Here is a 71,936-nt window from a genome sequence, read left to right on the forward strand (position 1 = left end):
AGTGTTAAAACTACAGAATGCTCCATGGTCTCTCAAATACTGCATGTGAGCCAAGGCAGGAGAGTAATCAAAAAGGGAATGGCACCGCACAGCTTGCTACACCTGCACTTTGAAGGTACACTTGGATGTTACTATCTAGTTTCAAATACATACAACCCTGTCCTGAATTTCCTTGCCTAGGGGTAGACTGAGCCTTGCGCTTGTCATCCCAGGAGCTCCTATTTGGAGACAGCTGGAAATGGGTCCCCCCCAGTTCTTTTTCAGAGAGGGAGGTGGGCAGCGGAGAGTGAAAACCAAAGCGCGTAGTTCATTATGTGCTGGTTAAAAGCGTTTTCCTTCCGCATGGGCGGCAGGGGTCCTGCCAAGCCCGAATGTGCTTTATCCCCATCTGTATGTTAAACAGGTACAGATGGGGAAAGGCTGGAAGGTCAACGTTTGAGATGCTTTCTCAGTTACAATAAGCACACACTCTTAAAGCTTGTCACATGGCCTGCAGCTGCAATGCTACTTTCACAGCCTGCTATCTCAATCTCAGCCTTACAGAAATGTCACAGCACACACACCTGCTCTTCAACCACCAGTGACGAACTAAAAGCAAAACAGGAATTCTGCAAGAGCAAACTCCTCTAACACCAATGCACCACAGTAAAAACTTCTTAAGGGGTAGTTCTGGTTAAGCACAGACCCAGTTGCATGGTTGGTCTGCAGTGAGGGGAACCAGGGGCAACCACACCATCACCAGTTCTCCTGTTTGTCTTCTCCAAGCCACCCCTCAGGATGGTGCTTCTCCATCACTTGGTTTGACACCTTCTCCAAAACTCCACAATGCATCTGGCAATGCACCGCCTCCTCAGAAAAGGAAAGCAGAACAAAGCCATGAAGAGCAAAGCAACAGCCCAGGCTCAACACAGAGATGCACAGAAGACTGACAGAGATCAATAGAGGGAAAAAAAGAAGGTTGTTTTCTAATTATACTTTCTTTTTAAATGGAGAAGTGTTGGGGTGAGAAGCTGCAGGAGAACTGCCTCAGTCAGCAGAATGAAAGACAGCCTCTGTGAGTAGCGTTCAGATAAGACATCAAGAAGCTGATAGCTCTCCAAGACCCCGAGAAACCACACTTACAAAAATATACACAGGAGATTTGTTTCGGAAAGTCTGCATGGGAAAGGCATTTGGCAGACAAGAAAGAATCAGAAGCTCTTCCAAGAAAAGTGTCTCCATGTACTTTAAAGTCACAAATCAAACCAGTTGGGCCTTGAAGCTTCAAATTTACTTTCCTCTTTTGTCCTCCTCATTGCAGGCTGGTGCCTTGGATTGCTACTGAGTGGTTTGGTGGGTCACAGCATGGAATTTATGGACTGCAAACTTCTGCTGGACACAGCTAAAAAATCACTGTGAAGCCTCAGTGACTGGCCTTCTTAAAATACTTAGTTGAATTGCCAGGGCCTGTAGGACTTAAGATGCCCAAAGCTTCCAGAGTCCCAAGGGGAGTTTATACAATGGCACTTATAATGGCAATTGAACATCTCAGGATCTTGGGAACACCACACACCACTTGCAAAGGAGACGGTGGTGGGGAGAGCAAGAGGCTAAAAAGCCAGAGTAGCATAGAAAACTCTCCTGAGAATATTGGAAAATTTTGGCATGTTCAAGCATGGTCAGCATCATATTTGTTCTAGGTATTATATAGTCTCGTTTAACAAGAAATCCATAATTATAGCAAAACACATCCTCTGTATGGGAAAAGTAATAGCTACAGGAAACTTTGCAAAGTCACTAGCTCAGGATGCTGGCTGCAAAAGGACCAACAGTTAATATATTATACTACAACAGCGCTGGGGGATGAGAAAGAGGGCTTCCAATCAGAGTCCACAATTTCTCTGTATTGTGTTAAAATATCGTTTAAGATAGTGACACAAGTATGGCACTCAAATGCCAGGATATTTTAAAATGCAGCTACATTTCTCCTGCATTGTATGCCAACCCATGGCAAAAAGTACCACTCTGCACGTAAAGAGCTGCCATTTTACTCTCTTCTAAATCCCTCCTTAAACCCGTCTCTTTCACAACACCTACAAAACAGCCCTGGTTGGGAAACCATAAACTATAAAATTCACATTTTCTGCTTCTCCCTGTACATTTCCACTGGTGTTCCATCTCAGCAATCCACTCCCAGCCCCATGCCCTCTGAGGGGTGCCCATTTTCTGTGATTTGCTCAGATTGTACCTACCGAGATAGAGCTCTGATTTTTGGTGCATCCCTAGATGTCATCATAAAAAGAAAAAAAAAAAAACACCCAAACCCAGCCAAACACTTATGAACAAAGCATTTGAAAGTCTGGAAACTCAGAGCTAAGATTCCACAAGCAGCTCTACACCTTCATGTGCCCTGTCCCCAGGATAGCCCTATCCCTGTAGCCCAGCCATAGTTCCTCCAATGCTATATTAGTACTTTTCTAATATAAACCATGTGTCTTCACAACAGCAGCTTGTTAGTCACTTTAATAAGAATTACTGACTACATCAAAAGCCATTTACCTAGAAACCCTCCCAGGAGGAGTCAGCTTCACTACTCTGTTTTGTCTACAATCTGCAAGTCAAGCCCTTCTCCCAGATTTGCAAGATGTCAGGTGAGGGATAATATCTTCATGTGGCACACTCCACATAGGATCCTCAGAGTATCTATCACTAACACTCCACTACACTCTCCAGGCAGACCACAAGCAATTCTTGCCTTTCTTATTCATCCCCTGTTTTGATCTGGGCTTGGTACTCATCCAGATACCATGACCACTAGAACCATGTTTTCAGTGCCAGTTCCGTCTGAAGGCCAAGAGTGTTTCAGCTTGGTGGGGTTTTTTTTATAGCTTCCAAACCCCTCCTGTTCCACAAAGTTCACAATGAGCTGAATGAAAGGCACTTCAAATATTCAGGTAACTGTCTGTGATACAGAAGACACAGGCTGAAGTACAGCAGGGGTTGTTTGCAGAATCTACATTCACATTTCCAGAATTTCGAATACTTTGCTACAAGTTGTATTTTACAGTTCCTCTATTTTTAAATGTGCTATTTCAAATTATTTTTATATCTACAATGAACTAAAGATTACTTTACAAGAAGAAGCAACCATGCTTTCATTTGTCCAGGTTTATTGTCTTGAAGAGCAGTTATACTTGCACAGTTTTTCATAAATACCTACTACTGCTTCAGTACCTCCTCAGTGGAGGATCTAGACCTGCATTTCTGAGCAGCTGGGGCACCTCTGGAAACCTGCTGCCAGCTGACAAGCCAGCAGGAGACCCTCAGATCTGGGACAAATTTAGATGAGCCATAGCCTAATGTTCTTGGGTGGGGAGAGCAATTACCTGCTTCTCAGTCAAAGGACAACCTTCAGGATCATCTATTCCAGTTTACACCAATCCACCAGTGACAATTGCTCTCTGACAGATGAACACAAACACAGAAAAAAACCCATGACAAAAAAATCTCCCTTTCATAACGTAATGGCATCTATAGATAGAGATTGTAAGTAATTGACATTATATTGAAGTCTTCCTTTGTGGAGGAGCCAGCTGTCCCAGGCAATTCACTGGACTAAGCAGACAACAGCTATAGTTCAGAGGCTAGCTGCAGCAGTGGGTACAAACAACTGCATTTATAAACACGCTTGTGGGAATAGCATTAAGAAATTTAAATCCTGTTAGGTTTGGAAAATGCCTTGGCCCTACACAGCTCATCACAGGCAAAAGTACAGTAGCAACAGAGCAGTGGGACTCATTGGTAATTGGGCACTAATGTGGCAGTGCTTCCTTTCTCATCTTTTAGGCTTTTTGTTCTTTCAAAAGCTTAGGACAGAAGGAGTAATGGCTCAGTCAGATGCTACCTGCCATTTGCTCAAACAGCTTCGCCAGCACACGGTAGATCTACACATCAGGACAAAGGTGATGCAGTCATGCATGCTAGTGCAATCCAGCTAAAGATATGGGTGATGGCACCATCCAAGACAACAAAGCAGCCAGAAGAATTTTCCAGATAACCCGGAGACAAAGACCCTCCCCTAGCTGGTACCACAGCCTAAAGGACATGCTGCTCTGTCCTCATGTCTGCTGCCACTTGTGCTTTTGCTAGCACAATCTGTCCAACACATTGGCACATCCTCCTTTTAACCATACCGCTGTCCCCCAGGGCAACCAGCAGTTTGCACTACAGCTGTGGACCCAGCAGATCTTGCTGCCCAATCTTCTCACACAGCAACTCCACCTTGTTTTACCCCAGCTCCCCCAAGAATAATCAGCTGTATTTCCTTGTTACATTTAAGATGTGAATAAACGTCTGCAGATGAGATTCATATGAAACTCATTTGTCAAACCTACATTTAAACATTGGTGCCTGGCAAAGCACTGGCGCACAGGGGTTCCCCAGTGCAGTACTGCAACTGGTGAGGAAAGCCCCTGCAGACTGCTCACAGGCTCTGAGGGAAGCTGCCACTAGCCCTGTAGGACTTGCTGCTACAGCATCAATGATGGCAAAGGTAAACCAAGTCAACTCCAGCACAAAGCCCTCTCGTCCCTCATCCCCTGAGCCATGCCACCTCTACATTTGATTTCAAATCAGTGCTTACTGATTCACCCGCAACTTGCAAACACAAACCCAACGCCATTAGCCAACAAACGTCTCACACTGCAGCAAACCAACCATTCCCCCCAAAGCAGCCTCATGCTGTTCTTTCACAGGCAACCAAGAGTGGTCAGGAACCACAGGGTACCTTCTGCTTCGCTGCTGCTAAGAAGTGAATATAGCCAAGGGACAGAGAAAGAAAGGTGGGGGTTTGTCTCCACTCCTCAGGCAGCAGGGCAGTACAGATTTGCACATTATTTGTTCTACTGGATAGGTGCTGCTCCACTGGTTTCACTGAAAGAAGCCTAAGATGACCAGTTATGTCATTTTCTGCTTTCTAGAGCATACATTTCTCCTATGAGAAAGGCAGGGAGAAGGGTATTACACTAGCAGAAGGGACAATGCCATGAGTGTCCTGTCCTGGTTTCAATTCCTGGTCCTGGTTTCCTTGTTCCCCCATGATGACAGGAGCTGGAAGTGCACTCAGGCCCTAGATCCAGAGGGGTGGAGGTGGGGGTGAGAGGGGAAGGAGGAAGAAGACAAGAGAAAGAGGAGGACACGTTATGCTCCTGAGCAATTCCTGCTATTAAGTCAACCAACCATCAGGTCGTGTCTCGGTTGCAGAGGACAGGAAGGAGGACAGCAAGTCATCCATCACACGTTCCCTCACCTCTCCCCGCTCCCCCCAAACCCTCACCCTATCCTGAAAGATTTCAGTGTGATATGATTGTAAACAGTTAAGGATTCCTCCAGTGCTAAGCCCACTACAAGCTGGGCCCACCCCCTCCCCCGTTATGTACAATACATTCACCAACAACAGAAATTTATTTAAAAAGGCAACAGGTTAAATTCTGTAAACTGGATCCAGCTCCAAAACACACACATTAATACTACAAGTAAAATTCCATCATCGTCCTCTTCCACCCTGAAAAATATACCTGAGTTTAGCAGTCAATGAAAGTTTCCGCCCCCACCCCCGCCCTCCCCACCCAAAAAATCCCTCAAACCCTGAACGAGACGCAGTCTCCGGTCATGGAAAGCCACTAGTTTGCGATGCTCGCCCTGCGGTGGCGAGCCAGCTGCTTGGCTGGCTGGGGCCCAGCACCGCTCCAGGTTTCCAACACAAAAGCCGTTGCGGCACCATGTTCCACGGACCCAGGAAGCTACATGCTGCTTGGGTGAGGGGAGGGTGGGAGGAAGGCCTGCCCCTCCTCCCCCTTGTCCAAATCACGTGTGGCTTTCGTCTTCGTGAGGTCCTTCCTTCCTCGGACTAGCTCTGGAAGAGGAAGAACAAGAGTTGGAGACTTTAACTGGCAGCTTTAGAAAGGAGTAACCTCATGATTGCATGCAACCAGTTCAAAGCTAGCACTGCCCGTCCACCTAGGTTACGTTTTACAGTCAGCTAAGACATAGAGACATCCCCAACTCCTCTGCACAGCAGTAGTTCATTTCCCAGCTTCCTCCAGCGCTTCCCCTCTCATCAAATACTTTACTCCTTTAACCAGTGGGAAGGGAAAGACTCGCATTTCAACTCTGCTCTCTTTAGCAGCCCTTACTTGATCCAGAGGCAACGCTGATGGTTTTTGTGACGTCAGATCTTCCCGGGACATGGTTGCTGTAGGCATCTTCGGGAAGGGAACTTGAGCCTGATGCATTTGCATTCTGGAGCCAGGTTGAATGGAGAGAGTTTTAGCACATGAACACCAAGAGCAAATCCCATCTACTTTGTCGAATGCATACATACAACATTCGCATACAAGTATGCATCTCGTGTATTCTTCTTTCTGGCTTCTCCCCAAAACACAACCTTTAATCCATGCCACTCCCCCAATGGCTTAGTTGTAAGCCAAGCTCCCTGAATGCTAGAAGGAGCACTGTCATGCTGGGACTATGACAAAACAGTAACAGTTGAAGCACATTTATAAAATCTGAACAGGGAATTTTTGGAGTAGCAGAATTTTCCATTCAGGAATAAAATGTGATATGCACAGTCTCAGTAAGAAGTACTTTTCTGTGAGGGAAATCTGAGACAGAGACGAAGGGATGAAGGGCAAAGTCAGAAGAGAAGATAATGGGGCAACATTGAAGTAAAGGAATTCATAACAAGAGGCTAATTTCCACTTTAGTTAGCTACTCTGCCTCACTATGAGAAAGTTGCCATAAAATTCTTGCAAAGAAAATGGCAAAAGTCCATTTGATTAAGAGATGCACCGCCCTGGATGACACATTAACAAAACACTATCAGATAAACCAAAGCACTGGTGTGGGGATGGATGGGACAGGCTAACAGGTCTCCATCATAACGATTGCTACTTGTTTTAAGGAGCTGCAATGAGACTTTCACTCCAGCTTAAGAGACCTCTTACTCCAAGGGCCTAAGAGTCACCCGATAGCCTTCCAACTTCGATTGCCATCTCCTCTGACTTCAAGCCATATCCTTTCAAGGATATCCAACACTTATCGTCACCCAGGCATCATCCCCCTCCCGCCTTGCCTTCTCGTAGAAAACACGGTCTTACCCCGAGGGTCTATACAAGTCCTGGGGTGGCACCCCCATGCCACCTCCACTGCCTCTCTGCTCCATCAGCAAGGCCTGAAAGTGACCTACGTTCTCCTCTCGGCAGCGGTACAGGGGTCCCTCCTGAGAGAGGCCGTTGGCCTGGCCGGAGGCCGGATGATGAGACAGGTGAGCATTCATGGGCGATCCATATGTCCTGGGCTGGAAATGACTGGCGGGATGTCGGGATGCGTAAGGAGAGCCAGTCTGCAGCATCACCCCGTGGGGAGGGAAAGCCGACGGGCCAAATCCCATCCCCGAACCCAGGTGCGGTGGGGGGGCTCCGTAGAGGAACTCCCCCGCTGCCACCGAGCTTTGCCTCTTCGTGGCCGCGTTGTGGTTGTCCAAATCAAGAAACTCTTTGGGACTCTCCGGCCTTTCCTGGGACTCCTCGGACTTCTCGTCTTCGGGCCCCAGATCCTGCCCGTCGCTCGGAGAAACCTCTTTGGCACTCGCTACGTCCATGCGGTTGGGAGAGGCCAGGGCGGCGCCCAGTGCCTCGCAGCCCTGCAAGCCGCTGGCGGACCCCCGGTCCGGGAAAGGGGGTCTGGCCAGGGGCGGGTGGGCGGCGGGGTGCCCGCTGGGGCTGGCCTGGGGGTGGAGAGGCCTCTGCCAGTCCGAGTAGCCCTGCGGACAGGCGTAGTAGGGCGGTCGCTGGTAGTGGTGGTAGGAAGGCTGAGGCTGCGGCTGGTAGGGGTAGGGCATGCCCTGGGGGGGCCGATACCGGGGGAAGACGCCGGGGTGGGTGCCGCTCGGCTGGAAGCCCCGTGGGGGAAAATGCTGGGGGTGGGAGGCGGGAGGAGGCGGCTTCCCCCCCATCACAGGACCGAACCCCTGCAGGCCGGGGTTGATGTGGTACCGCCCGGCCGAATTCGGGTATTCCAGACCAGGCATGTAGAGAGGGTGGAACTGGTTGGGGGCAGCCCCCATGGAGCCGGCGTCCACGCCGGGCAGGCCGGTGCCCTGCCCCATGCAAGGCACGGCCGCTTCGGGGAGAGCCTTCCCGCCGCCACAGAGGGGCTTCTCCAGCAGGCTGGCGGCGAGCCCCTTCCCCTCGGCGCCGGCTGCCGGCCCCTCGCCCGCCGCCCCATTCTCAGGCAGGGGACCCCCTCTCTCGGGGGCGGGCATCAGGTCCCTCACGCAGCCTGGGCCGCCGGCGTAGCTGCTCTCTGCCGGCCACGCGCCTTTGCCCTGCCCTGCCTTCAGGTCGCCCTTCACACCGGAGCCGTCCCCCTCCCCGTCCGGGGGCAAGGCGCGCCTGGTGCACTCCATGGGCAGCGGGGGCTTGGGATGAGGTAGGAGTTTGGCGTAGGCCCCGTCAGGAATGCCGATGCACTGAGCCTTCTCGTCGACGCCTGCCGGTGGCTCCACTGGAACGAGAGGGGAAAAAAGTCACACGTTGGACTAAATTTGGAAATCGGCCCTCCCCGCCCGACACATATGCGCGCCTACTCACGCTCACTCAAAGCACACGTGCCAAAGAGTAATTCCTGCCAGCTTAACCAGGTCTACCAAAGTAGCCTTTCAGCTTCTTCTTGCTGCGGCTGACCCAGAGTTGCTGGGCAGTTCTGCCTGACAGGTCCCTAACATCTGGATGGAAAAAGTATCCCACTTTTGTGCGAATAGAAGAGAAAAAGAAGTGACTTTCTAAAGCCAGGAAGGTCCTTCCATTGTAAGTACTCACTCTTCTGTGGGGCTGCAGCCACCCACACCCATCACACAGTCTTCCCTTCAGAGACCTTTAGCAATTCTGGAGTGCATTTTTACAAAGTTGGGTGACTTTCAGTAGCTGCTTCTTTTAAAAGAGCTCTTTTAAAAATTACTCATGAGATTGCACCTCTCTTGGAAAGATGCCACACGTGGACTGAACCCTCAAGATACAGCACACTGTAATTTGCAAGCCACTGATAAGTCATACCTCCACTGGAGTAACACTGCACGCGTGGGTTTGGTCTGACACGTGGGTGTGCAGAGGCTGCCTAATGGAAAGGCAGAGTTGGGAAATACCACAGTGGGGTCCACATGATAGCAAGATAAGAAGTCAGGGTAATGGCAGCCTGATTTCAGGCTGTGTTGCCCTTTCTGGTCCACAAACCCCACTTGCCCACATCTTGGGCAGAAGCACTACCACACACCAAGATGCTGTGAAGCTGATCACAGCCATATTTTAACCAACTGTGATTTGGAGATGCGGCTACTCTGCCCTGCAATCACTCAGCGTCCTCCCCTAGTCTCTGTTCTATATCCAGCACAGTTAAACGATGATGACTTTTAAGCAATGCCACACAAGGAAAGAGTTTCCTCTTAGTGCAAGGCACACGAGGGATTGATAAAAGATGCAAGGGTTTTGATCTCTAGTTTACCAGCTAGAATTAATGAAAAAAAAATTTTTTTTTTTTGATCTCTGGGGTTTTTTGATCTCTACTTTAGGTTTGTTTTATTTTTAAGGGGTTTTTTTGATCTCTAGTTTACCAGCTAGAATGAATGAAATTCAACTAGAAAGAAACTTGTGACGGTACACATGACACGCTGCCACCCCACCTGAATTGACACGGCTGCTCAGGGGCTTTCAGGCAGTCCTGTTGTGTGAAGATTTTGAGAGCTCACAAGGCACGTGTGCATTTCAGAGGAGAAGCCGTACTGACATATACTCAAAGGAGTATATTTAAACCAGTTATTCACATAACGTCTTCTTTCCTTACCTAACTCTCTGCAGATCCAATTTTTATATTAACTCCAAGTGAGCTCTAGAAGCATCACAGCCTATGCTTTGCATTTGCACCCCATGGCAAACTGATAACTTGCAGGTATAGCTGGGACAGAGGGGACCTCTGGCAGTCTACAGTGGAACAAAACAATCTTAAAAAATTCTAAGCGATGGCTGGAGTAGCAAATATATTCCAATTTAGATTAAAAAAAAATAAAAAGGTATGTGTAAAAACTGTGTGCCCCACAACTGTTTTATCAAGATTTTAATTATTTTCTAGAAAAAAACCCCTGCCTTTGTTGCTGAGCCTAAGCCACTGGTTAAAAATGGCTCTGGTGAGCCTGAAGGTCAGGGCGTATTTTCCACTTCTCTAGTGGCAAAAATCCAGATAAAGCCACATTTGCAGACATAGATTTTGTGCATCTGCATGACAATTAAGGTTTGGGCCCCTACAAGTTTGGAGCCCAAGAGCAACAAAGCTGCCCTAGGGGTGCTCCTGCTCCCTCCTCACAAGCGCACACCAGCAGGCAGAGGGTCTGCCCTGGCACGGGAAATGGCGGTGCTGTGCAGCGGGCGGGAGGGATGCCTTGCAGGAAGCAAAGGGGAGGCAGGCAGGGGGATGCAGGTAACAGATACAGGCAGGGAAGGTCAAATGCTACAGGCAGGGGCTGCTGCCTTGGTGGGCGGGTTCTTGAGGTGTTACCTTGGTTGCTCTCCGGCTCCATGGTCTGACTGGTCGGATCCTGCGAGCTCCCGTTCCCCACGATGGGTTTCGGAGGCTGCATGCCGGCGGCAGAGGCGGCATGAGCCAGCTGGGGAAAGGGTCCGGGGAGGTGCGGCGGGGGCGGCTGGCGAGGGTGGTAAGGCACACCCGGCGGGCACACGCGGGAGGACAGCTGCTGCATGGCGATCATCTCTGGGCTATCCATCATGGAGTCCCCGCCCTGGCACCCTCTTTGAACCTGAGGCGGTCCCCCAAACAGAGCGGCCGGCGGCTGCGGCATCCTCTGGCCGGCGGCTTTCCCGGGCGGTCTGATATACCCTGAGGGAGGCACCCCGTGAGGTAGGAAGTTTGATTGCTCGGTCCACTGGCTGGGAGGCAGCGGCGCCCTCATGGCCCGGGGGTCCATCATATGCCCCAGGGCGCGGGGCTGGAGCGAGGGCCCCGGCCCCATGGGCGCCTTCTCCTCCGGCCCCACGGCGCCCTGGCTGCCAGGGCCGTGGCTGCCGTTCCACAGGGCCGGGTGCGTGCGGTTCAGGTACTTGTAGGGCCGGTACATGTGCCCCGGGGGGACCTCCGAGCCCTCCGGCGGCCTCATGGGGGGCCCGTTGTGCCTCGGGGGGAGGAAGCCCTGCTGGAACTGGGCCGGCGGGTAGACGGTGTCGGGTGGGGGGCCGCTGACGCGCCCCAGCTGCAGGGTGCCCGGCCGGGGGCTGAGGCCAGCGATGTGGGTTGGTCCTGCACACGCCTGCTTCTCCGGGGCAGCCAGCCTGTGCCCACGGTGCTCGCTCAGTCCGACGGCCGGCTGGGGAGGAGGGGGAGAGAGAGAGAGAGAGAGGCAGGGTGGGTCTCGGTGAGAGCCGTCACACCGAGGAGCGGTGGAGACCTGCAGGTCCCGAGGTGCTGAATCCCTTGGCTGCAGCGTTTCTTACCTGCATGGCAAAGTGCTGGTGCTGCTGGACCGGGTCTCCGGGGTGGGGCTCAGGCACTCGCGGCGAGCCGTACAGTTTCGTGGGATCCGATCCACGCAGGGGACCAAACGTTCCTGGCACGGCTGGTCTCTGGGGGACGAGGGGGGTGTGGGAGGGAGAAATAAAACAATCTGTGAAGCGCAGAAAGGCAGTAGAGCTGCTGCAGGTGAGGGGAAGCCAAGGCTGGAGGAACCACACAGATGAGCAGATGGGCTTTTTGGAGATACCACGAAAAACCTGTAGTCTCTTTCCTACGAGGTGACACAGCTCCCCTGACAAAGCCACTCTCTCTCTCACACCCCAGCCGTGCGTCCCTGTGCTTAAGGTTGCAATACACTCACTGCCACCCAACTACTTGGGAGCAAGCAAAAAGACTGGAGGGGGCAGTGGTTCACTCCAAGGAGACGAGCGGACCACAAGAGTATGGAAAGTAGGATGATGGCGGAATGTGCTGAGTTTCCTTCAAAATACTTGTTGCCTCCAGCTCTCCTACTGCCTCCCACTATCTGCATCACAAGAATTGCTCTAAAAATTTTGTTTGATCTCTAGCTAACAGGGCAAGGGATAGCCTGGATCTCAGAGCAGCAGCTGATACACCACACCACAAGACATCATTGGTTAAAATGGAAAAGGCAGTGAAGGATGGGTGAGGAACAGCCCAGAGGGGAGGCAGAACAGGTGGCATTCAGAGAAGAAATGTTGGGCTAAAGAGAGGTCACTGCTGCAGTCCAGGGTGGCCTTGTGTTTGATTTTGTTTACTGCTTTTATAAATACTCAAGGCATGAATGCAGTAGTACACAGATGGCACAAAGTTACCAGGCATCTGTAAACAATTGAGACAAAAGAAGACTGGCTTGTTCAGCATCATAAACTGGAGATTAAAGAGGAAATGTGACTGCTTTCCATGCACAACAAGGTAACTGTCCAAGGAAAGAAGAGAACTGGGGGAGCCAGAGCTGGTGCAAGCCCACATGGGGGCATGCCAGCCATGGGAAACATTAGGAGACTGTTCCCAGGTAGTGTGGCAAAGACTGAAACTGTACCAGTTTAAATCTAAGGGCTGAAAAGTTTCAGTTGTAGAAAGCATAGCCCTGACCCTTAATCTCTGGGAAGAGGTTCTTGCCATGCAGTAGGGATTTCACAGTAGAGATTCATTCCCCTTTACTTCCCTCCCTCCACAGGCCTGATGGGTGAAGAACAGCAGAAACTGCTCCTTACCATCTGGCCGGGATGTGGCACAGGGCTGGGCATGCCACCGTACTGCAGAGAGCGAGGAAAACCTCGTCCGTTGGAAGGGCCCACTTCTCGAGGAGGCTGCATTGGGTTGCCACTTGGATCCTCTGCAGAGGACGAGGAGAAGGAGGAAGAGGAGGAGGAGGAAGAAGCAGGAGCCCTGGAAGTAGCTCGATATGGTGGAGGTTTTCCTCCATTTTCCAGGCGTTGCTGCCTCTTGCCCGGTCCATCTGGGTCTCGTGACCGAGTCCAAACACTGCCTGTGCTGGAGCGGCCAGTCCGCCGGCTCCTCTTCTCTCGTCTCCCGTCTTCTCTGATCCAAAACTCCTCATCTGTGTCTCCATCTTCCCCAGGGAAGTGCTTCATCATTGCTCGGTGGAAACACCTCTCTAAGTTGTAAGCCATCTTGGTGTATTCTGCAGTCAAAAAAACCAAACAACATCAGGGACAGAGCCTTATAGAGAGAAACAATTAAGCAACATCAGACTTTCCCCATCAGATAACTCATCTCCCCTCCACAAAGTTTCTTTGAGGAAGACGTGTTTCTAACTAGTCAACTTTGGTTTATGTTCTTAAACTCCATAAGCAACACAGCATCAGATTTGTTCAGTAACCCCACCAGAGGACAGGCACAGAGGCATGACAAAGTACCATTAGCGGCACAGCCTGCAGAGTCAGCATTAACTCAGTGTTCCAGCATAGTGCCAAGAATTACATTACGAGAAGCACCACCTCTGCTCTCAGAGATGTGTGACCTGCAGAGTTAGCCAGCAGAGCGCTGAGAGAAGAAATGTGAACTTCCAGCAATGCTATTTGATTACATTCAGAGGCTTTTCTTGGACTCGTTCAAATCTCTGCTGCATGCTACAAGACAGACGAAAAATCAGCAAACATATTTATCCATGTACAGTTTCTAAAGCACTTGCTGACCCTGACACGAAAGCTACTGCCAACACCAGTGTCCCCATTGCATCATTTCCACAGTACAATTCTGCTCAGAGGGGCTCCTACTTTTCATTGGAGTGGATAGGAAGGAAAAGACATGTGAGAGGTGTTAATGACAAGGGCTTGAAGCAAATGACTTTCCAGTTGTTTCCACTAAACTAACTCTGAAGTTTCTGGGGAAACAGAGCTCTCAGTGGCAGTGCAGGAATGCTTTTACTTGGGGCCCACAGCGACAAGCCAGGCAGCTCTATTTTCCCTTTCAAGGCCGTGCTGGTGAGACACAGTCTGCAGTGATGACCTACCATACGGGAAGTGATTTCTTACCTAAGCAACACGTAGAATTTTAACTGGCATGGCAATTAAACCCAGGGTTTCCCATTTGCAGACTCATGTTGTTCATTCAATAGCCAAGGAACCTAAAACCTACATTTTCCATCCAAAGGACTACAAGCCTGGTTCATTCCTCACTTTTCTGTGGTACTCAACAAACACTGGGAGCTAACCAGACTCCAATGCTTTTCAAAGTCTGTGTTAGATATTATGAGAAAAAAGGGGCACACAGACACACACAAGCATACGAAGGAATGAGCTCAGAAACAAACAGACTTTCTTCTCTTTGTATGTTCTACCTTCACCATCTACCAACATGGGAGTCCCTTGGGATGCCATGCCCCAATTCAGCATGACCAGATTGTGCCAAAAACCTCGCTAAAGCCCTAGGCCATATTACTTAGGAGCTCCTACTCTTTTGTCCAGCCTCCCAAAAATACCCTGAAAGAGAATAAGCACAAACCAAGTACTGGTGAGTGGGAAAAGATCACTGCTTGCTTTGACTGAGCACTGCAAATATATGAACTTAGCATCTTACTGCTCTTACCACTGCCTTCACCATTGTACTTAAGACAGTTCCTGAACATGGTCTTCATATCGCCCACAAATTCTTCCTTGGTGCAGTACTGACCTCCATTCAACTTCTTCTCCATGCTAGAGATGTCCATGGGGGCCTGAAACACAACAAAATGTCCCTTCAGTTACAGCAAGCATACTGGGGTTTACAAAGTTGCATAGCTAGCTTCCTCACAGAGAGGGGATGGGGAGTGGAGGCTGCCCTCCTGAGAGGCAGCACCTCATCTTTGGTTTCCATGACTTGTAAGGCTAGAAGGGACCATTGGAGTCATGCAGTTTGACTGTGAGGGTAACACAGGACACAAAACTTCAAAACACTTCCAAAAAACTGCATCCCAGTCAACAAAGTGCATCAGTCAAGATGGCTGGACCACTTCCCATACCTTAATGATCTGGTAGTAGTTGGGAGCATACGATTCATCAACGGGCTCCAAGAAGGGCCAAGAGTCCTTGTGAGCCTTTACCACATCTAGAACTGGCAGTAGCAAAAGAAAGGTGAATGGTTACACACACACACCCAGAGGAGTTTTTTGCTTTGAGCAAGTCATGCAAGGGGGAAATCTGGGGCAGGACTAACCTTTGTACATGGCTGTGAACTCATCATCCAGTTCAAAGCTGTAATGGAAAGTGCAACAGTAAATATGCAGACTGAGGACATGTAAGACATGCTCTCGTATTTCCATCTTCCCTTCTACTCCACACACTGTGCCATAATGCTGCCAAATAGGCCTTATCACAAACACTCCTCTAGCATGGACCAAATCCAGATGTTTCTCAGCTTATTCCTCACTGTTCTCCAACCTCAATTCTCCCTCCTCATTCCTGTGAATGACCACACTCCTCTCCTTCTTGTACTCACTACCTCAATGCGCTCGTATGCTGCATGCCCAGTTGCATACTCACAGATCCTTGGTCCTTCGCTCTTCCCTGGTAGGGGAACTGGGATCCAAGTGGGAAAGCTCAGGGGGGAGCTCCTTCCCCTGTGCCAGCAGCCAGGCCCGCTCTTCACGAAGCTTCCTCCTCCTGGCCCGTTCTGCAGTGGGGAGGGAAGAGAGGTGAAAAACCATTCAGCACTCCTTGTCAACAACATCTTGCAGGGAAAACGAAGGCAGGTCCTGCATCTCTCAAGAACTCCAGTGAAACGTTCTTGTTCTTTCAGCAAAAGCAGCAACAGCACAGGAGCAGAGGAGGTGAGAATACAGCGCACCATCAACACGCCTCTTCACTTCCCCTTGAATTTACAATCATTGATTTTGAAGCATTACTGTGATACAGATGCTACCCTAGGCGGCTTCCAGACAAATTTGTGACCATGGTGTGTTCAATGCACAGACCTAGGCATAGATCAGCACTATGGAAAGAGCTGGCTTGTTAAGTTACCATCCTTCAGATGCCTCACCTCAGCCGGGTGAACTCAAGGCAGCTGGTTTTGCACTGAAACGGATGAAGAGCAGTGCCGAGGGAAGGGTGAAGTTCTACCAGCTGAGTGGCACTGAGTAACTGGGGTCATTAATATCCTCCACCACCATGGCTAGCTTTGGAAAGATTGTTCAGGTAGGCCTTCATGGCCAGCAGCCAGAGCGAGCAAGCTGCCACACAGGAGGGCCACTGGGACAGCTTTGGTTTAAGAGGCAAGAGACAGGAAGAAGCAACGCTGGTAACATAACCTGTGGTTTGCAACCAGACAGCTGGCTAACAGATTGCTTCATAATAGAAAGTTTATGGGCTCTTATGAACCTCATTTCCTTTTTCTTATAGGAAATGTGAATTCATTTGACTTACTAAACACCTGTGGTTGTACCAACTTTCTGTAGGAGAAGAATTCTGCGAAAGTAGTGTTCAAGGAGAGATGTTATAGGAGTAAGACCCCAGAAAACAGGCCACATCAGGGAACACCCTGAGTGAAAGAAAGATGGGGGAGACTTGGCTAACACCTTCTAGCAGAGGCTCCATCTTTGGAAAACGCCAAAGACTCAAGAAGCACCAGCTCTGTTGGAAAAGTATTAATTTACTGTCTTACTCTGTCAGTCAAAAGCAAACTTGGGATGGGGGTTGAGGGCACAAGAAAACTAAGAATAGCTACAAGGTGGGTATTTCCAGGGGGGTCCATGGCCAGATATGTCAAAGACTGGTAAAAGAAAGTCCAAGTTTCCTGTTAGAAGACTCTGGGTAGCACTGAAGTTGGGAAGACAGGACTTGCATCTTAGATGCCCTGCAGAATCTAACAGCATCTGTTATAATATTTAATGATGAGAAGTCCAACATCAAATTGCATTAACAGAGATTATCTGAGTCTGTCCAAGCATAGTTCAGTACTTAATGCTTCATCTGTAAAATTAGCACCACTTAGATGACATCGTAATGGATGCCCAAGTGAGAAAGCTGAGTAAAACATGAGGAGATGATTTGGGCAGCAAAAGGAAAATCTCATGGCAACAGTAGCCAAGAGGTAAGGTGATGTAGATTTTAGAAATCCATCAAGGCCTGCCAAGGATCTGACCTGGTAAACTGACAGGAATCAAGGGAGCCCTGGTACCAGACTGGAGCTCATTCAGGATTAATGGTGGGTCCCTCTCCCACAGCAAGTGATTAATAAAGGATGTTAAAGATCACTAGCAGAGCTCGTTGTCATGCTCTTGGCCTGGGTTGAGTCCTACCCAGCAGCTTTCAAAATCTCACCAATGCCCTAAAATGGATCTCAAACAGCTAGGAAGTCATATGTGTGAGACAGAATGTTGGAGCAGCATCTGGGAAGAGAACTGGGAAACTCTAACCTGCTGTTGTGGTAGAAATCTAGAAAGCTGCTTTAACTCATAAATTCAGGGAAGTACAGATGGGCCCAGCAGGAGGCTCGCTACCTGGGGCATGTGTTGGAGTGGGAGGAAGTGAAATGCCAGACTGGAAACAGGAACGTGATCTAAAAACAGGCATACAGTCCAAAACCGAGAAGCAGGTGAAGTGCTGATGAAGTTCATCAGAGAGCAGATATTTCACCCTGTGTTTCACATCATCCTCCTACAGAAGACCTTACAAAATTAATGTTAAATCCCAAACACACTGCATAATACATGAAAATCTTTGTTACCCTAAAACCTCTGTTGACGGATGTCCAGTTTTAACAAGTCTGAACCAAGCAAAATTAATTACTTCATTTTCAAATCACTTTCTGTCCATCATAAGAACTGTCATGAAAGTAAATGCTAATGGAGGGTGTGCTTGTCAATAAGGAAAGATGGTTAAGAAGCCAAAGTTTCACCTCAATAGCTGCCGTTTCTAGGGATGAAAAATACTGCAGTGATTTAACTGAACAAGTCAGCCATTTAAAACAACCTTTCCGAACAGCTTTTGCACCAGCTTAAAAGGAGACTTCTCCCAAACTGACTAACAGCCTAAACCGACTAGGGACAGGTTTAAACTAAACTGAAAGAAACTGCACAAACCAAAATAAAATTAAAGCACAGAGAATATGCAATTTGCCAAGGTGAAACAGATATCTGTGGCAGATATGGAAGCTGGATGAATCAGTTTAAAGCACCGGATTAGCTAGGACTGGTAACCAGGAATATATGAAGGCCAAGCAAGTAATTGGATTTTCTAAAGGTTAGAAAAGTAAGCAGGTAAAAGAAACTATTCTTAGATAACATCTGGTCTGCTACCAAACATCTGGTAGCAGACTGTTTCATCTTGGAAAGTTTACAAGTTTTGCATGAACTTAATCTTTTTTCCTTTTCTGATTCTTTATCCACTTAAGGATTCACGATACTGATACTGCCACACATTACCACCACAGTTTTCTGAAGATGTTCAGCCTTTCCCTGGAACTGCAACAGCCCAGCCAGCCACTGCGGCGAAAGCAGCAGATAAAGGAATCCTCGTAAGGGATGCTGACAGGGAGAAGGTGGTCAGAAATTAGTCTGCTCTTAGACACCAGTGCTGACATGTACTGGCAGGACGCCTGCTGTCTGTGCCTCGATCTGACATATTAAACACAACACAGCTGTTTCTTGCAGAACAGCTTAAATCAGCATTTAATTCAAAACCACGAAAAAACAAGACCAACAGCTGAAGTTGCCACTTCTGGTGCTCTATTTAGCCTGGTCCCCTCATTTTTAGTTCTCCAGTTGATAAGGCCAGTAGCAATATAAAAATACTACTCTTGCTACTCCCATGTTGTCACCTTCCCTTTCTCCTCAAAGGGAATCCTTCTTTTATCATGCATTGGGCCAAAAGGACCAAATGCTATTCAGCAAGAGCAAAGCCAGCTAATCCTGCACACAGGGAAATCCATGAGGACGCAAGTGGGGAGACAGAAGAGAAATGAGGAACAACTCAAATAGCAGGAAAAAAAAGTACAGCTCGGGCAAGGGAGAAAATAAGCATGATTTGAGGAAGACAACATAGTTGAAGGGTGCACTAGAGAACAGCCACCAACACCAAGGGAGCTAGACAAAGGAAAAGAAGCTACAGTCAGACCAATTTATCAGAGGTAAGTGCAAGAAAAGATATTCCCCTTAGCAGGTCTGGCAGGGGAGGAATGCAAATGGCAGATATTAATTCAAGATCTCAATCTTGGCTTTGAAAGCTTCCATCCCTGCTTCACACTGGCTGCACGTACCTTCCACTGCTTTGACCTTCTCCTCCATCTCTCTCTTCCTCTCCTCCTTTAGCAGCTGTTCCTGCTCCCTCTTCTGGACTGCTATAAGGATTTGGCGCTCCTCCTCTTCCTCTCTGCGCCTCTGCTTCTCCATTGAACTCAGCACGTTCGGGTTTACCTGTAACAAAATGGTACACCAAAAACTGTAATGCATTGGCTTATTAAAGTCTGAGCAGAGGCAGGTTTACTTTGAGCAAGTATTAAAGCATACCTACAATGAATGGCTGGGGGAAAAAATGAAAGGAATAAAAAGGATTTGTACATATGAATTCTTGGATGAAAAGCAACATGTAAAGGAAAGTTATTTGTCAAGCAATGAAATCCTACTGAGACAGGGACAAAGGAAGGAGAAGCAATGGGTTAGACAAGCTGCCACTCTGCCAGGGTCGCATCACGTGTATTTCCCTTCTGGGCAAAGGATTCGGGCTGTTGACACCCCCACACAACACCTCTACCCCTTCCAGCTAGCAGAGGCCTAAGTTGCAAGCATGAGCAGAAAGGACTACTCCGCCAAACCTGGCTTGGCTATAGAACACAAAGTACTTAGGATAGGAAAAGAGGCTGGTAGAGCCTTGCATCAAGGTATCTTTTGGAGTGTTTTCCTCTCCCATTCAAAATAAGGCCTGCCATATTTCTGTGTGCTAATCTCCCCTGAACTAGCTCTTGCTTGTTTGTTTGGACAGTTTTCCTTCTGGGTCCCCCAACCAGTTTTCTCATTCAAGGATGCCTGGCTCTTTATTGCCCCACTTCCTCACCTCCCCACTGCCAGCAGGCTGCAAGGCTTTGTTTGATCCCACTTAGACTGCAGGCTTCCCAGACCAGGAATTGCCTGCTCCTATTTCTCCAATAAAGTGGGAGGTATGTATATGGCAGTGTGGAATTACCTTTATTAGCTTAATTTAATTATAAGACAGATAAATTGGTCATCCACCAGCCACTCCCACCTCTTCGACTTCTGCAAGACCAAGATATGTGTGCCCTATCAGCAGGGAATATCAACCGGAAAAGAACAATGTGCATACAGTTTTCTCCACCTTCATTTTCAGGGAATAACCAGCAACTGCCACTTAGGCAGAAGGCATTTCCTGAGGATTAGCAATCAGCTGGGGTCCCTTGGCTGCTGTTCAGACCATCAACTTCTCCAGGCCCATTATTAATCCCCAGAAAAAAATCTGGCACCATGATTACTATTTTGTCCTTGTTTCATTGCCTAGAAGTAGAACCTCGGGGTGTTTTGATAAATGCCTAGAAATGTTGTCTGGTTTCACTGTACACTCATTCCCCCTCTGTCTCCCCTTTCCCTACACAGCACTGCCCTACAATCTCCCCCTGCAGCTCTCTGTGGACAAGCATCATGTATTATCTCCTTGCCTCCAGCAGCAACAATATATTAAGAGAATTATGCTTCAGCTACCAACAGCCATGAAGAAGTGTCCAAGAGAGGGTGATGGGACTCTTGATGACATTAGGACCATATCGTGCATTTAGGGACAGATTGTAGAGCAAAACCACTATTCTGTGCTGATCCTCTTAGGTGAAACCCACAGCACAATCTTACCACAAGGGAATTCTGCCTATCTTTGCCAAATATTAGTACCTCACTCTTCTACCCCTTTCCTAGGGAAACTATTCTGTGAGTCCATACACCTTTACGTTAGCCAGCTTCTCCTCACATTCAGTCTAAAGTTAATTTCTTATCCCCTCAGTTCCATCCAATTATTCCTAGTTACACTGCTCTGGGTGAACATAAATTCGCCTCTTCTTCAGCCACATTCCAGCCTTTATGGGCTTCCTCAGACGCTTATACAAAACTACCACGGTTCTATAATTAAGTTAAATGTTTCCTTATAAATCAGTCCTTCCAGCTCCCTAATCATTCCAGTTGTCTCTCTCAGGCCTTTCCTCCAAGTATTCAATATCCAAACACCAGGACGCCCAGGACTGAAACTGCTATGCCAGGTACAAGAGGTCCAGAACCTACAGAATCGGGTTCTACATTTCCACTTTTGATTCTTTTAATATCCCTTTCTCAACTGCCCTACTATCAGATTTTCTACTCATGCACTGCAAACAACTTCTTTTCAGGACTGATCCTGACCACTGTCCAACAGTTTTCCCCTAACTTTTTTGATCAATCTTTAAATTGCAGTAGGAACCAAAACCCATCAGGTTGTGCAGCAATTAGGAAGAGAAAGGGGTGAGCAGGAACTAGCCACCAGAAGTTGGTACACCAAGATATTTTACTGAGGATGTGACCATCAGCCTCTAGATTCTCCAGCCAGTAGATATAAGCCAGCCTGGCATACCACACTGATTTCTTCAACTTGGTGCACAGGTCAGACCTTCCCTTTCCCTGGATTCATACGGTTTCCACCATTCATGTCCTATGGAAATGTAAACAAAACATCCAAGCTGCAGTGCTCACACCAGGGCTCTCCAAGCCTGCAGGGTGCACTCAGCACCCTATACTGTAATGGCGCGACGCAGAATCTATACCATGTTCCACATCAACCCACCACAAATACAGCATCGACAAAGCGACAGAACAATCTGAAGCAAAGAACAAGATGTCATCCTAGCAGATCAAGGAAGAGAAGAAAAGGAAAAGCAGAAACCACAAGCATAGTGTAGCGAGCACCAAGGGCTGCAGCAGATGCTCACAACAACTGCGCTTGCTCCCTGCAGCGGTTGCAGGGCAGCAGCAATCCCGGCACGGGCTCTTTGAGATGCTTCAGACACAGAAATAGCCTGATTTTCAGAGGGACCTACTGCCTGGTGTTCCACTTAAGCCCATTGGGGATGAATGTACTCAACTCAGGGTTAAAAAAAATAAGCAAACCAACAAGTAAACTCCTACTAGATGTGATGGAAGCAGACGCCTATTGGAACGATAAAAACAAGAACCCAACACATGTTAAACTTCCTTCCTGACCAAAGAGGTAGCAAAGGGATGTTTCTCCACCTTCCTCCCCACTTGGAGGATAATAAAACACCCCTCGCATCTGCGACCGCAGCATTACCGCCTCCTTCCCTCCGCCAGAGAGCACTCCAGGACACAACATCGGCCTTCGCCCCCTGCCCGGGACCCCGAAAGGGCCAAACTTCCGCCTTTTGCCTTGCTCTCCAGACAGTGGGTATCAGACTTCAGGGGCAGAAGGCCAGGAGACACGGGTGCTCGGGGCACCCCAGCCCCCTCCAGCCACACACCCCGGCCCCTCGTCCTCCAAACCTTCCCTGCTCCAGTTTCTGCAGCGCTGCCCTAATGAGGGTGCTGCTCAGGCAGCTCTCTAATGAGGAGCTAATCTGAACCACCTGTTGAGAAATCCCCCGCAGGATTAGGAGCCTACGGAGCGGTTGTATCTCGGACCGAAGCAACATCCAGCTCACGGAGCTGGGAGGAAGGGGTCACCCCTGCACCGGGCTGAGGTTTTCTCCCCCAGAGCCGCCTGCTGCCCACCCCTCGCTCGGCAAACAAGCCATCAGACATGCTGGCACCTTCCCTGGCTCCCTCGCGGCAGGGACGACTGCCACGTCCTGCTGGGGAGCCGGCGCGAGCGTCGCCACCCTCGCGCTGGCTGGCTCCCCATGCCCCGGCGCAGCGGGTGCCGGGGAGGGCCCCCCGCTCACGGGAAACGTTTCACTGGCCCACAGGCAGCAATTAACAGCCCTCTGCCGCTGCAGACCTGGAGCACCTGCGGTACTGATTAGCATCATTCAGGCTCCATGTGTTTCCCACTCCCCTCCTCCTCTGGGATTTCTGCTGCCTGTGAACAAACACGTGTCCCTCGGCTTCCTGCACGGTGGGCTTTGCAGAGAGCAATTCTGGCCCCAAACTGACCATTGCTGGGGTCTTATTTTCCTCTTGGCAGGCTTTTATCTGCAGCATGATGAGAGGTTCTTCCTTCCTTTTATTTATCTATTCTAAGTAATTATATTTATTGTGGGGAACTGTACTTTCTCCTTTGTTTTGCGGAAACCCCTGACCCTGGCTCACGTGGGATATTCCCTGCAGTTTAATTTCCCAGGGTTTGACAAAACACCAGGTAACTACGTTTTCATTACATCTACAGCGAGAGATTATGCCACAGCCTGATAGAATCAAGCCAATTTTTTCCTCCAAAGCTAATCCTGTGTCGCCTGACCCATTGCTTTGGGTAGCAGTTGCCAGTTCAAAGGCCCCCCATCTCCACCGTACCATGCCCCTGGCTGTGCCAGCATGACTGTTGGGGGCTGCGTGGTGAACTGGATCGGAAAGCTGATCTACGTTAAAAATAACTGCGACCAAAGAAAAAGGTTATATTTAACTCCAGTCATTTTCCTGGGTCTGGTTCACTGCACAGACCCGCAAGCAGCAGCACTGTTACACTGATGGGGTGGAGAGGAGATGAGGGTGAAGAGGCACGGAAAGAGCCGTTTCAGTTGACAAGGCTGCAGTTTGATAAGCATTTCTTCAAACAGCCTAAATTGTGACTTCCATTTCCAGCTGACCCCCTCTTAGCCCTGCTCCGTACTGCATCAGTCATTCTTCTCTCCCTCCGCACTATCTACACCCTCATGTGTTTGCAGCCTCACGTTTTCCCCTTGGCTGAATTTCTGTCATTTCCCTTTGTAAGCCGGTTCTTCTAGCCCTCTCATCCTTCTTCAACTTTTCTTTGAACTGCCTCGAATGTGCCAGCACTTTCATTGAAGTGGAATTCCCCAGACTGAGCGCAGATTTCCATATGCAGCTGCACCCGAGTCTGCGGCGAGGCCGGTTACCTCTGCAATCCAGAGGGCAGCACCTCCCTGCTCGCCATAGAAACTCCGAGTGTCAGCCTGCCTTTGATGGGCAGTACCACCCATCTCTCTTTCAGCACAAGCACTTTCAAATGACTCCTTCCCACTGAATAGCGATGCTGCGGTTTATTTTTTCCCCCAGGAGGCATCTGCTCTCGCCTCCCTCCGTCGTCCTCCCCCTCGCACCCCCCCTCACCTCCTGCTTGATTGGTTTGATGGGCTGATGGTCAGACATCCACCTGGGAGAAAACTCTGTCCGCTGCAGACGCTTCTCCTGAAACAGGGTTGAGAATTGAGGGAAGGAAAAAGAGAGTGGAGGAAATTAGGGCACATTGGTGATACTGGCAGGAGAAACTCTGGGGGCTAGAAGTGACCATGAAATCCCTATTTGCTTTACAAGGGTAGCAAATAAGCATACTGAACTGAATCCAAGAACATCACGCTAACTGCAGAGCCCATTTTACAAAGCTATCCAGCCGAAGGATCCCGTTCCAAATCTGTCCCACCTGAAAACATTCAGTTGATAGACAGTACCCTTCGGTGTTTTGGGGCTCTGACATACCAGCTCAAGCAGACTTAGCTAGGACAGCTAAAGCAGCCACTGCCCCTTCAGCAGAGCCAGCTGAGAAACGGCAGTAAAAGTGGAATCACAGGCAGTTTGCATAGAAAAGCTAGGCTGTAAATCGCAGCAGTTCAAAAGCAGACAGAGATTCCCTGCTAGCAGAAAAGGGACACAGAACATGGCTGAAGACAGTAACCCCTTCAGCCATCCTACGTACGCTGCCATGCAATCATGAACCAGATCCTTAAGTATCGAGTCTAGCCCTGCCGCTCCATGGGGGAGAGCCTTTCTCCCCATACACAAGCCAAACAGCCCCTGCATCCACAACACTTGCAGGCCGGAGGTGGTGGACGGGGTGAGGGCTGCTTGGATTTAGCTGTCCTTCAATCAGCAAACGTCCACGCTCTTGGAAGTGGTCAAAGAGAGGTAAACAGGATGTCATGTCTCCTCACCTTCTGTGCAATCATGTTGCAGATCTCCGGCAGGAAGTCTTCACTCAAGAGTTTGTAGAGCTGCCGCTCTCTAAGGGAAGTCCTCTCTCTGAAGCTCTCTGTGACCTGCCTCCACTCCTCTTCCGTCTGACACAGCAGCCACCATGTCCCACGGCCAGGCCCTTGGGACCCTTCAACAACATGAAAGGATGTTATCTCCACAGCAGTTATGACTAACTTTTCTTTATCCCTTCTCCTCTCCTCAGGGCTCAGGAAGAGCAAAGGATAGTGCCAATGGCCACTGTTACGAGAAACATGCTCTTTGCTATAGACCCAAAGCCCTGGTGATCCACCAGAAGCACTACTACCTCCCCTAGCGACACTGAAAGTGATGCCAAGACACAGAGGAAGTACACAGGTGAAGAAGCAATGGCGGCACTTTGCAACACATGGGTAGTGTGACATTCCTGTAGTAAGCCTCCATTCCAGTTACGATGGACCAGAGAAAAGGACTTAATTTGTTTCTTGTAATGGAGGCTGTCAGCCAGAGCAGGACATAGGGTAATGCAAATGCCTGATTTAGTCTGGCAGCAGAATAAAAACACTGAAAATTATTGTTATTTGAAATTAGCCTTTTTTTTTCTTTTTCTTTAGCACTGCAAACCTTTGCTGCGGTGAATAAAACCTCCCATTCCCCCCAAATGAAACATTTTGTTTGCAGGCACTTGAAAGAACAGAAGAGGAAGTGAAGGATGGGCTTCATCGGGCTGCCAGATGAGGGGGAAGTTCCAAAAGTTCACATCCCATCTCTGCTCAGTCCAGAGTGGGATCTGAAGCAGATCTCCCACCACTCTGAAGCATGTCCCAACTGCCAAGGCACTCTGAGCTGTTCTGCCTTGTGTGAAACATTTGAATATTAATTGCGAAGGAAGGACTCTCTCCCGTGGTGGTTGGAACACCCACCTGGAGAAGGGGAATGTGGTTCCTGCTCCACAAATGTTTACACAGAGCAGAGAAGCCTCATTCGTTTGCAACTTGCATGCTTTTGCCCTGGGATGCTCTCTAAGCAAAAAAGGGTTGTGGCCCATTTTGGGGGAGTGAGAAGAGGTTGGTTCAAACCCTTTCGGGCTGAGGGGTTCTCAGCTCCCTCTAGGCTTTTCTAGAGCTAACCACTGGCGACTGAAAAGAAAGCAATGGTCACTACCCCCACTGGCAGATGTCACGCAGCTTCTCACAGCATTTTCAAGCAAATTAACTATGAAAAATATAAAGAAGCAAAAAACAGAGCCCCTTTCTCTCTGAACCTGACCCTGGGCCCTTTGTGGATCTGAGCTGCCAGCAGCTCCAGCACACAGGCTATCAGGTTGCCCCAGGAAGACTGGAGAGCTGCAGCCTCCCTCCAGCCACCTGCCCTGTTGGAAACCTCCGTGCCGCGGCAGCGGCACAAAGCGAGTGCGTGCTAGCTCCAGGTCATAGGTCAGCCTATACCTTAACCCACCCTGGGCTTCAGCTCACGTTAATGCACCGGGGACTGGTAACTGAGATGGCGAAGGACCAACCATGTGCTGGTTTCTGCTGCCCTGGCTATGCAAAGCTGTCCCGTGCCCACCTGCAGTGGGGAGCTTACCTGCACCCTTGTTTCCCCTTCCCTTGCCAACTGCCTATGGGCGACTCGTTTCAATACAACCAGGACTAAGGCACCGATTTGTGCCACCAGATTACTTCACAGATGAAGTGACACAATTTGCTGGAAGACAATAATCTGATAAAACCCCCAGCGCCTCATGTGCATTGCTCCGGTTCTGCCACCCAGCTCCGGAGCAGCCACCAAGAAATCTGACGACCAAGGGTGAAGGGAGGCATGGGAAAGACAATGCTACCCTTACCTTTTATTGTGGGGCAACGGGCAGGCTGAGCCCCTGGGTTATGTGGAAGCCAATGGATCTGCATGTATGACAAATTAGTCCCAGCCTGCTCGAGCTCACTTTCACGTTATGGTACTGACTCACTTTTTCTGCTTGCCTTGTTAACCCTTAGGTGGGTAAACCCAAGACATCATTTGCCCAAGCTCAGCCGCCCAACGGCCACTGGGAAGGAGAGGTAAGGAGAATTAAAAAGGTTCTTCCTTCCCTGTCTTGGCATCACTGACCCCCCTCTCTTCCCAGTCTGGGAAAAAGCGCCCACTACAAACAGGGGCTTCTTGTGTTCACCTCATCCCCAGAGGAGCAAGGGCCATTCAGAGCCCACTTCCATCAACTTTAGTGAGTAGGTGGGCCCCCAAGGCCTAGTGTAACCCAAGATGCTATGTTTCTTCATCCCAAACTAATCCATGATAAGATAGGAAGCCTGCAGGTGCCCAGGCTCCCAGCTGAAAGGCAGCCTGTAACACCAACCCCTCCCTCCAAACCCGGCCCCAGCCGCTGGCAGAAAGACTCTCCCTTTCCTGAGAAAGGCATCTCTCTGGGCTTTGATAGTTTAAGAGCCGTGTTAGCCAATCATATCAAGCCTGACCTCGCAAAATCTCTTTACCATTTCTTATCTGAGTCTCACGGATTAGCAAGTTCTCTTCTGCCTTCTCCCTACCAAAAAAAAAAGAAGAGAAGGAGTGATACAATAAATACATTACTTCACATCACTGAAATGCAGGCGCTTCTGAGAAGAATAGGGGATACGGCAATTATTCAATGCACAGCAAAACCATGAAAAAAACCAGCATGCAGAACACACATTCAATATATATATTCACATGTATATTTATCATAGCTTCATAAAATTTTAAGAATTGAAGGTGCAGGCTGGAGTTTGGCAAGGACAGTATTTCAATTCTTACGGGAAGCATCCCAAAATCTATACTGACTCAAGTGGCCGGGATTTTTGGCTTCAAGTGCTACGCAGTGGAAGTGTTCTTTATCAGGAGCGTATCCCCTAGCACTGCACGGAGGAACTGCATCTGAAGTGAGGTGGTTGGAAGAGCGATACCCACTGTTTCACCAAACTTGGCTTCCAGCACAATCAGAATTTTCTTTGGAGAGTGATCAAAGCACCCACCAAGTCTGAGCTTGCTTCACTTCAGAGATGCATTGAAATTATGGCTGCACGGTATATACATACTTATTGGGGGAACCCCAGAAGTACATTATACTTCCCTCTGGGAACATACGCATTTTACGTCTATTGCAGGAACAGCCTTTCCTACCTCAGCAAATTTTCTTCCAGCAGTTTTTTCCGCTTTGGGGGTCGCCCTCGTCTCTTGCCCGTTTTCCCAGGAACATTTGGGGTGTTTGTCTGCCCCCCACATCCCCTGCGAAACGGCAAAACCACCATGAAATATCTGCTGAGCAAGGGAGCTGCGGCCGGCAGGACGGGAGAAAGGCAGGGAAATCGGAACAGCTGCTAGGAACCCAACCAAAGGAGGGATTAAATCAGAGCAGCAACGGGCCAGGGAGGGGAGGAGAGGAGGGATTCCCACTGGCTGGGAGCCTGATCTGGGAGCCGCCGGCACGGTGCGGGGCAGACGGGGAGGAATGCGGTGGGGCAGGCAGCATCGCTCCCACAGCAGGCTCTCCCGGTGCCACAAAGGCTGCAGGCTGGCTCCGACACAATGCGCGACGCGGGGCAGCTCGCAGTCTGCTTGGCAACTCCAGTCTCGCCCCGCACCGCCCCGGCCCTCTCCCAGGCCCCCCCCCGCGCCGCCGCACGCTCCCCGCCGCCGCCCCCCGACACAACAGCAGTCAAGCGGAGTCCCCTCCAGCCGGGCTGGCTGTGCTGTCCCCCTCCTCGCCCCCTGCACCCAGACACGGGGAGGGGGGATGCGTGGGGGCTGTTACCTGTCTGGGGCCAGCTCTCCGTTGGTTTTCCCCTGCACCGGGTCCTCCTTGTACATCCGCGTGCCGTAGAAGTACCAGTACAGGGCACCGCTGCTGTCCTCGCCCAGCGGCTCCACGCGGAGGCTGTCGGCGTCCAAGCCCTGCGCCCACCGGGAGCCCCCCGCCAGACGGTGACAAGTTGAAAAGCGGCCACATTGTCACACAAAACACGATGACACCCCTCCGCAAACACCTCCCTCCCTCCTCCCCTCCCACCATGCCACAGCAGCAGTACAGCTGCTCCTCCGGGCGAGCTGGGAAAATGTTACTCCAGGGGAAAGGCAACGTTCGCTCTCTGTCCAGGGAGGGATTTAGATTGGCATCTCTAATTTGAATGGCCTCTCTCATTTTAACATTTCATCTCTGGTGCTCCTGACAGGGAAGGTCTAATTAGTGCTGGCGACAGTCACGCACAGCCCTGAGAAGCTCCCTCCCCGCTCCCTGCCACCACCCTTCCCCCAGCTCCCCCAGTACACTTCAGCCCCATCCTTTCATCTCACACCATCCCTCAGCACGGCAGCCTCGGCTCTCACAGCCCTGCCATTACCGCTGGAGCATCTCCAAATTCACTCTTCACAGGAAGAGTAGCCAATGAAGCCAATTTACTTTAGCGACTCCCGTGTTACGATGCATCCGTGCAGGACAAAGGCCCCAAGAGCAGTCCTGAGCGCTTGCCTTGGGTCCGCTGCAAGGCAGGGGAGGAGATGGGGAACTGTTGATGCGCTGCACCTCCCCTGATTACCTGGCCTTAAAATACACTTAATAGCATCAACCCTTCTCTTCCCAGGAAGATTCACTGATCTGGCCCAGCTCCTCCGGCCGCACCGTTTGCCCCTTCCCTGCTGCCCAAAGCACCTTGAGGAGGTCGAAGACATCATCTGCATCGAGGCGGTAGTCACAGAGGCGGTGCAGGATCTCCACCCGGGTGCGCAGGGGCAGCTCCTGGAAGGTGGACTCCCGCAAGGGGTTGGGTTTCCCTTCCTCCAGCTCCCAGCGGTAGTTGATGATGTCCTCCAGGTAGCTGTGAAATGTCTGGGATCTAACCAAGGAAACAAAATCCCACACATTCACTGTAGTTTGCCAGGCCAGAAACACGTGGTGCAACCAAGCAACTTGAACAAACACAGCATAGAGATAGCTAACACTTGAAGGAAAACCATGGCCTGTGACAGCTATGGTTAGGTGCAGCTCTGTAACTCAGGTTCCCAAAACACAGCAATCTCATTGCAACACCACGGGATTTCACATTATACACATACAGCTTACAGGACTCTGCATTACTGTTATTTCCTTCCAAGCTGAAAGAACAAGCTAAATATGATGCCAGCTCAGCATCATCCCCTTTCTATCCCAATGGGCAGTGCCTTGTGCTATCACCAACATCAACCCTTTACTAAAATAGGATGCAACGAAGCTGACAAGTCTGATCACCTTTCACCTCTCCCCATTTCATGTGGAGACCCTCTTCTTCAGCTTCAGCTTTCCATTTGCTCCTCACATTTGCCATTGCTAAGCCCTGCTCCTCTCTCTGCCTATTAAGGAGTTTTCCATGCCCTCGTTCAGTGCCTTGAAACTTTCCATAGCTGATCGTCTCCTCCCCCCTCTGCTGCTGTATGCTTCCCATACTCCTCTTGTGGCCCCTATTCTCCTCTCCATTCATCCCCAAAGGTGCTGCCACTTTCTGCCTGTTCCTCCACTGGTGGCTCTGGCAGGACATCTGCATGGCCCGGTTAATGCACCCGGCTTGGGCCCCGCCACACAACAAGGTTCATTCCCAACATGAGTGTACCTCCCAAACAGGGTTCAGCCCAGAGGACTCTCTCCTCTCTTGTGTCCCAGATGATCAAGCTGAATACTTGAACTCTTCATAAACATTGCTACTAAAATTATCTTTCTCATTTTCTAGCTGGGCCACATCAAGTTTCCCTTTCATTCCCAGCAGCTCCTCATATAATGCAAGGAAACACACATTTCTTACCCTCATCTGGCATTGAAGGTAATGTCTCCATCTGACACACATTAGACTGCTGATAGAGCTTAAGTCTAAAACAACTCCTGTCTACATTTTAATGAGACTTAAGTCCTTATTCTGACTGCTGAAGGTTTCAAGGGAGGGAATGAAAAAGGGCTGGTGAGGCCATGTGTCCCTAAATATAAAACTTCCTTAAGATCTGTCCATATCACTTTGAGTCCTGAGACTTGCCAGGCTCTCTCAGCCTGCTCGAGTTGTGTACCCTGAGCACAGCAAAGGGGGACCCCCCATGCCCCAGTCATTCTTGCACACACGGGAAGTCCATATGCCAGCAAGAACACCACTGGGTACACATTCCCACCAGCTCTCAAAAAGGCAGCTCGACTTGATAGGTTTTTGGCACAGATGGATTACTCTATATGATTAATGGAACCGTGCCAGTGCTACAGAATTGCATTTGCCTGAGAAATTGCTAACTACTACAAAAGCTATTATTTTTTAACAAAGAGATAGAGGAGCATGATCCAACTGAAGAAAGATCATTAAAAGTCAACAAGAAGTTAGCTATTAGACAGGGGGCTTCATGTGTTTGGTAAAGACTGGGTGTCTTTGCAAGGACCATGACTGGACAGTGACTGCAAGAACGAAGGAACAGATGCCACATGATTCCTCAAGCCATGTCCACCTGGCAGCATTCCCCTTCCTCCTCGAGTGGAGAGAAGTTGATGCTACCACCCTGCAGATCACTCCCCACCAGCCTGCTTCTTTCTGACGTCAAACGCAAGCTGACCTCCCAGAGATATCCCCTCTCACCGGATGAGTGCTACCAGCCCTCCGGTTGTATTTAACAACAGATGCTTGAATGTACCTGGATCGAGTGCCTTCTGCAGCCTGCAGTCTGCTCTTTTCTGCATGACACAAGCAAAGCATTGGTCCAAGTATTTTCAAGTATCATTGTTTTGCCCCACTAATATCAGCAATCAAACAAATGCAACTTGAAACAGTCCCCTACACTGACAAAGCTTGGTCAACAAAGGAGGACTGGCTGTTTTATGAAATTATTTCTGTGCTGCCTTAAGTACCAATTTTAGGGTAAAAACTACAGCAACTATACTTTTTTAAAATGAAATACTCAGTGCACAGTAAAGTAGCTATGCATTCCCACAGTGTCTTCCTCATATACCTCAAGACCCAACCCAACTTCCAGCAATGACATCAATGTGGCAAAAAGTGCAACACTAGATTGTCTTTATAGACTTTTTATCTTTAAGAGTGCTATTTGATCACACACAGCTTAAATGTTAGATATTTACTGAAGCCATTGGATTAAAGGAAAAAGAGAAAGACAGATTTGACTAGCTTTCGGAACAGAAATAGTGATGAGAACATCCTTTTCTGAAAGCAGGAAAGCAACACTTGCATTCAGATGCTTAGTCTGTCGCAGAAGGGGAATGACTGTAAGGTTTCGAAGAGCATCCGAGTTTCAGCCCCCTGAGTTCAACTCTGTCAGAGCTCAAGGCAGAAGATTACTTCAACAGATCTGATAGAGAGGCTCTGGCTATTTCCAATAAAATTGACTGATAAAACAGTTTCCCTAGGATCCTGAAAAACTAGTGGGTAACATGGGATGCCAGGAAGAAGCAACAAAAGTAACAGGGTTTTATCTGCTCCTGTTTTTCTGGCTACATTTTTTCCTACCAAAAAAAAAAAAAAGGCAAAGGCATGGATTAGACAAATACTTCTACTGCTTGCATGAGTTTACTTATCTTGCTCTACCATTTTGGCTGCTCTCAAAGAAAACTGATCCAGGAAGCCCCTCAATTCCAGAAGATCATCTGAAATCTTTGCCTATGTAACTCTCATTCCCCCGGGGGACTGGCTCTGTTGACTTAACCAATTTGGTTTGAGTTTGACTTTCGCATAAGTGGCTAACACTAGAAATTTCCGCCATCCACCCAGTGTTCGATACATTACAAGCTCTGTTCTCAAGAGTACTTTGAGTTCCTACCGCCATCAATTTTCAAAGACAGCTACTGTGCATTTGTCGCTTTGAATAAGGATAGAAATGAGAACCAGAGATGGGAACCAGATGTCTCAAGGCATTCCCAATCACTCTCAGTCTTACCCAATTTACATTTTCGCTCTTCATGGGGGCCAGCCTCTTTTCTCCAGACAAATGTGGGGTGCTCATCTTCAACCTGTCTGCCACACCTATGGTTAGTCTCACTTAGCCCGTCTCTATTAAATTTCCCTTTGAAAAAGGTTTCTGAAACAGTCCCCTTGGTTTGGCAAAGAAAATCTGCAGGGAGCACAGCAATCTGTGAGAACGCTGCTCTTGGGGTTCTTCCCCATGCAAAGCAGAAATGCTCAGGACTAACTGTTTAGCATTATCCATAAAATTCAAAATCAAGAATCAGACAGAGAGGGTCCAGGAGTGGAATGACCTGGATGCGCTCTGTCACATACCCTTTTTTCAAGCTCACTAATAGGACAGTGATACACCTGCAGATGTGGCAAGTCCTACAGAGTCTCTGCTTCAGTTGAGAACCTCCAAAAACCCTTTTGTAGGTAGGAAGAAGGCAGGGAGGAGATCACTAAGCTGAGGAGACACATATATGTCTTCTCCTGAGGTTCTCAGCATCACTGAGACTTGTAAAAACACTCAACCAACAGAGGCAATGTTAGGTCAGCAATGTCCTTTCTCTACAAATTTGAGTGTTCCCAAGGAGGATGAACTGGTACATGGACACGTTCTGTCTCAGGACACATATATAAAGGAAAATCAACTCTCTCCTGAAAGTAAATTGTGGGTCCTAGAAACAATTTATAAAAAAGTGTGAGACTGTGGGCTACAACTGTCACCATATCTTCACCACTTCTACCCACCCCCATGCTGTACAGAACAAACATCTTCCATACAGCTTATAAACCAAGGAAAAGTATTAGAGAAATCACCTACAAGAAGTCAGAAAAGTTACCTTAGAGTACTCTGTAACTGTAAAACTTCATCCTTCCCACCATCTTTCTCCCCATCCCAACTTCACTAGCACCATTAATACTTCAGAAAGCTGAGACAAAGTTTCTCTCACTTGTCACAACATCCCTTACTTTGCAGTTGCCACTGGATGTGCAAAGCAAGTTGGATAGAGGTAGTGGGGAAATGGTGGAATAGCACATGCATATCTACATGATACATTCCAAATGGATGCAGGTGATTTCTCGTGAGCCCAATGCAATTCTTAGTCTCGTCCCTGGCTGTGCTCTGAAACAACAGGGTCGTTGTCAGTGGTCCCTACCTTTTTTTGCAAGGATTAGAAAGGAGGTCAAAGCTGAATCGCACCTGTGGTTGGAAGTTTTAATCATATGTTGCGGACCTCTACATATACAAAAGGAAATCTGGGGCACAGGGAAGGAGGTGACCTAGCACATCAGTGTCAAAGGGAAGGAATAGCAGCAGACAATCCACAAGAGTATCAGCAAGGCTGCAGCTCAAGTTGCCTGCGATCTTTAGTAGCAGCTGCAAAAAAATCAGGGCATAAAGAAGACGGGAGCAAGTCAAAGGAGGGGCTCCTCTCCAACATGGGTATCAGCGTCCAGAACAGTCAGAGAAATGATACACCCCCTGAGAGCTCAGCGTCGCAGCCCAGCCATCTGCCGCCCGGCTGCCTCCCAAAGAGGGAGGTTTCTCTGTGTTCCCGGAGAGGGGAGCTGAGGACTCCTCCCCCCGCCTGGCGATCCCAATTCGGCAGTCTGCCTCCGCAGTGGCTTCCCCTGCTCGCAGAAGAGGCACCCTTCCCTTTGCCTGGGCTTTCAATGCATGGGGCCACGCTGCTGTTGGAAAAAGAAGCTTGGCCAGCTTGTGGGGCAAGCCCCCATCCTGCTGCTCCTTCACCGTGCCTGGCTTCCCGGAGGGGCTCCTTTGGAGACCTCTGGAAGAGAGGGTAAAAATTTCACAGGGTTGACAGGATAGATGGAAAAATTTGGTTGGAGCTTCTGGTGCACACGCTTGGGAGGGGACAGCTGCACCTAGAGACCCCAGCCCCACAAGCACCTTGTAGGGCAAACTCAATGTGAAATGCCTTCTGAGTGAACTCAGCACCATTGGGGCTGGGATTATGTGTACACACACACACACACTTTTTTTTTTTTATCCTCATGCCTAGAGGAAGCAGAGTCACTTGTGCTTTTAGTTTTAAAGTCTCCAAAGTAAATCAAATCTTGGCTGGGAAACTGTAAACAAAATCAAGCCAAAAAACCAAAAGCAAAAACAAACACTGATTCAGTAAGAGAGTCCCCGTGTCAATCTGCACTTCCCGCAGGCAGGGTGCCATAGCTGGAGTGTGGAATTACTGTCACAGCACACTTCCCTATCTGGCCTATTGCTGCCAATTTTGCTATAAGCCCCCCCACCCCCCGCCTCCACTCCCCTCAAAAAACCCCCTAAAAAACCCCACACAAAGCCCCCAACACTGCGGGAGTAAAAACTGGATTAAAAGAAACATTAGGCCAAGGAGTTAGAAATATTGGAGACAAAAATCTCTCAGAGATGCTCGGATACTGCTGGTACACACAGATAAGCCTTCTGAAAGTTCAGATGCCAAATAATTGCCTGGACCCACTAGCTAGAATATCTATCATGTTGACAGTGTTTTAAGTCTCTTGTTACATTTAATTTACAAAATGCAACGGAAGAGTAAATACTGGAACGCTCTTGAGCTAAAACTGCTCGGAAAATGGCAAGCCTGACCTATGCCTAATCCCAGACAGTATATTGTTCTGTACTTGAGATTAAAACCAAGAACCCTGACAAAACCAGAGGATGACAGAGAGCAGGAACAATAGACCTCCTCTACCTCCTGCCCAAGAGTAGTATGTGGGAGGAACATGGAAAACAAGACTGGGAGAGCTCAGCCATTCCCTCAAAGACTATTTAAACAGGAATATAATTACTTTCGTAGTTCCTTTTACGGAGTTAGCCAGTAAGAAAAATAATAGAGGCAATACTTCTGTCTGGTAAAAACTTTAAAAGCTAAAAGACTTGGATTCCCTCAGCCACCCAGCACAAGCGTTGCTTTTACAAGGTTCTCAGAAGTATGTGAAAAAAGACTTCTTGGGCATCTAATTCACAGCACACAAAAGAACTGGTTTTGCCTCTGTGATCTCTGTAGTTAAAAGAAACAACAAAAAAAATCAAGGTCTTATCAGAACAGATGTTTTATCATGGAATTAATTTTATGGACTGAAGATATTTCACCTTATGGGCTGGCACCTTTTAAGTTCTGAATTGGCAAAAAGGCACCAGCTTGGTGTTGGGAGTCACTCAGGTGTTAATGAGAGCATTAACTGACAGATGGCATTCAAGATATTTCTTCTCTCTCCAATGAAGACAGCTTCTTTGCTACAGCCGACATCAGAAAAGCTTAATTCCTAACAAGCATACAATGCTTTGGCACAAAGGCAAGCCCTCTAGAAGGTAATGGGAAGGATTCAGGGTTTGCTGGGATGACCTTAGTCAAACATCATTAACAGGGTCAGGAGAAGCAAAGCCTATTTCAGAAGAAAAAAAATAATGTAAGGGCTCCCATGATCAATCTATCGTGGCTTGTCAGAAAGAGAAAGCTTAGGCTGACCTTAGAAGCAATATGAGTTACTACTACCAGCCTGACCTTGAGCTCTCACGCAACAATGGAGACTTTTTTTTTTTACTGTATTAATGAGTTTTCTTATCTGAGGTGGGGGAGGAAGCCTTATGGACCAGCTTGTACTTTACCTTCAAACAATTTTCCCTACTGAGAAGCTAAGTCAGACATGATGCAAGGGAAAAAAAGATACTACCTCATCCTTCTGGGAGAGAAAAGGCTTGTGTAGGTATATTCCCCATTTCCTTCCAAGCCCTCTGTGTGCAGCTCACTCAGAAGGCGTGCAAGCCAACAGAAACCACATATTCCTCAGACCATGGGCCAACCTGTCATCAGGGCAATCAGACTGGCAGAGGCTCAAGGGCAACAAGCACCTTGAAGGGTGTCTCCTCAAAACACTTCACTGCAGCAGAGCAAAATGACCGAGAACCTGGAGATCCAGGAATCATGACCTTAAGCTTTAACATCCACGTTTCATTTCCAATTCAACTAGCAGTGCCACTAGCTGCACCACCAGTGGGGACAGACTTCACAAATTCCAGCCAGGGACAGTCTCAAAGGAAGCAGTAACTCCTGGCCACATCAAACTGGTGACAGACCTCAGCAAGGTCCAACCCTGGCAGAGCCCTTGTGATGGAGGAAACAAACACGCAGGCTCATCCTCCTTTTCAGTGCCCCCTTTTGATTCATGCCTGGAGAAAACCAGCTGGCCTGCAAATGGCTGTGAACAAAAGGAGGACAGCTGATATTAACAGACCCTGAATGAGACCACCAAAAAAAAAAAAAAAGAATAAAAAAATCAGCTGGACTGATCAAAGCTCCAGAGTGAAGTTTCTCCTCCGAGATCCAGAAAGACAACAGAGATTGCTGGAGTACAAGACTGTCACAAGAGGCAGGCAGGTACAGGCCTGCCTCTTGTCCTCCACTGCTACCTAGAACTAGTTTTCTGAGTGCAGACATTGCCCAAACCTCAAGTAATTCTGTGGCTTACCTGTGTGGCCATCAGGAGCACTGGCAGTGAAGGGGAGGAGAAAGACACCTGAAGAATTGAGCGGGTGGATTGCACTGAGCTCTACACACAATGACCTTTGTCTTCACCATTGCTGAACACGGGAAGACATTCTTTCTACATTACAACCATGGTTTTGTTTCGAAGCATAAGGACAAAAACCCAGCTGGTCAGCAAATGTTTAGTAGCGGCAGGTCTTCCCCAATGTAGTTTGGTCTAACTCCTGGATTTGGCAGTCTGAAACATGAGTTATCAGAGGTTTCCACATCCATGAAAGACACACCCAAGTCTTCCACAAAAGTAAAGGACAGCAGAGTAATTTCAGCACCCTTGCAATTCCTGTTCCCTGCCCCTCACTTGTCCACCCCCTAACTTGCTTCCAGAGCTCAAATGTGGCACTGAGACCACCCCCAAGAATATGTTGAAGGGATGCTTCGAGAAGACATCAGGGTTCTGGACCTTTCCTCCAACATGATAACACAAAGTTAGGACAGGAGGTTCTCCAGCAGAAGGGCTGCTCGATCTTGCTAAGGAAATCTAATTTACGCTGTTGGATGCTGGGGAATCCACTGCCTTCCCAGATGAACTCCCAAAGTGTTCATGTTTAGGAGAGGGAAAAAATCAGCTAAGAGAAACCAAGGCTGTCAGCACCTAAGAATACTCCACTCCTGCTCCTTGTCTTCCTCCATCTTACCTCAAGCTATCATCCATACAATAAAAACTGGGGAAGCTGGAAGGAGAGCTGGCAGACATGCTGTGTCCCACAGAGAAGCAGAATAGGAACAGCTATGGAGCGAGGCAGTGTCTCCAGGGAGGCAGAGAGAATGGAGAGCTGATGTGGGCTGTCTAGTCTAATAAGGGATCACACCACAGGAGCATGTGCTGGCTTGACAGAAGCAAGTGCAGCCACTTAACCTGGGTATGACAGCTGAAGTGGGAGCGGTGCTTTGCTACCCCCAAAAAAGGGGAGCACAAAGGAAGAAGGGGAAGGCATGAAGTCACCACAGCTGCCCACCCTTCAGAGAGGTGCCAGGTCTGCTCGTGCAGACTTCTCCCCCCAGCCACGGCAGAAAAACCGAGCAACTAAGGGTTTCCAGCTTGGGCTCTGTAGCACTACTGGACCACGCTCACCAACTCTTGAATTAGATGGAGATGGCCTTTTACCTGCTGTGAATTGGTACGTGCTGCCTTCCACCCCTTCTCCATCACACAAGGGGCAGGAGGCAGCAAGTCCACTCCTCCAAAATTTGACGCCAGCTGTAGGAACTGAACTCATCTCACACAGCAGTGTGGCAAAAGGGCATGCTCTGATCTTCCCCAGCTGCCTCCAGTCCACGCTTCTCCTGTGATTTGGCTTTTATCTAGCAACCACCCTACGCATGACGCAGCCACTGGGGGTGACTCGTTTGTTATTTTGCTGAGAGAAGGCAGAAAAGCAGCAGAGATATCGGTGCGGATATAGCACAGTCCTGTGTTGGCCTGTTCTGAAAAGGCTCTTCCCTTAGGCTGGCAAATGCCGGGGACAGGCGGGAGTGCTGAGATAAGTGTCTATTTGATCTTCTTTCCCCCATTCACCCTGGATTTCTCACTGCTTTATGTTCACAAAACGCCAAGGCAGCTAATCAGTGCTCTGTGACCCCTGTTAATTGGGCTGTGTGAGAGAAAGGCAGCACCGGCAGGAGAAATCACACATACCTGTTACTTTGAACTGTCCTGTCATTTTCTGTCTCCCTGCTTGCAGGAGCTCCAAACACCCTTCTGTGAGCCAGGGCTGCTCGATTTTCGTCGCCATCACCAGGATCAGCAGGAGAGGCCAGAAGTGTTTTGTGTGGTTGTCCTACCTCTAACACCTCAAGGTACAGGGAGGCAACAAGGAGGCATGTTGTTGCTTCTCCTTCCATATGAGAACGTGAAAGTGATTTTTGGTGAAGGAAATACAACCTGAAGATGCTGATGGCCCTTCTTCCAGCTACACCAAACTGCTCCTCACTGCCCCTATCTGCCTCTCTGTTGCTCCCCTCCTACCTCCCCACCAAAATACAAGGAAGAAGAGAGCAGATGCCCAGCATCCATCTCTCCGTCTCAAGAGACCAGCAGCCTATTTGGCCAAGTAAACTAGAGAAAGAAAGCAATTGGGGTGAAGATGTGAAGCACTGGAGGAAAGAGGGGTTGGATTTGCCAAGCCTGGTGGATTATGCAGTACTTGGAGGATAAGGAAGACACATATGGTTAACTAGATGCACACTGGGTGTGGGGGCCTACATTTGATTTTTAGGTAGGAGCAAAGGCTGCTTGGATGTTTTCATTGTTTGATTAGGGAAAAGAAGAAACAAGAATACGAGCAGCAATAAACCCAGAGCAGCCAGAAACATCCCAAATAACAGCTGAAGGTGTATGGTACCCAAGGAAGAGAAAGTGCTGGGGGCAAAGAGGATGAGCAGGAGGATGCATGCATACACTGCCCAGATTCAGAGAATATTAATAGGATTAAAATAAAACTTAAAACTTGATGACTACCTGTTTGTTTTTTAATGATAGCTCAACCCTTCCTTCATACTCAGTGAGTCTCTGCACAGTCTCCATGAAGTGAACATTTGTGCTCTCAATGCAGGGAGGGTTTTGGGGTAGTGGTATGGACAGAGAAGCAGGAAACCCCTCCCCCACTACTAAAGCTGCAATTTGAGTGAAAACTGATAATGACACATCAATGGGTTGGACAACTGGATTAAAAAGGGGAAAAAAATAATTCTGCTAAAAGATCCTGAAACATCACCGTGGTGAGCAAACAGTATTGCTGTATATATATATTCCTGAAAACATGAATTAACGTAGCAATAGATGAACAGAAAGGATTATTTACCTTGAATGAATACAAAGAAGAGACAATTTGAGACAGTTTTAAAAATTGTCTTTTTCCTTAATTGTAACTGCATGAATATGATTAATTAAATGTGATTATGCTATTTTCCATGGGCTTTGTTGGATTTGACTCAGGATGACCATGTTCACACCAAAGGTGTGTTTAAACACACCTGCCCAGCTTTGCCAACATACTAAGCCCACAGATACTCTGTACTTCACCATTTATTCAATTTTACCTTTAAGTTACTACCCTGAAACTATTAAAGGGCACAATAACAAATCAGTTGCTTTCAGTGTGATGTACAACCCATGAGAGCAGCAAGGGAAGGTTTAAACACCAAGAAGAAACCAGCTCTGTAATCAGCCATGTTGAAACATGCACCCCAGCTCCAGCATGGAGGAAAGCAGATGATATTGCAGCTACTTTTTCTCTCCTTGCCTACAAATAGAGACCTCAGTTCCTTGAGATATGGCTGAAATTGTAAAATATTGTGCATCTGGAAATATATAGGAACCTCCAGAAAACTCCTGGCAAGATGGTCTGTCAGATATCCTGCCTGTCTGAATGGGAAGAAGACTTGAGTGTCCATCAAGCAACAAGTGGCTTCTATTTCTTTATCAGTGGTTGCACTGGACAGTCCATCAGTCACAGAGGAGACAAGGTGCATGTCCCCAGCACTGTCAGCTGCTCTTTTCTTGCCTTGAGGAATCAATCTGTAGAGTCAAGGGAGCCCAAGAAAGAGGTAATATCAGTTACCGAAGCTTTACCCAGAAAGGGAGGCAGGGCTGGTACTAGAACAGGGTGGTAATCAGTGCTGATGCCATCACACATTCTGTCCGAGGTGGAAAGGACCAAGGAAAAAAGTTATCTTACCCCAAGCGCCTATGATAAATCCATGATAGAAATAAAGTCTACCACATCTGAAGAAAGTTTGGTGTCAAGCTGGCATATGACACTGCGGGAGGATACAAGGGAGATGTCTAAGTGTCTGTCACCCCTTGCCATGTGATGACATTGATCTTGGCTGGGGAAGGGCCAGGGAAAATGGCTTTCATTAAACAATGAATTCCCTGTCATGCTAGTGAATAGGGTCGGAGAGCTGAGGAGAGTCAGAGCCCAACAATTCCCTATCCAACGAGATCTATCACTGCAGCTAGCCTGAGAACACGAATTTTTCCTTGACAGTATGCTCAGATCAAGTGGCAAGAATCTCCCGAGACCCTGAAGCGCAGTTTTCTGTCAGGCTCAAAATCAGAAAATGAGTGACAGACACCACTGGCAAAGGCAGAATGGCAGGAGGCAGAAGAGAGGTCCTGAGTCTCAGAGCCAACACCAGGGTGTGTACTGAGGGCACTGGAGTGTAGGATGGTACCTAAGGACGGGAAGGTAACAGTGATGAGATGTCGTGATACCGGTACACAAGACAGAGGTGCAGAGTAGGAGAGGCACCTGAAGGAAGAATGCACTGATCCACAGGGCACAGCTGGTCTCCTGGTGAAGCGTAAGATCACCAAGAGAAGATTAAGCAATACTGATGCCAAACTGGAGACTTTACAGGCACACCAGCAGGCAGCAGGCTTGATGACACTGACAGACTTAACGGTATCAGTAAATTATGTCACTTTTTGGATGCAACGGAAAAGCAAAGAACCTGGGTTCTCTGCAGAGCACATGCTCCCGAGGTAATAAATCTGAGACACAGCAGTTCCCAAAGTCAGTTTTTGGGCTCAAGGAGCAATTCCTGGACCTCAAAACAAAAACCATCTGACCTGGACATTTCTGAGCACAACTTAACAAAAGGGGGTACCCTTCCCCCCCACCGCCCAGATAGGAGGTCAGGTTTTTGTGAGCCTTGTAAAGGGAGTCAGACAAAGGCAGAAGGGTCCCTAGGTGGGGTGAAGTGATGATGCTGAAAGGTCCTGACCAGCAGGTGAGAGCTGCTCCTCCAGCCCTCACATGGATGGATGCCTCCCAGCACCCCTCAGGAATTTGGAGTGCTGCATTCTTCTTTGCCCAGCTCTTCCCCAAGGCTTATCAGACACAGAGGATGGGAATCACTTATAGGCATAATGATCCCACAGCCAGGACAGTGTCTGAAGCCTGCGGGCTTCTGCATTGCTTCTGTCTCAAGTACCTTTGGCTTTGAATAACAAAAGGCAATCTCTTGAAGGATCAAAAAGGGAAAAAAAAAAAAGAACCAGTGTTAGAACTATTTATTAACTAACCCAAAAACTAGTTCCTGGTTGTTAGATATCATAAAAAGGGAGAGAGAAGGATCTGGATGCTCAAAGAGGGGAACAAGTACCTTGGCAGAAGCCAACCCTGTCAAGCAGTGGGGGGGTATTTGGGGAACACTGGTGTGGAGTGAGAGACCTGGTAAGTCGTAGGCTGCTGGCTACTGCTTTGAAGGGTTCTGCAAGGGAGACTCTGGTTCATGCATGCTGAGTGTATAGCCAGCACATACTGATCTGACCTGGAAAAGATGTTCAGTCCTTAAGGGACGGATCTCGATGGCCACACAGACACAATGAAGTGTGAGAACCACTGCTGCGCCCTCTGCTCTTGCCACATGCTGCCTCCATGTGCACACTTTGACTCTTAAGGCATGGAGTTTTCTCTCCCCTTGTTTTGTGTCTAATTCTGTGTGACCTTGACAACTAAGCACACAGTGTATGCCTGACAACAAGCCACTCTGGATGTGATGAAACGAAGATCCACCCATAGCAGCCTTTATCTCAGGAGGGATGAATACAGCCTTCTGGATGGTCCAGAATAAAGGAACATACCTAGAGCCCAACTTTCACCTTGTGAACTGACCTGGTAAGACAGCAAGGGCTTTGCTTGGTCTGTGATGGCATTTCACTTCTCCCACCAACTACCTTCACCTGCATCTAACCAGACTTCAATCTGTGCTTGCCAATTTTCATCCACATGCTTCTTTGTTTCTACTGCTGTTACTTGACGGTGACGGCTCTTTCTGAAAAGAAGCAGATCAACCCTTTGGAGTTGGAGCTGATTAACTTATGAAAGACCCAAATACATCTCCTATATTCTGAGAGAGCAAATAGGAATGAGGCTCACCGTGCCCCACATTCAGACTGGAAGAGGATCATTACTTACTATGCATTCCTGGATCCTTGAAGAACAAGTGAAGCCAGCTTAATGCTGCATTGTTCATTGCTAGTGCCCATCAACAGAAAGCATGCTCCCAATTCATAGCCATAAGGAAACACAACAGTATTGCTGCACCATAAGCTCTTCCGATTGTTTAGGAGCTGCAGAAAGGACCTTAGGGTATTACAGTGATGATGAGCACTGTGGGGAAGAAGCTAGAGTTATTGTCTTGATGATGATGGGGAAATAGGACACATGTGTGTATTACGGCACAAATCCATATGAAACAAGCCTTTATGTGCCTTGCTGCTCATAGAAAAATATGCTTAATGTGGGAGAAGAGAGTCCCTTTTGAGATAAAAAATACCTAGTGTGGGGTTGCCTTGGAGAAAACAAGCTTAGCAAATTCACTACTTAGAACCAGCCCCACACATTACAAGTTTCTGGGGACAATGGATAAAGACAAGTTTTTACAGATAAATAAATGGGTCCTAAAGAAGTCCCTTTTGGGATGCATTTCAGAACAGGTATTTCCTCTTTTTTCCCCTCAAGCTTAAACCACTACACTGGTTGAGCCAGAAAGAAGCTGAGGAAGGATGGAAGGTAAAATGAGAGAAAAATTAAAAGTATAGGTGGCTTAGAACAGAGACTGACATGACACACCAAATTATTGTAGTGGCTTAGCAGCTGGCCAGCAGCCGCCCCAGCTGTTCATCAAGCTCACTGGGGTAAAAGGCTCCAAGAAAATAATTTCAGAACTTCTCCAGTATTCACACTTGGACTAAAGATCAGTTTCTGAACCTGGCTGAGGTGCTGGGAGATGACCTGCAAAACCAACCATGCTGGAGGAAAAATCCTGCGCCGGTGGTTTGGAGCATCACTATCTTGAAATGCAATCTCAAAAGTGAGAGCAAAGGTTTCCTGTGGAGAGAACTTCCACATCCTGTCCCTCTCTCTCCATCATTCTTTGTCTTATTCCTTCAAAGGAGATGTTTTCACTTGCCTTCTCAATTCTTTCTTCATTGTTGCTTTCTTCCTTGTCTCCAGAGTACTTGGTTTGCAACATCAAGAACTTAAAAATACAGCTGTCCATTTCATATTTCAAACTCTGACATTGGCATGATGACATCACTGCAGTCTCCCAGACCCTTCACTGACTGTTCTCTATTCATCCTTTTAAGTTTAGCCACCTATTCCTCCCTGTCAATGTTTTGCATAGTTCCCTTTCCCCAGCTATCCAATCTATGCCTCTCATTCACCTGCCCTGACAATAACAGCACAGCTTTCACACTCTTTCTTCCACCATTTTCAGTCCTTATCATCCACCACATCTATGGAATAGCACTTCCAGAACGTGCTACCAACTTTTCTTCAAATTCTTCTTTAAAGATTCATTTTATCCATCTGAGAATCAAAGACATTTACTTAGCTTTATTTATACTTGAACTCTATAATTTTATTCCACTGTGCTTCTCATTAATCTCTGAATGACTGTGTTATTTTACTGCTGTAATCTCATCCTTCCTTTCCCAACACCTGCCAGCTGCCTCATTTTCACTTTTTACCCTTTAAAAGGCTCACCTTGCATGGCTTGGCTATTATTATAATAAATATTAATATTACATTCAAGATGAGCAATGTAGCCACTTCATCTCCCTTGCCCCCTCACGGTATCTCCTGCACTGATGATACTGGGTCAATTCCAGAGGCCGTCCACCAATCTCCATGATGTATGCGTGGCAGCACTTGTTAAAAGCCACACTGTAAATAATGCTGATCTTGTTGATATTCACTTGGCATTCATGAATATGATTCTGAGTTAGTGAGGTGCTTTGTGGCTGCGCCATTGAAACAGTTGTTATAATCAAGGTCACTGGCACACCTACAAGAGCCGGCTGTTAAAACCCTTTCTGAAACATGGTGGTCCCCAGGTCTGCTGCGACTGAGCTTAGGCTGGCTGTCCCAGATGTTACGGCATGGACTGAAGTGTTGAACTCATTCAGACTGTCTTAGTACCTTGGCTTAGCTGCTCCCACAGCCCGGTTCACCACAGTATCCATGAGACTGAAAACTTGGCAGCTATCCCAGTTAACCTGCCACTTTATCCCCTGGACCAGACCAAGATACAGTGGTTCTTGAAGGACACAGCTCACATAGTCACATGCAGAAGGGCAATTTCAAGATGTTAAGCATTTTATTGAGGTCAGTTTTACCGAAACATGAGACCTGGGGTAACCCCCAAAGTAGCCTGTAAAGACACAGTCCACACAGAATAAAGGGCAAGGATGGACAAAAGTGACAAAGCAGAAGGAAGAAGCGAAATAATCAGTTATTAAACACAGCCCTAGGAAACGGGCATTCTGCCCTGATGAGTTAGAAGATTTCAGTTTATCCCTTATCTCTTTCTGGTGAAAGCTCAAATAAGTGATTACAGAACAAGCATTAGAAAATAAGCAGAATAGAGGCGGTATTCTTGATTGGCAATTCAACAAGTAGGAAATATAGCTCTTCAGATGCCATACTGGGAATATTTCTCAATGCCACCACTAAGGATATGAAAGAAATAATTAAGACAATTGTGGGGAGGGAAGAAGAGTTAAGGAATATCCTTTTATCCGTATTAGAACAAACCTGGTGCAAACTACAAGCCAAAGACTCCAAGGTTAGTTACAGATCCAGAAAGTTTAAGGTGGGTGCAAAACAGGTGATCCACTTGGGAAGACAAAATTCCAATGCATTAAGGGAAGAAAGAACAAGAAAAAAAAAATAATTGAGTTTCCTAAGGAAGCAAATGCTGTCTGTGGTGCCACGGAAGTCAATTAGATAGTTTTCAGCTACAGTGATGGACCAATCCCCTGGGGTACTAAAAAAAAACCAAAACCAAACCAAACCAGAATCTCAAGGGGCATATGCAACAGCAGAGATACTGGTTTGGTTCCTCCTCACTTTCTGGCACCTTTGTCCATGTTGAAAAAATAAAACATGTTATAAGAAAAAGCAATTAAAATGTTTTTCAAGACACAATAGCAGCATACAAAACGCCCTCCAATGAGAAATATGATAAAGTCATTCAAACTTTTTATGCCATAACATTAGAAAAATAGCAAAAATGCAATAACAGAGCAGTGAAGAATGAGTTTCACCCAAAGAAATGCTGAACAGCAGGAGCTTTTCTGGATTATTTTAGTTGAGTGTACACATCCATGTCACACCATCACTTCTTACTTAAAAACAGCTGCAGAAGGCTCCTGCTGGGGCCGCTGCCGTTAGCTGAAGCTCTGATCTTCCTGTCTTGATACAAGTCATCAAGTCGCATTTCCTGCTGGAATTAAAGTGGCAGCCCCTAGGGACTATGCAGCTGCCCAATTTATATCAGACAGAATCTGAAGCAAGCAGCAGATTTTTTCAAACCGTTATTTATTTATTTATTTATTTATTTATTATAAACCCCAAAGTCTATTAAGAGTTTTCTCCCTCCCCACTTTCCAAGCATTTGCATTTTTAAACAATTAAAAGAAAACATGGGCATTTCAAGGCCTGTGCACAAAAGCTAGAGGCAGGAAAACGTATGGGTAAAAACTCACTGGCATCAAACCAAACCGTGCCTATAACATAAAAATGAACCGAGAGATCGAACAAAAAGCTTCAAGGATATTAGTTATTGCATCATTAGTAGTTATTTGATACAGGTGGTATATGAATACTATGAAGGTTATTTATAAAACAACAAAAGCTGCAGATCATGGCACAAAAGTATTTTGGGTCAGAGCAAAAAGAGGAGAGCAACAGGGAAACTGTCCTGGCCAAGTGCTCAAATCACCCGGTGCCAGGCAAGGACAGCTACAGGGTCATTGCTAAAGATGCCAGAAGCCAGAAATGCAGACTACTGTCTTTTTTGTTCTGTACTTCTACAGTGCTTAACATGGCAAGAACCAGGTCAATGAAGAATGTTCCTAACAGCTATGATAGGTTATGATAAATAAGAGTTTGGAGAAGATCATGTGGCATCCCATTAAGTAGTCTCTCTAGTTAAACACAGATACCCATAACTCAAAGAAAGTCTTAAGTTACCAGACATTCAACACTCCTTAATCATCAAGCAGAGTAAAAAACAGTCTCTCTCTTGTATGTGTTTCTTTTTTTTAAAAAGAATATCAAAACCAAGGCAAAGTTGCTCTACTTCAAAACGAAGAATCACAGAACCCTACAAAAGTATTAATCTCTCTTTTTTTAAAAGAATAAAAAGCAAATCAAACTAGAGTATGTTAAATTGTGCATTAGAAGGGCTCTCAGCTGGGTTCCACTTCCAAAATTACTTGAGAGCACATTATAATTAGCAAAGGTATGTGACAGTTTTATATCCCTCTATGATGCATGATTAAAGCCAGGCAGCCCAGCTCCACTGCAAGTTCTGCATGCCGTCAAAACAGATGTGACAAGAACTACAAGCTGCTCCCAGACAGACTGTGAGAAAGCATGGGCAGATAACTTTTTGGCCATCAAAGGGGTAAGACACGATACAAAACTAATTAAAGCACAAAACTCCTTGGAGAGGCAGGTAAACTATGTTTTACATGAGGTTATGTGAAGCATCTTGTGCTTGAGCCGTAGTGCTCCAGCCCAAGAACAAGGATGAGAACAAGCTCCTACCTTCCCCTCTGAGGTGCAACAGGGAGCAAAGTTTACAGCCTAAAGATTAACAGCTCACAGCCTTGGCACGAGGATGCAGAGCACAAATGACCGGAGAAATTGCTGCTGTAACGCCACTGTGATGATCTGTGAAACTGCTGATTTTTCCCACGTGAGACAGATACCTACTATCTGTCTGCAACAGAAAAATATGGAGTCCTGGCCCATTGTGAAAAGCCAAATCTGAACTCCACACAAATTCTGCCTCTTACATTTGCATGTCTTTGTCTGCTGAGCACTCAAAAAATCAATTACAGGCTCAACTCCTTACCATTAACTGGGGACAAACTAGGTACAGCAGGGAAGCTGTGCATCAGCGAAGGCCTATGCCGCTTGAACTTGGGTTAGAGGGAGCAAAGGTTTTTGAAATAAATGTGTAAGCTAGGTTTTAAAAATGCACATTCATTTGGATAAATATTCCATAGCTGGTTTGTAAGCATGAAACAGTGAGCCAAGTTTGTTTCTGAGAAGTGTATCCAAGCCATCATTTTTATTCTCGTTTACCTACAGATTTCCATATTTAGACTACATCTTAATGCTTCTTCCTTTGTGACATGCCTCTGCATGCAGCTCCTTTCCCTCTGTCTCCAGGTAGCTTCCCCCATTGCTTCCTCTGCAGCGCTTCAGAGCCCACCACCCTGACATCCCAGTGGCTCCAGGTAGTTTTCCTGATATATTCCTTCAGCCACTTCCACCGTGCTGCTCCTGTTGTGTTCTTTTCCTCATCTCCTCTGCAGAAACGACTTTTTTCGTTTCTGCCCTGCCCATGAGGTAGTCACCTTCTACAGGACGTGCTGTAGAAAGGGTGCAGCTGGTTTCTCCCTCAGGCACCTCATGCTTTCCCTAGCACAACCGTTCAGGTGAGGTGCAAGTTCTCACAACTTCACTACGTGACTTTGCACTCCTCCACGTCCTACGGCACCTCTCGTGCATGGACGGACACACAGCAACAGCTACATAGGTACCCAGCCATGCCGCACACGCACCCTGACTAGGCTGCACAAAACCACAGTTGGGTTACCAGCCCTTCCTTCTGCGATGACATTGCCTCCTTGCAGCTTTTGCATCTCAGAGTTAACCAAAGCTGTATTTACACAGGCACAAACTGGGACCTACATGCAATACTGAATAACTACACATTGTTGAGCTGCCAGGTGAGTCACGTAACTGGGCGTGAGTGTATATGCACTTGTCCATGTGTAACTTTTCCCAGAAAGACAGACAGACCACTTGCCCAACGACTCACCCATGATTCATCCCTGAATTTTGTTAGTTAGAACAGCTGAGAAAGGGAAGGCAGTTAAACAGTGCAACTGCTAAGTGGACACCTGTAGATCTGGAGAGTTTAGGAGAACCTCACAATGTGGAATTTATGAAATTTATCAAAGACAAATCTGCCACTGCTTCTACAAGCGTGAGCTGGTTAACGTGGGCAAAACACTTAAACCACTACTTTCTGGTATGAAGAAATAAACTTGCTGCATGTTTATAAGCAAGATTATATTGCTCTGTGGCTATTTTGATGAAGGAGGTACACATGATTGCAGTCCCTTTACAATCAAGCATCTCATCACATCGGTTTCATTCAGAGACAGAAAATGCAGTGCAGCTGCCTGGTTCAGGTCCTGATACCCACTTATGCTGAATGTCAACACAGCAATGCAAAAGAACTTACTTAAGTGGCAGATATATATATAAAAAACCCCCACCTATCTAAATTTTGTTGAACTTAATTAGTTAATCAGAAATAGAGCTTTCGATGCAAGCACTTATGGTTATGCCTATACACCAGCCTCAGCCTCTGCACAACAGGGGAATCTTAGGAAGCAGGATTGCTTAACACCTCTTCTAAGCAACTGCGAGCATTGCCAAGCTGTCCTTGTCTCCACAATTATGCTTTCCTATTAACATGATTCACAGAAGAACAAATAAAACACATTGCAACAAGCCTTCATTATCACTGGGAGCATATTTCACTGCATGAGTGGCAATCCTCTAAAGAATGATGTCCTACAGATGTCTCAGTTTGGGACACTACTTTGGTGGACACTAACAAAGTGTCTCTGGATCTTGAAACATCAAGAGTACGTGACAAATAACTTTCCAACATCCTGCAACTGAGCTGATTCCAATACTCCTCTTATTTCTAAGAAAATAATTAACAATTGTCCCTCTGTAAAGCAATGGGATCTTCCATGCAAGTGAAGTGGCTGCAGAGCAGCAAGTTTTATTCTATGCAATACATATAAAATGTCGAAAACATATGTGATGATTTAAAGACTTAGTGTGATATCACTAATTTGACCAAATTGAGTGCAGAGCATAACAGCAGATGTGAATGTTCACTGTATGCACTAGTGCTACAGCAGAGCATCAACATTTGCATGGGATCTGAACAAAGAAGTTTGCTTAACAATGGGTCTGTAAAACTAAAAACCTGCAACTCAACCCAAGAAGAGCCAGAATTCCCTTCCACTCGGTGAAGCATCTGGCCTCATTGCTGGTGGCTGCTCATCACTGCCATGTCATCACTCTACAGCCGTGAAACATCCCCGTGACTGTGTTAATTAGCTCCCCTTGCAAAGCGTGTAAGCCATAGAGCGAGGTTACTCACGTGATGTCTCTGCGCTGATAGCAACCTTGAAGTAGGCAGGCGATCAGGTCGCTGATAAACTCCACATCATCCCTGTGAAGAGCAGCTTCCAGTTCCTAATGAGCAGAAAGGAGAGAAAAAAATTTCCAACCATCAAACTAATTCCTTAAAATTTACTGCTAGCGATCAGGACCAAAAAGACCCAAGCAGCCTCAAGTACGTGTACTACAGCAGAGCATACACTGGGTAAGCTGACCTTCCCCATCATTAAAAATACTGCTACTACTACCTCTTCATTGCAAGAGTTTATGGGAAGACCTTGAAAGGCTTTTACTGAATGTCACTCTCTAGCCAGAAGACTAATGCTTTTGTCTGGAAACAGAAAAATAGGGTTCAGTGAGGTTGAGATACTACAGCCTAATAAGAAAGCCATGATTTCTCCCATGTTCAGCTGATGGGCAGGAATCAACAGTTTCATTCTCTTGCTTTGCTTTCCACTTGCTAAGGCTGGTGAGTTCATTTAAAAGATGTGCTCAGAAAGCGTGGCCCTAAAAGCCACTTACACAGAGAAGTAGCAGTTTCAGACGGAGAGCCAGAAATGGCTGAAAGCTAGCAAGCAAATGCCTCAAAGACAAGCAGGCATTTTGATCATTTAACTTATTTCTCTTTGGGTTTGGGGTTTTTGGGGGTTTTTTTCCCCCTCCAGTAAGAGAGAAAGAAACGATTGAGGGATATCAGACCTCATGACCCAAAACCTCAAACCTTGATGAAGGGGTGGAGAGTATCATGGCTTATTTCACGTAAAGGAGTGATGCAGGAACTGATCCACAAAAAGGATAAACTTCTGAAATGTAGTTATTATGAATTTTGCCCATGTTGTGAGAAATATCTGGTTTTTCAGCTAGCAATCTCAAGCTTTGTTTACAAAATATTACTAGGTTAACTACAGTTGTATTTATATGCCAGAAAATCATTCACAGTAAGAAAAATCCACTTCCTGTAAGACTTATAATCTGTAGTATATAGCACTTAACAAGATTTAATATGGATAAACAACATAGGCATAAGAAGCCATTCTTTTTGGGTTTCAGAGTAAATAATGGATTGAATACAAATTCCTACTTGAATGTTACTCAACAGACTGTTACACAAATGGCTAAGCTAATGGCTACAGAATAAAGGTTAATGGCCAGAGAATAAAGGATAAACGTTTTGGCACTTACCCAATAAAGAAGAGAAAGTGCTTTTTTATTAGACCGCAGTAACTGCAGTAATAAAATTATTGATAACAGATTGCAGATTAAACGCCGCTTGTAGTTTTTTATTGGAAATGTATTAATGACATATTTTCATTATCAACACTGCTCTTATTTACCTCTTGTGCAATATCCAAAGTGCTTCACAAGCAGAAGCCTGACATCTGCCTTGTGAAGAATGTATTAAACGCATCTATTATATGTGAAAACTTGAGGTAAGGAAAGGGCAGTGGGCAGCCAAAGCCTGACACAGCGTCCCTGCCACAGAGCTAGGAAAAAGTCCCAAGAATCTCTGTTCTGGCCTCTAGACGACTACCCTGCTTAGTGACAAATTAATACAAAAACTGCAGTTGCTGCTTGCCACCCCTTGGAGAGAGTGATATTGTTGCATAAATAGTAATCACACTATAGAAATAGCAATTACTGGGTAAATTCACTTGGTAAGCAGTTAGTATTTTGGAGGTGTTGACTTATTTTATTTGTAAATTACTTTAGTGGACATCTGCCTTCTAACAAAATATACCTGAGAGGGGGGAAAAAACCCCCAAAGTATGCAATGTGCTAAAACATCCCAGATGTGTTACCACAGTAAACTTGCAGCTTGTGAAAAATGACATGTTAAGACCCACAATAAAGGGTGGGGGGAAAGTAAGTCTTCAGGATGTTCCCCCCCGGTTCAGCCTCTCCCTCATCCACACACACTTGTGCACTAAAGCTGTCAGTCAGCAGCCTGCCTCTGCTGGGATGCAACAGCCTTTTGTATGAAGGAATATTTAAATTGCTTCCCGTGAGCCTTTTCAGCCTGCTGTTTGACTAACACTCCTTAAGCAGCGGCCACAACCGGCTCAGATAGCCCCTATCTGCAGCCATTGTTTTCCAGGCCCGGGAGTGACCTTTCCATTTTCGGAGCCAGCAGGTCACCCTGGGAGCTGGAGGACATTCCTTGGGCACTGGGCAGTGTGCTGTCTCCTGGGCAGGGACTCACCAGTCTTCCCCAAAACACCTGGCTGGGTAGTTTCCCCCCTCCTTTGCTGCCTCCTCTCTCCCAGGTGGGTGCTCCTCGTCCTTGCCTTCATGGCAGGTGCGGCACCGATTTGGGGACCCGACCCGGCCGCAGATGGATCTTGCAGCCGCTGGCTAAAAGGGGCACTGGGCACACAGACTGACGCGGGACTGGGTGTGGAGTCCCGGCACCATGCTGGGTTGACGGGCTCTGGCATGAGTCAGGATTAATCAGCACACATTTAGTACGAGGCTAATGAAGGTCCATCATCAGCAGGTGTAAGGCTGTCAGTGCCTCTGTAAAAAGGTGCTTGCACTGTGCTCCCCAATGCCATGGGTGCTGCCCGTAGCCCACTCTGGACCTCTGGTCCTACCGACAGTCGCACCTGGTGCCAGTCGGTTATGATAAAGGCACAGTTCAAGTATCACCGTGATTATTTGTCTTGGAAAAAAGATACTGACATTGTTCTGTAAAGTTTTTGTCTACCTTTTTTCTGTTGCTGCTTGCAATAGTGCAAAAGCAGCGAGAGGTGCTTTAATTTCCCAGGACTGGGTCTATTGGTCCTGTTTAACGGAATGTCACGATTTTTTATCCCACTGGGTTCTCCCGCTTTCTGCCCCAGAACACCTAAATCCTGGGCTTTTCCCACATGCCCAGGATGCTGTGGGAACGCCAGGGACCAGGAGGACGCGATGCAAATCTTAACATCTCAGGACCGTGAACAAAGAGTTAGGATCCCCTTGGTTTTTCACCTAACGCTTCAGCCCACATTTTGCAGGAGGAGGAATAAACCTTGTTTTTCCAGCCCTCCCCTCCAACGAGGGATGGCCAGCAAAGTGGCACGGTGCTCGAGTGGTGCATCCGAGCAGAGGTGGCCAAAGTGACGCCAAGGACTCCCAGGAGAAAGAGGCCACCAAACCCCCCCTGGTCCTCAGGGCAAACCCTGCCCCGGGCGCCCGTCCCCATGCTCCTCCAGCCTGGCCAGGGCAAGCGGCTGGGTTTCCTCCCCGCCACCATCCTCCCCACGCCTCCAACCCTTTTGTTTTTCCCCTTTTCTCTTTGAGCACTGAGCTGTGAGCACAGAAATCTGAACCTTGCCAAAACGCTTTGGGGACGGCACAGAAAGGAAACAGAAGAGGCAGCAAATCAGCAGAGGAAGGGGGGGGGACACATCTCCTCCTCCTCTAGCTGGAGAGAGCAACAGACAGGAGAAAAGCAGGATTCTCCCCCTCTCCAGCTGGCGTCACACCTCATTAGGGAAAAGCCTGTTTAACGTCTTTCCCTCCCCCCAGCCCGGGACTAAATCCTCCCTGAGTCAGGCAAGGGCTTTCGGGAAGAGGTGGCCGCCGGAACAAGGGTGACCACCTCACCCGGGAGGAGCGCTGGCCCGAAGCAGGGCGAGCCGGGGTGGGCAAGAGGGCATCAACCCATCCCTCCCTGCTCCCTGGGAAAATAGCTGGCAGGGGTGGGCTGCGAGAGAAGGGCCCCGCTGCCCCACGCCTGCCCCATGCCAGGCACTCCAGCAGGTATGGCTAACCCCACCGGTGGTGTGCTGCTGGCCAAGGGTTGAGTCTAAAACAAACACTGCTCCCCCAGAGCTGCTGTAAGCATGTATTAAACCCTGATATCACCTCCATTTGGTTGCAATTGCTACTTCGGTCTGCTCTTGACAGCACCCAAGTGCTGCGGCCTCTGGACGCGTGGTGACCCAAGCCCCATGCAGCCCAGAGTATAGTCCTTCTTGATATCTGCCCAGATTTTTGAGAGGAAAGACAGTCAGCTTCCCGGGTAAAAGTAAACGAATGAGTCCACAGCCGTGACAGCAGTGACACCACTGTCACCAACACCAGCGCTGAGGTGACGGCGGGGCTGCTGCATGCACTGGCTTTGTGAACTATGGAAAGCAGCCAGGAAGACTCCAGCTCCTAGCAAGCTGTCCGCTTGGAGGGCAGTGTCACAAAGTTTGGGACCCTCATTTCAGAAAACAGGCTTTTCCAAAACCACAGGGAAGCCCAGCACATGCAAGAGCCCGGCATGAGCAGGCTGGCTGCTGAGGTACTGGACTACACTTCAAAGGCTTCCTCTGTGTTGGAGCTGAATCACCTATAACCGAATCTGATGGACATAACCAGTTTAAGCACAGCTAAGCCTTGTCCAAGTTAGCCATCAGTTTAAAAACCCCAATCCCTTCAGCTCTATTTCCACACCGCTGCTGTTATCAGCTTTCCATTGCAATGCTCCCAAGTGACACAACAGGCTTTTGCAGAGGCTTTAGGAGATCACCAAAAGCTACCAGTGGGCCATGCCAAGACAGCCCCAACCCATACGCTGAAACTTCAACGCCATCACTGAATCGAGTCAGGACGTTCTTTTCCCCTCACAGATAATGAATGACAACAGGTACCTGGGCAAGAGTCAGGCAAATTCATGCAAACGAGTACGGTTACTGGGATTGGGCAGGAAGATGGGAAGTCAGCTGCGGGTCTGAAATGCTTCCAACAAGTGCCATTTATCCCTGTGTTGCGTGAAGCCGGTGTGCGTGCTTCACGTCTCTGGCTAGGAGCTCCTGCAGTCCTCCCCACCAAAGAGCCAGCCATCCCAGGAGGATGCAGGGACTTGGGGAGGGACCACTGCTCCCCGCAACACATCCCAGAGAGGGAAGTGCGGCACTCTCCTTTCGGCTGCAGAGCACACCCAGTCGATTCACCCAAAGCAGCAGCAGAAGGCCGATGCCATGAATAGTGGGACACGGTCCCAGAGCTGAGGTGACGGGATCCAGCTACACCATGAGCCAGTTGCTCTGCCAATCCCCACAACTCGGCTTGTTGGTCTGCCAGGGTGCTCAGCCCCCAGGACGTACTCAGCACACCTGAAAACACCATGCCCCCACCCAGCAGCCAGAGCGCTTTCTGCAGCCCAGTGCCATGCTCTCCCTGCTTGTGATTGCTGCCATCATATGGAAATAGTTTTCAAAATATGAAACCTACTGAGAGTGCCCTGCGCTGCATGACAAGGCAGCAGGGCATTCTGGGGAGTTAGGGGTATTTCTAGGGTCACGATACCCTAGAAGTGCAAACAGCAGTGGGTTTAGATGGCTGCCATAAAGTCAGAAAGAAGTTGTGGCTCCTGATCCTGATGGAATCTCCCAGCCATGTTATCTTAATTTTAAGCGGCTAGTTGGAGACACCACCCATTATCCAAGCCTGCAGCTGGACGCACCTCTCCCAGCTTCCCCATGGTCCTGCGGGAGCCTGCACGCTGCCCTCCCTCTATATCACGCTCCAGGGCTTCATGGCTTCCTGAGCCAAAAGGGCCCCCAACTTCTCCACTCCGCCTTTCCACCACAGGGAGAGCGGGCACTGAATGCCCTCCCTGTGCTCCTGGCGGCGGGGACCAAATCGGCAGCTCTCCTCAAGGAAACATCATCATCTTCACCTCACCCCCTGGGGACCACGAGCTTGGGGGAGCCAAGCTGGCCGCCTACAGTAGCTTCAGGGGTGCGAGGTGAAGAGTTTAGTGACACTCGGCACCGCAGTGGGCCCGGCTCTTCTCTGAGCCACCAGCCTGGTGTGTGCGAGGGCAAGGGATGAAGAGCAAACACATGAGGGAGGAGAAAAGCTACCTTGTCAGAAGGGGACTATCATTTGGGGAGGGGGGAAAAGCAAGGGCAGCAAAGGTATTCCCTTTTCCCATTTCTTTAGGTCCCCCTTAACGTCTCTCAGTGCCTTCTGAGATCTCTACCTCCCTCGACTTTCTGTGAGCAGACTTTGAAGGCTATTTCAAGCACGTTGTAAATAGGGGCATAATGTTACTCCAGGGCTAAGCAGAGGTGTGAGATGACAGCTTTGTATGAGGGAGATGGTTATAAACAGAAAGCCAGGAAGAATTTGTCGTATTGCCTCCACATTACGGCTATTTGCAAAGAACAAATCCCACGTACTCCCCCCCGGTGCCAGCAGCGCAAAAGGGTAACGTCAGCCATCCTCTCCTCCAGCAGCTCCCTTCAGCTATGAAAGAGGATGCACAAACATTGAATTCTGCTCAGTTCAGCCCAAGTAGGTTTGAAAATGCAAACTTTTTCCAATGCCGATGGACATTTTTGGCCAGGCTAGAATTTTCTAGGCTTGGTTTATAGACATACTCTGGTTTTGTCCTCCTGTAGCCTCTATCAGGATGCTTAAAAATCTGAGACCACCATACTATCTATCTTACCACCTATCCCACTCACCAGAACAGTTCTTCTCCATCCAAGTTAACCTGCTGCCTGATCTCTCCTTTGGGACAGGGACCCTCCCCTGTTTGCACAGCATGCTGCTGCTCGCTCTCCAACTGGAATTTTTCACTTCTGTGTAATACAAACAAATATGAACAGCTCACGCTGGGTGGCTAAACTGTACTGAAAAGAGATTTCAGACTGATCAGTCCAGTCTCCCTCATGCCCTATAGCAGTGCACTGGTGCTAATAAAGCTTTCCTCTCCTCCTAGCTCATCTTGCCTGCAGTGCAAGTGATTTGGGACAAGAACTACATTCATTATGAATTTTATGCATTTTCAGCACTTAAAAGATGTAAAACTGCTACTCGTTCCGTTTCTTCCCCCTGCAAAGTACCTTTTCAGATGGACAGGGTACATCTGAAGCTCTGAAGTAACAAGCTATTAGTTTCTGTTTAATAGACATTAGTACTTTATGCCTCTAGAGCAGCTTTCATCCTGGAGCATCAAAGCATTTAAAGAACATTCAGTAAAGCCTTGCAGCATCTGTGAAGGAAGGGGAGGCACACACCCACATGCAGAGCAATTTTACAGATGGAGAAGCTAACAGAAGCCCCAGCATGCTTACCAGGGGCATGCTTCACTCAGTGGTGAGGCTGAGAGAAGCCATAAGGCTTGACACTTGATGCCACTGCAATCATCTTTCTTTTTCAGCAGTTTTATTAGCAGCCAAAGCATTTGGAGATCGTGCTATTTCCCTCCAAAGGATCATTTCTCCTTTCAAAATAATCCCCTCTTCCTTTGGAGCAGATAATCTACACCATTTGCCATAAGCCAGTTATGCTGGCTGAGGGGCAAGCATCGCACCGGGCACTGAGCTGGCTTTACATGGGAGAGAGACAGAAATCTCAGGCTCAGCAGAACTGATGGTCTCCAGCCTGTGGTTTGCAGACCTCTTGCAGACCCCGTGGAAGACTTCCAAGAGGCCTGCGAAAGGCAATTAAGAAAAGCAAGCTTAACACCAGTCTGCTTAAATTTCTAATCAGGGGTCTGTGTCTTTACGGGAAAAGTACTGGGGTCACGCCCTTAAAAAATCCCAAACCAAAACACCCCCACAAAGTGGCTGACCACTATTGCCCAAGCCACAAGTTCAACTCCTCTAGCTGAAAATAACCTCCAAGCACAACAGTATGAGAGGAAACACAGTCTGCTTGAATTGCATCCTGTTTGCCTCACCCTCAGAAAGATACCATTTATTATCACCTACAAAGGATCTCTCCCAGTAGCTGCGCTCGCATGGAGTATCAGATGTATTCAGATCATTAAACTACTTGTAGATTGTGCTGGTTTAGGCTTTTGAGGTTTTTTGCTGGGAAGACAGGCTGAGGAAATTGGTGAGCGGACAGCTAGACATTGGGACCATTCTGAAGCTAACCCATAATACCATATAGATTATATATTGTTAAGCTTGCACAGTCCCATGCCAGTAGTACCTTGCTGGTAAAACCAAACCAACCCCCAACTCCCTCTGTCCACAAATGCTGGATTTAGCATTCCCATTTACGGGCTAAGCACTACCAGCAGCTAAAGACTAAAAATTTAGGAACTGTTTTACATAGCGCCTTGGGTGAGCACAATCACACCAGTGGGGAACAGCATCAGCACGGCTCTACCTGTTCTAGATGTTGTTTCTGGGAAAAACATCACCGGGTTAGCTATGGTCCCTCCCCAGATGATTCTGCTGCACGATAAATAAAGAACAGCTGATCCTGCCGTGTCACCATCTCCTGCGGTAAGAGGCTTCCTGGGTACCTAGTGGGAGTTCTGCTAAGCTTTTAAGCCCATTGGCAACGTGGGGAACAGTCTGTAGCTCCAAAGCCAAGAGGCTCGAAGTAATAATCCGATTTCAAAGCTCCTCCTCCTCTCCAGCCAAAGGCAGCAAGGGAGGATGAGATCAGACTGTAGATGCTCTTCATTTTAGGTCTGGCCATTGCGCTCATCTGCTCAGCATGAGCACGGGGAAGGGAGAGGATAAGCGCCAAAATCTGGAATGGATTGCCTGGTTAAAGTTTCTGCAAAGATTTCAAGACTTACTGGGAAAATAGTTTTTTAACGGGGATTTTCACCGCTCTCAATAGAGGCACACTGGCCCATCTAAGCCAACCTCCACTTTTCTAGTTCACACACTGGCCAAAACTCCTGGGGAATTTACTCCCTGCCATTATGCACTGCTGAGGCACCATGGCATTCAAGCTATGCAGCTGGTTTGCACTCCCGCCGTGAAACTTCTCCCGTAACAGCAACAAGTGGTTCTCTGGCATTTACATCGCTCCCCGCTCCAGGATGTTATTAGCTGCCAGTTGATAAGCAAGCCATGAAAAAACTATCTTCACGGGTGTCGAAATAAACAGAAAGCCCAGATCAATCCTTAAGGATTCAGGTGATTCCCTTACATCCCTTCTACCCCTCAAACAAAAACGATGACCTGGCTTTTGAGTGGGGGAAAAAAGGTCCCTGCTCACCCTTGCCTGAAAAAGCAGGATGAAGCGATAAAACACATTAAGATTAAAAAAGGCTGTAAAGCCTTGCTTTTTTCCTTTAATCTGATCTCCACAGCCAGCCATTCTTCTGCCTTCCCTTCGGATGCTGTGTGGAGCACAGCCCACAGCGCACCCACCACAAACAAACCCTGGCTGGCAGCTCAGCGGGGAGATTGGCCTTAAAGTGCTGTCGGCACTAAAAACTCTTCCTCCTCGCTCTGGGTTGGACAAAAGAAAAGCTGCCGAGAGAGCCTGCAGCCACACACAGGTACCCCATGGGTTTCTAACACCGCGCGTGGCCAAGATGAATGGTGGGTGAATTCCAGTGCAGTCCTGTGCTGAAATCCAAGTTCCAGCATTTTTTTCTATTAATTTAGCAAAGAAGAATTTGCAGATGTATGAAATAGCTGCCTACCAATATCAATGCTGATGGTGCAGCCAGCCAGCTACTCAGATGTATGAACTGTCTGCAACAGGCTTAGTCTCAAGCCTAAGAGTAAGTTTTAAAAACACACAACTATTCCACGGCATAACAGTTTGTGGAACCATAACTAATAGGTCTTTCTGTACTCTTAGATAACCGTCTGCACTCCTCTGGATAGCCAAATGCATCACCTTGCTTATCTGTCAAACTCTCTGAGCTTATTCCGAGCTTATACAGCCCAGACATACTTCAATACAAAAATTAATGGCTTTTATACTATTTTTTTTACTATTATAAGAAACACAGATGCTACCACCCTAATGAGAGATATATGCACTAAGGGATAGGCTTGTCACAGGAAACGGTGTTTCAAGCCTGTCCAATATTGTAAGGCGAGTCACAGTTCCTTACACAGCCCTGGCTTCATAACGCACGTCACCACAGGATCCAAAGTCAAAATAAATAAGGGAAGTTACCTCTTCCAGTACTCGCACTCTACCTTCAGCCTTATCCAAAAATGTATTTCATCAGATGCATGGAAAAGGCCCCCAGAGCTTTTAAAGCCTGGTCAGAGCTCAGAGCGTCCACCCCCAGCGACTGCTATCTGGCACGCCTTCCCCGGCTGGTCCACTCTTCCTCGGCTGTCCTGCTGAACACGCAGACCTGCCCTGCTCTGCTGAGCCGCCATCTTCCACAGGATGCTAGTAAAAACCCAAACAGGACCCAATAGGGCTGCCTGGTGACCGAGGCGACTGCTCTCGGGACTGGGAGCAGCTGGGAGACAAACCGGGAGCCTCACGGGAATTCCCGTCCCCTTCCCCACAGGTGGGGAAAGGCAGAGGGGAGAAAGGTCTGCTCAGAAAAACAAAGCAAGAAGCTGGCTGTCCCAGGTTTTTAGGCTGAGTAAAGCGTAAAATCTCAGGAGCTGCTTCTTGCGACATACCGCGAGTAACTGGACATTCGCACAAGTGTCACTGGTGTGACTGTCCTGGTTAAGGCCCCTCGGCCAGAGGTGGCCATGAACCACCACCTCCACCTGCATCTGGAAGGAGCTCAGCTCATGTGTGTTTGCCAAGGGAAACAATACAGAGCCCTTCATGTGCTTAGGAGACGGGTGCTCCGTGTTTTACTCCACATCTGGCAACGCTGCTCCATAAAAAAGGTGATGGAGTGCTTGTAGCTCTCCTTCCAGAGCACAGGATGAATATCTTCTTCAACACATACGCCATACAGGAATTCTTCTCTAGCTTAATTTAATGTCATCTTTAGAGCCAATAAATTCCAGATTGCTACAAACACTTGGCTATTTAGCAATAATAGTATATCTGCCAGAAATGCCAAATTATTATTAATGTTAATTATTATTATTATTATGTTCATAAATGTTAATGCTAACTACACTCTTAAAACACACATTATAAACAACATTGTAATTTGAGAGAAGGGTAGTAAACTATTGCCCAGAAACATAGGAAATCAGGTCTATTGCTGTAACACTTACTTTACAGACATTAGTTGGAGTACCTTTTTCTCTTAAATTCTTTCCTGTCATCCAGAATAAGAAAAAAGAAAAAACCCCAGACTTGTTTCATTACATTTCAAAAAACAAAACAAAGGTCTGTTACATCTTGTAAACTTAATAGCCAGCATTGTTTCTGCAATTTGTTGCAGAAGTGATGACACTGGATTATCCAAAGACCTGCACAAAACGCTTTGGTTGGATGAAATAGCTGATCTGCCTGAAGTGGGGGAAAAAAAATACGGTAACAGATAATTATATAACCAGCTTGTAAAAGTGTTATTAGTAGAGCATGGGATTAGGAAAGCCCTGGCTTTTATTCTCACTTCATGCATTCAGTGATGAGAGCTAAATCTCTGTCTGTCTCTCTCTCCTCCCCCATCCAAAAGTTAGATAATCTTTAGCCAACCCTGTAAAACACTTGCAATCTTTGAGTAAAAGCAAGGCTGAGGTTAATGTACTGCTACTCCTCTAACATTCAGATGCTGTGTTCTACCTTGATAACAGACGAAAACTGGAAAAAAATTTCCTCTGCCACTCAGATAAGGTAGCTTGAGGACTCAGGGGTAAACTCTAAAGTTCAACATTTTAGTTTGAAAGGACATTTCCAGTCATTGGCTACTGGAATTCAGATCTTCAGATCTTGACTAAGTGATAAAATGCAATAAAAAAATGTGTTGCCAGAAGGTATCTTTTCTTTCAAAGAAGGAATGGGAACATTAGCCATTCTGTACATTAACTAAGCATAGCAAAAATCCCCACGTGGACCTTGTTCTCAGTTACCCACAACTGGATGTCTCTGGAAATCTTTCCTCAGGAGAACAGTTTTGTTCCTCCTTTCTCAGGAACGACAGAGGCGAATCCAAGCAGGAGAAAAATTAAACTGGTGGCAATGGACCTTGAAGGTCTGACAGTGACCTGCAGCACTAAGGTCTTCAAAACCGCTTTCATTTGCCAGAACATAAATTAGTTTCCTCACTAGGTACAGCACCAGGGTTAATGGGAGCTTTATAAAGCCTTCTTTGAACATACAGATTATCCTTTTCAAAAAAGACTAATCTTGTGGTTTAAAGTACAGTACTGGGAGCCAGGAAACCTATTCCCAGCTCTGTCAGGCTGGGTGACTTCAGGCAACCCGCTTGACTATTCTCTGCTCTTTTTCAATACACACAAAATAGAGACAAATACCTAAGTCTCCCATGAGGCTTAATATTTGTAAAACAACGAGAACCAGCTTAAGTATTCACAGATCCCTCAAAGCAGAAGAGGATGGCAGGCCCTTTTATACGCAGCCTTGCTCAAACCTATCCGAACAGTAAGTCCCACAGATAGCAGCAAGGACACCTGCACTGGGCACTTCATACAGGCAAGAATCCTGAATTATAGCATTACCAATTACATTTTTTTCAGCAGTGAAGGAAATGTCTCATCCTCTCCGGCATTTCTGTCCAAAGGAGGCACTCAAAAGGAGGAAGACTGAAACTAAGAAAAATTCAAGTTTATGGAAGGCCATGCTGGCTAGACAACTCTCAAAGAACAGCTTTCCTCTGCAGGATCTGATTTCACTGCAAGAATGTTAAAACCAACTTAAAGACAACAAAATAAATTCAATTAAAAAAAAATAATCAAGCATTTCAAAGGTAAAATACAGAAAACTACCAAAAGTGCAAGATGACACAGAACATTCAGCGCTGGGAACAAGGATCACTACTTTCCTTCCAAAACCAACTTCATCCTAGACATCTCCACCGTGAAAACCAATATTGGCTTAGAGTCTCCTCTCAGAAGGTGCCTGCCATTCCTCCCAAACTGTCACAGTTACATACTCCTCATATTTTAGTTTCCAAATATTAGTCTCCTTCAAACTTTTAAATAAAATGAGTATAAGACATTTGGGTAGAAAACAATTTCATGATTTCCAAACCTCCTTAAAAGAGGGCATGCAGAGCCTTACTTGTGCTATGCACTACAACATTTCAAAGACTCGCATCTTTCAAGACTGAGCACAGCTCTTATCTGCACACCCCAAGATTTTGATTGAGGCAGTCACATGCTGCTACTGTTTGAAACACCTACTTGCCCATGAGCACAGGTGACTCTGACCTCGTCACTCCCAGAGGACTCAATCCCACCTTGTCGATGGGTGGTAATGTTTCCTGTGACTCAGCCTCACTAACAAAGCTTTAGCAAGAGGAGCTCCAAAGACCGCTTCCCAACTCATTTTCTTCTAGCACGCAGAACTCTCAGGAAGTCATTTTAACTCAATAACCTCCACGCCACTTCCACCCAGTCGAAACAGAAGAAGAAAAAGCAAACAAAAAAATCACATCCCACTCTGCAGACTACAAAATTTGCTCATTCCAGGGTTTCTCGCACAGAAGTTATCTGACCACAACAACGTAATGTCACTTCCTTTTCCTCCAAAATAAATTTTGATGTTGAAAAATTTCCACCTATGCATTTACTGTGGGCAGCCTCAGTCAACACAGGAGCACATCCACAGCCAGCAATCAAGGAACAGCATTCAGGACTACCTCTGCGTTGATTTCTAGCCAGGGTGCAAAGTTAGGAATTTGTCGTGTGTCCGTCCCCCCCCGCATCTTTCTATTCTTCTAATAAGGAAGAAAAAAATACCAAAATGCCCAGACTTACTTTTGTATAAACTGAGGTATCATAATTATTTTTCAAATACAAAGCAAATTATTATATTTCCTAACAGCACTTGTGAAAGGGCTACAGCAGTTTCATCCATTGCTATTCATTCCTTCGAACACACATCCAATCTTTCAGTCACTCTGTCCTTGTTGGCTATATGGAAGGTAAAGCAGCGAGGAGCACTAAAGGATTAATTCTCACAATAGCGGGAAGCAGGAGTCCCGGCTCTTGGGGGGGTGAGTGGGGGAGAAGGATGAGTGTGTAGGCTGCATCCCTGGTCTCTGGACTTCTTTGCCGTGATTTCATCTTCTGCCTAAAGCTATCTTAAAAGGGACCTACCACAGAAAGCGTGCCCCAATTACTTAAATGTAAAAAGTGTTATGGGAATTTTGTTTTAAACCTGCAAAGACTATGAGAAGGGGTTATATGTGAGATAAATGAGAGGCATGGCTCAGCAGGGAAGGGAATAGCTAAGGCACAAACAGTCTGTACTCTGTTTGTTGAGAGTCACGCAGTAGCTGAATAGATTTATGATTCAGATGTTTTAGTGTTGGTTATCAGTGATTAGCTCAAACTCTTAGAAAAACAGAGAGAAAGATTAAGCTTTTGTCTGCCCCAGCCCTCATCCTTCCTTCTCCTGGCAGCAGGGGTTACTGATTGTTTCTGTCCCTTTTTTAACATCAGAATGGCTCCGAGCCACACTCACTACAGAAGCAGATCACACTGCCAATATTATCATAAACATTAGATTCAACAGCTAAACATTTGAGTGCAACATCATTTATCTAGGTACAGCCTATTTAAATATTTTTTTAAGATTTGGTTATATAGGAACTTTTAAGCGTGGGTTTTTTTCCAACCATAGGGATCACTTGGGACACAGAAAGGGACAAAAGACAAAGAGGGACCGTTTTTGTTATTTTCAGTCTCTGTATAAGCCCAGTAACATACACAGGAGGACTTCATGCATCTTGATGGCATTTAACCTCACAACAACCATGTGGGCTTCTCACAGATAAGCTAAGTGACTTGCCCAAGATCACACCGGAAGCCAAATGCAGGGCACTGAAACCAAAGCATAACGACTCTCAGACTAGACCTCTGACCATTGCAGCATTAATCCATTTCTAATTTAGTTTAATTGAACTTAACGCTCAGCTAACAGATTTATTCTAACCTACTATTACATGGTGTGGAGCCATGCATTAGAGGAAGAGATTTGGACTTTTCTGTGAATGACATCTCTACATGTGAATGTAACTGTGCAACCTTAAGGACGGAGTCATCCTCAGCACCACCTCCACAGCTGGGGGGCCCGAAATGCTGCTGACCTTCAAAACCACACTGCAGCTAAACTCTCTGGTTGCAGAAGTCAGGGCAAGAAGGACACTGATCCTGCCTCACTGCACCCGTAGAATGATGCATATTCCCAGTGCTAACCAAGGTCCAAAGTCCAGATAGGAGCACCTGAACACAGCGCCCAATTTTTCAAATGCTTGGAGCCCATAACAACCCCCTTTTGCTGAAATTGTAAGGGACTCTACACTTTTAGGGGAGAGAGAGGGAATCAGATTAATTTAATGATTTGTAATGGGGATACAGCAACTATAGGTCATACTGCTGTAAACACAGCGTTCTCCTATATTACCTTGGTTGTGTTTAAAACACAGAGCAATAACAGGACTTGCATAGGAAGGCACCCGATGGCAGATTTCCCTCTTACAGATCCAGCCAGGACCACTCATCCAGGACAACTCTGGACAAACGCTTACGTGCTGACCCAGCGTACAACGTAAGCAGCAAACACGATGTGCTTGGTATGCCTCCAACCTCGCGCATGTGTTCACTGCTTGCAGAGTCCATCTGTGTACAATCCGACGTGTCTGGAAGGCAAACAGGCTGTACATCTGCACATCAGTGGTGCAACGGGTCCAACACAGGGAAGGAACATCAGGCTTATTATGCAGAAGTTACACAGATCATCTGAGTGATTTCTATCCAAAAGCTCCCAGACAGGAATAGAGGAGGCCCCAGTCTTCCCTGGACTGCTTCTTAAAATCCTGCAATGCTGCTTTCCTTGAGATGCTGCACACAGTGTGAGCAGATTAAGCTCTATTAACGTAAGACACTTTTAAACAGTGCAAACTAGAACTCAACTTGGAATTAACCAGACTGGTGTAAAATTATACCTTAATGCACACAGAAACCAGATTAGAAGACAGATGGTGAAGAGGAAAGGAGAAAAAAGAAGAGTGGATTGGATATGTGGATTTACATTCTGTGAGCTTGGCACACATCTTAGAGGCGTTTTTTATTTCCAGCATAATAGAAAGTTGCCTGACAGTGCTGGTATACTAGATAAGGGGAAAAAAGAACAGATGCTTTTGAAGGGCTTTGTAGTATGAATCTTCGGCAGGAATTTAGAGATCAAGGTTGGTAGGAACACTGGAGGAAGGAAGCTCTTTCAGATATGGTCAAAGCATAAAAAGGGAGAAGCAAGAGGAAAAAGGAAATTCTGGTGAAGCAAGAGTAACTGTCAGGGTCCAGATCATAAGCAAAAGTAAAAGAGAAATGCTCAGCAGAGATGCAGCTCGGGCAGCAGCGTGCAGAACCCTGGAAGTAGGAGCAATATAGTGGAAGCTGTCAAAAATTAATTAATAACAGTAGGCATGCCGAGGAATGAAAAATAAAACATCATTACACCTCTGTATAAATGCAGAGTGTACCTACACCTTGAACACTACATGCAGTTCTGGCCCCCACATTTGGAAAAAAAAAAAAAAGAGAGAAGAACTGAATAGCTAGAGCAGGGCAACAACAGTGATCAAATGCATGAAACAGCTTCTGCAGGAAAAACAATTATGCAAAACAATAAAAGATTATAAAACCAGAAATGGCATGGAGAATGAGTGCTCGTAGTTCCTTCTGAAAAAAGAATGGATGGACATCAAATGAAATTATCAGGATAAAAACAGAAGGAGACACTTCCTTGCACAAGCAATAATTCATCTGCTTTTCTCTTTGCCATGGAATATTATGGATGCTAAAAGTGTACATGGGTTCGCAGAAGAAACAGGCAAATTAACAGAAGTGGGGGGAATCTATCTAGGGCTGTTAAATACAAAAGGAAGTTTCTGAGCTGCAAATATTAGCCAGAGGCTGGGAGCACAGTCTAGGTAAGTATCATTGCTCAATTGCCCCATTCTGACACTCTTCCCCGGGTATCCGCTGTACAACAAGAGACAGGATGCTGGGCTAGAGGGACCTTTGATCTAACCCTGTACATCCATTTTTGTGTACAAGGCAGAAGAGGGTTTGTATTCCATGCTGAATCAGGCTGGGGATAGTAAAATTTGAACAGGAAAGAACGTGATTTAGGTGGCAAATGCAGAAAACACCGGTTGCCTAGAGTTGAATGTCATAGAGGAAGGAAAATGTGAAGGTCCTAAACAAAAATATAAAATCTTGTTACAGCATTAAAACGGAGGACAGAGATTAAAATTTTGATGGCAAGTATGTGTATGAATACAGAAAATTGCGTTTCAGACGTAGAAGGGAACAGAGACTTGGTTTCACATGACTTGGGATGTAAGAAGGGAGGCAAAAAAAGAGGGGATAAAAGAACAGTATTGGAGAAGACTCCCAACATGTAAAAACTCCACTCTCCTCCATTGCCTCGAGCTATAGGCAGAGGCAAGAGAAAAGAGATGAAAAATGCAGTTTGACACGCTCGTTCAACTTCAAGAGATGAATTTGAGATGAGGCAGTGGAGATGATCACGTAATTAAGGTACTGGACAGACACAGGGAGATCAGAGTTCATTTCCCAGCTGTGCCACAGACTTCCTTGATGATGTTGGGCATTTCACTTTGTTGTTCCACAAAACAGAGAAAATATTTTCTTAATGCACAGGAAAGCTGTGAGGCTGAATTCTTTAAACATCTGAGATGCACTGTGGTGTCTGAAGAAGCAGAGTTAGGATAGCAAACACCAAGCACTCACATGCCAAGGACCACGTTTCACGGGCCGCTGGGACCAGACGCAGCGTGGGATGTAACCACAGCCACAGGGACAGGGGAAATAATTCCATCGCAGGAAATCAGCCCAGGGAAATTAAACCCGATAAGGTGTGAGGGGAAGAGGTTTCAAAGCCAGTCAAAATATAAGATGTGGAAAGCGCATCTAAGGAGCCGAAAATTTCGCAAAGCCTCTAAAGAACAACACCGCAAACTATACCAAGGAATCAGCATGACACTACGAGAGTGGGAGATAAATAGGATGATTTGGTATAATGTGCCAAGTACCGAATACTGAGTCTACATCCAAGATGCACTCGAGTACTTAGAAATAAAGAAACAATGCTTAGCCTAACATTTTCAATGCTTCCTACCAAAATTTCTGTGTCGTGTGTCCCCCCCCCCCCATCAGGAATATAAACCTTGTATCATTTGAATATTAACTGTATCACAGAGGGAGGCTCTGACTTGGGATACCAGCACCACTGCGAAGACTACAAGAACAGCAATACAGGCTGTTTGGATCCACTGAAACTTTACACTCAAATACTCAAGATATGCTAACGCTTTTAAAACTTATTTAAAGCTAAATTTGAAATTACTATAACCAGTAAGAAGTGAAGCTTTCTCTGACTTTTCATCAATCATTTAAATTATACTTAAAAACATCCAAACCAAATATTTGCCAAGAGGTGTAAAACTACTCCCAGACTGAACTGGCAGAAAACGCAGAAGAGCCCAGAATAGACCTTACTGATAGGATAAATTGAGCCTTGACATGTGTGGAGCCCATCTGTGAGCGACGAAGAGTACGTGCCTCATTTCTGTTTATTCCCTTCACCCTGGATGAAATTTCACAGGTAACTTTATAGGAACACTGCCAGGCTGGTGCCCAGCTCCCCTACCTGCGTCCCCTGCTCCACTCGCTCACATCTCTGCAGCAGCTCCTAGGCATCACCAATGACCAGGCATGGGAAGCTTTTAGGATTTATAATCCTAAAACCAATTAGCTGGTTGAGTTTTCTTTGCTGTATTATTTTACAAGTGGATCAACCTTTCTCTGCCCACCTTGCAGTCACTTGTGGCAACGCAGCACAACACACGGGAGGACACGGCTGCTGCCAAGGACCTACCTACAACCTGAGCACAGCCCTTAGAGCACCGAGCTGCAAGGTGAAAACTTACATTCTTCTTCCAATTTCTGAATAAAAGCCTTTATGTGAGATGCTGAGATGTTGACTTCATAGAGCCCCGGAGGACTTGAAGATCAGAAACCAACCGGGTCAGTCGGCTAACTGCAGTAAATCAGTTTTAGGTGCAAAGCATCTCATTTAACACAGTTTAATACTAAAGTTCATCATCAAACTGATTTTTAAAGTTTCAGTGCATTTTTTAATTCAACTTTTTAACCAAAAGCACTTTAATACAGGTCATAAGCAAATAGTTTATTCTGTAAACAGGAAGAAACAGTTATGATTTTGTCACTTAAAACATTAAAACAAATCCAAGTAAATGTACATTAAAGCCATAAATTGCTTAAACATGTACAGAAGAAAATACTGAATTGAATGTAAAGACAGAATTTGGCTGTAAATCTCCACATCGTAGCAAGGTCCAGAGGTAATCCAACTTTTACTAACATGAAAGGCAAAAAATATTAAAATCACATTTAAATTACTATTTATTGCTTGCTTCTTTGAATTAAAAAATTAAAAACTCCAATTTTAACAAACCTGTTTAACTTCCCAAAAATTTGAGGGTAAGGCTTTGTCAAGATACTTGGAAGACCTTTTCAAAGTGTATTTCCAGAGCAAGAGGCTGTGCTGGCTACACTAAACAGATCGGTACAGGAGGGCATCACAGCTGCAGAGAGCTGAACCCTGCAGGAGCCCTTGACGGGTGCCGGTAACGAGCAGTTCAAGAGCAGGCACTGTAAAAACCCAGGGCAGCCTGCCACTGATGCCTGGAGTCACATAAAATTAATTTAAATTGGAAACAAACTGGCCCGGGTAGCACTTGCCCGAGTTTCAAACAATGTTAAGAGCGAAGCGGCGTATTACGTATTTTGCTGGCAGCTCGATCGTTAAAATTAAATAGGAAGTGGCGAAGCTGCAGGGCAGGCGATACCGTGCATTCGTGTATAAAAAGCAATGGTGAGCTTGGGAATTACAGACACTTGTAAACCTTACTTTAGTACCTGGTAAAATGGCTCAACTGGGTAGTTATGAAAGTTAGATTAATGCCATACAGGAGGCAGAGATTAGCATGGTATTTCCATAAGAAAAATGGGCACCTCCATATTTTCTATAAGAAGAGTCAAGACAGTGGTTAAAGAAAAACTGCTAGATATAATTAATTTGAATTTTCAAACAGCCTTTGGTAATATTAATCACTGCAGCCTATTAGGAAAACTAGTCAGGGGGTGAGAGGTAAACATCTGTCAATAGATTAAAGCTAATTTAGAAAAAACGAACAGCATGAATAAATGGCCAGTTTTCAAGAAGGTTAATGGGGGAAGTCCCAGGGGCGGGTACTATGATCAACATTTAATATATTAAATGATCTGGAAAAGGGCATATACAATGTGATGTAGGAAAAAAAAAATTGTTGATGATACTACTCTAGGTTAGTTAAAACCAGCGAGAATTAAAAAAATAAATCTGAAAGATCAACCCAAGTTACAGCAAATAAATGTTAGTATACACGAGTGCAAGGATATGCAAATTGGCAAGGAAAGTTTGAATTAATTGTAGACATGGATGGGTTCCACATTAATTGTAACCATTCGGAGAAAGATCTAAGTGCCCTCGTGGACAGCGCAGGGAAAACATCTGCTTAGTTTCCAGTCATTGTCAAAACCACAAACCAGATGTGGAGCTTTGTATTAGAGAGACATAAAGAATAATACAGAAAACACAATTTCAGTCTTGAACACTGCGTTCAACCCATTTGTAACAAAACTAAATATCAGAAACTCAAAAGTCCAGAAAGAGTTGAGATAAATTAGAGCTCCAGAAAGATGCTCGTCTAATAACTCAGTTACAAAATACACACATTACAAAACTCAGACTCGTTCAACCCTAGTTAGCATGACTTTGGATGGTCTACAGTCCATTAAAAAGTTTGCTGAATAAGAACTCTAATGATTTTCAAATTTCTGGGCTGCGTTCAAGGGGCGATAAGTAAGAGGTGAAATGATCCAAGCATACGATACATAAAGCAGGCAGAGAAAGCCATCTGGATGCACTTATTCTCCATTCCCACCCTCTTTTTCTCCCAATAAGACAGGAGCAAGGAGTTGTCCAACTAAATAAAAGACAATAGATTTAGAAGTGATGAAAGAAAATACTGCTGCACCCATACAGACAGAACTAACCCACGGAGCTCTTCTCTGCAAGGTATTTATTGAAGCAATAATCCTAATAAGATTAAAACCCACAAAACATCAACAATGTCAGCAATTGGAGTCAAGAGAATTCTGCAGTT

General features: G+C 46.8%; 1 protein-coding gene across 1 annotated transcript; it reads right to left on the reverse strand.

The window, feature by feature from the left end:
* Positions 1 to 5,453: 5,453 nt before the first annotated feature.
* Positions 5,454 to 50,937, reverse strand: CECR2 (cat eye syndrome chromosome region, candidate 2). The gene is made up of 18 exons (XM_010566164.1): positions 50,847 to 50,937; positions 29,802 to 29,985; positions 28,908 to 29,047; positions 28,277 to 28,381; positions 27,610 to 27,659; positions 25,102 to 25,271; positions 24,284 to 24,361; positions 19,273 to 19,429; positions 15,561 to 15,690; positions 15,235 to 15,272; positions 15,041 to 15,132; positions 14,629 to 14,755; positions 12,792 to 13,222; positions 11,535 to 11,663; positions 10,585 to 11,407; positions 7,137 to 8,544; positions 6,174 to 6,279; positions 5,454 to 5,893 (listed from the first exon to the last, which is right to left on the reverse strand). Exons 3-18 carry the CDS (start codon positions 28,961 to 28,963, stop codon positions 5,888 to 5,890), a joined length of 3,906 nt encoding a protein of 1,301 aa, XP_010564466.1. The 5' UTR covers positions 28,964 to 29,047; positions 29,802 to 29,985; positions 50,847 to 50,937; the 3' UTR covers positions 5,454 to 5,887.
* Between the last annotated feature and the right edge of the window lie 20,999 nt (positions 50,938 to 71,936).

The sequence above is a fragment of the Haliaeetus leucocephalus genome, unplaced genomic scaffold (assembly GCF_000737465.1).
Source record: "Haliaeetus leucocephalus isolate CR32 unplaced genomic scaffold, Haliaeetus_leucocephalus-4.0 Scaffold206, whole genome shotgun sequence".
Taxonomy (NCBI): Eukaryota; Metazoa; Chordata; class Aves; order Accipitriformes; family Accipitridae; genus Haliaeetus; species Haliaeetus leucocephalus.

Coding starts and splice junctions, on each gene's coding strand:
- CECR2 (XM_010566164.1), bottom strand. CDS start 28,963: ATGTACAAGGAGGACCCGGTGCAGGGGAAAACCAACGGAGAGCTGGCC. Junction 27,660..28,276: donor CTGGAAGAAAATTTGCTGAG/GTAGGAAAGGCT, acceptor TTTTTTTGGTAG/GGAGAAGGCAGAAGAGAACT. Junction 25,272..27,609: donor TGAGACTCAGATAAGAAATG/GTAAAGAGATTT, acceptor ATGTTGTTGAAG/GGTCCCAAGGGCCTGGCCGT.